The sequence below is a fragment of the Brachyhypopomus gauderio genome, chromosome 11 (assembly GCF_052324685.1).
Source record: "Brachyhypopomus gauderio isolate BG-103 chromosome 11, BGAUD_0.2, whole genome shotgun sequence".
In the NCBI taxonomy this organism is placed as follows: domain Eukaryota; kingdom Metazoa; phylum Chordata; class Actinopteri; order Gymnotiformes; family Hypopomidae; genus Brachyhypopomus; species Brachyhypopomus gauderio.
This window is the reverse complement of record NC_135221.1, coordinates 12,880,663-12,938,013: the sequence shown is the minus strand read 5'-3', so window position 1 is coordinate 12,938,013 and position 57,351 is coordinate 12,880,663. Positions and strand designations below refer to the sequence as shown.

General features: G+C 43.3%; 4 protein-coding genes and 1 long non-coding RNA gene across 22 annotated transcripts in view; 4 read left to right on the top strand and 1 right to left on the bottom strand.

Moving 5' to 3' along the window:
* Nucleotides 1-6,132: 6,132 nt before the first annotated feature.
* On the top strand, nt 6,133-21,612 carry LOC143527107 (cytochrome P450 2F2-like). Of its 5 annotated transcripts, XM_077022073.1 has the most exons (12): nt 6,133-6,266; nt 9,430-9,510; nt 18,037-18,075; nt 18,171-18,273; nt 18,540-18,702; nt 18,872-19,024; nt 19,359-19,519; nt 19,605-19,778; nt 19,924-20,062; nt 20,358-20,545; nt 20,633-20,774; nt 20,917-21,612. In XM_077022073.1, exons 5-12 carry the CDS (start codon nt 18,675-18,677, stop codon nt 21,120-21,122), a joined length of 1,191 nt encoding a protein of 396 aa, XP_076878188.1. In that variant the 5' UTR covers nt 6,133-6,266; nt 9,430-9,510; nt 18,037-18,075; nt 18,171-18,273; nt 18,540-18,674; the 3' UTR covers nt 21,123-21,612. The 5 variants fall into 5 exon arrangements, with proteins under 5 accessions (XP_076878188.1, XP_076878186.1, XP_076878185.1 ...); XM_077022071.1 differs by having other exon boundaries at nt 18,037-18,273; XM_077022074.1 differs by lacking the exon at nt 9,430-9,510 and having other exon boundaries at nt 6,178-6,266.
* Nucleotides 21,613-25,445: 3,833 nt separating this feature from the next.
* Nucleotides 25,446-29,340, top strand: LOC143527106 (cytochrome P450 2F2-like). Of its 9 annotated transcripts, none has more exons than XM_077022061.1 (10): nt 25,446-25,557; nt 25,993-26,226; nt 26,545-26,707; nt 26,795-26,947; nt 27,084-27,244; nt 27,334-27,507; nt 27,650-27,788; nt 28,096-28,283; nt 28,367-28,508; nt 28,727-29,340. In XM_077022061.1, the coding sequence occupies exons 2-10, from the start codon at nt 26,014-26,016 to the stop codon at nt 28,930-28,932; spliced, it is 1,539 nt and encodes a 512-aa protein (XP_076878176.1). In that variant the 5' UTR covers nt 25,446-25,557; nt 25,993-26,013; the 3' UTR covers nt 28,933-29,340. The 9 variants fall into 9 exon arrangements, with proteins under 9 accessions (XP_076878176.1, XP_076878181.1, XP_076878178.1 ...); XM_077022066.1 differs by having other exon boundaries at nt 25,450-25,557; nt 26,124-26,226; nt 26,620-26,707; XM_077022063.1 differs by having other exon boundaries at nt 25,450-25,557; nt 26,124-26,226.
* A 4,937-nt stretch (nt 29,341-34,277) lies between these two features.
* On the top strand, nt 34,278-38,946 carry LOC143527102 (cytochrome P450 2F2-like). The gene is made up of 9 exons (XM_077022053.1): nt 34,278-34,449; nt 34,801-34,963; nt 35,133-35,285; nt 35,422-35,582; nt 35,669-35,842; nt 35,987-36,125; nt 37,899-38,086; nt 38,174-38,315; nt 38,446-38,946. Exons 1-9 carry the CDS (start codon nt 34,291-34,293, stop codon nt 38,649-38,651), a joined length of 1,485 nt encoding a protein of 494 aa, XP_076878168.1. The 5' UTR covers nt 34,278-34,290; the 3' UTR covers nt 38,652-38,946.
* Nucleotides 38,947-44,052: 5,106 nt separating this feature from the next.
* On the bottom strand, nt 44,053-46,257 carry LOC143527648 (uncharacterized). Of its 3 annotated transcripts, XR_013134205.1 has the most exons (5): nt 46,030-46,257; nt 45,854-45,953; nt 44,402-44,638; nt 44,211-44,334; nt 44,053-44,097 (listed from the first exon to the last, which is right to left on the bottom strand). It is a non-coding gene; the product is annotated as an uncharacterized LOC143527648 (long non-coding RNA). The 3 variants fall into 3 exon arrangements; XR_013134204.1 differs by having other exon boundaries at nt 45,854-46,257; XR_013134202.1 differs by lacking the exons at nt 45,854-45,953; nt 46,030-46,257 and having other exon boundaries at nt 44,402-45,278.
* A 6,399-nt stretch (nt 46,258-52,656) lies between these two features.
* The window catches only part of LOC143527100 (cytochrome P450 2F2-like), a 5,882-nt gene continuing 1,187 nt past the window's right edge, over nt 52,657-57,351 (top strand). Inside the window, exons 1-9 of one of the 4 annotated variants that reach the window (XM_077022049.1) lie at nt 52,657-52,988; nt 53,402-53,459; nt 54,460-54,624; nt 55,275-55,509; nt 55,856-56,018; nt 56,188-56,340; nt 56,476-56,636; nt 56,723-56,896; nt 57,046-57,184. In XM_077022049.1, the coding sequence (XP_076878164.1) occupies nt 55,351-55,509; nt 55,856-56,018; nt 56,188-56,340; nt 56,476-56,636; nt 56,723-56,896; nt 57,046-57,184 (949 nt within the window). In that variant the 5' untranslated portion in view covers nt 52,657-52,988; nt 53,402-53,459; nt 54,460-54,624; nt 55,275-55,350. Of the gene's footprint in view, nt 52,989-53,401; nt 53,460-54,459; nt 54,625-55,274; nt 55,510-55,855; nt 56,019-56,187; nt 56,341-56,475; nt 56,637-56,722; nt 56,897-57,045; nt 57,185-57,351 lie in introns of those variants that run through there. The other 3 variants (XM_077022050.1, XM_077022051.1, XM_077022052.1) reach the window with 3 other exon arrangements.

Sequence of the window (57,351 nt, the reverse complement as noted above, 5' to 3'; positions counted from 1 at the left end):
TGCGCCCAACGTTACAAGAGCATTTTTAACTTTTTTAAACTGTAAAAACACTGGGTAAACTGTCAGTGACATGGACTAACTGTAAATAGTCACTGACACTGGATAAACTGTCCTTCTGTTTTTAGATTGCCGATTTGACTATCGTCGTTACCGTCACTGTCCGACGCCATGTTGTTTTACAGTTAGTTAGACCGAGCACGCCTGCGTGAATTCAGTGACGAGGCGGGGGTAAAAGTTCACAAAAAAATCGATCTTTGGACGTACGAATCGATTATCAGATCATCATATGCGAATCGATTCTGAATCGGAAAATCGATTTTTTCAACACAGGCCTAGTAGAGAGTATGATGTTCTATTGGCTGCTGCTTCTCACCGGTGTGTGATTAGTCGAGTAAGATTTGTACCTGTGTTAAAATTGTAAAGTGACCATGGGTATCTTGAAAGGCGCTATATAAATTGAACATTCATTCCTTCATGACATCCGTCGTTGCAATCCGGTCTGATTCCCCATGCGTATGAAATCGTACGCAAAAATATGCACTGAAATGCGTACTCATCGGTACGCAGCGAGCTGCGTACAAATGTTACGCCGCTATCAAATACATGTAAATACTCGCCGATTCCCCGACCAAAACGATCCATAGGCTATATGTAGGTGTCCAAAATGATCGTAGTATCTACAGTATATTAAAGCAAACGCTAAAAAAATTGGACATTTGACGTTTTGCGAGTTGAGAGAGAGAGAGAGAGAGAGAGATAGAGAGACGCACTTCTTGAGCGTAATGCCCAGTGGTAGGCTATTAGGTCAGACTTCTTCACTAAAAAGACCAATATAATCGCTTTATTAAATTTTTTATGTATTTAAATTTTTTCTTATTTTCTATTAGTGCTTTTTATGTTTGGGTTTGTTCTTAAACTGCTTTAAAAAAAGATTAGACATTTGACGTTTTGCGAGACCACGTATGGAAACATCCCAACATATGTATGTATTTATGTGCTCAGACAAATACTCTTACTGTGAAGTTCTGCACACATTGGTAAGGTTGCTATCTAATTTGAGCGCGATTGCGACCATCTATATCAAAGGTTTGAAGCATTGATCTATATTACTGGATTGCAGGGTTGCCAACTCTCACGCATTGAGCGTGAGACACACGCATTTGACCGTTTTCACACGCTCTCACGACACACTTCCGATATCTCACGCCGAAAAAAAAAATCCAGTTTATTTACCTCAGATCCACATATATGATTCAATACGTTACTAGTTCGCTAGCTCTGGCTGGCGCCATCCACCGGCGATATAACACTGAATCTGTGTCCATTTTACGTTCGCCCCCCCCCGCTCAACAACTTTCGTTCGCCACCAGGCCCGTCGCGATGGGGCAGGCAAACCAGGCAATTGCTTGGGGCCCCAAGCTGGCCTGGGGCCCCCAGACAACAACAGGTTAAGAATTAAATGCAGCGACAAACTGTGTGAGCCCCCTTTACATTCTCAAAGTCATGAGCAATGACACTGTTCTCAGAATCCCCCTCAAGGGGCCCCTCCCACCAGCTGCTGAAGGCAGGCAGACACTGTCCTGGCAGACAGCCAAGTTTTAGACGCCGGCAAATATGAAACTTAACCATGAAGCGAATTTATACATCAGGAAGCCAAAAGAGAAAACAAAAGAAGAAAGAGGAACACAAAAAAACACAAGACAATGGTAAGTGATGATTTACACTGGATAAATTAGGCCTACCTGTACAAATGGTGTAATTTAGCAGCAGGTAGGCTAAAAACAATATATACGTCCCGGCTAGTGTTGCCACCTGTCCCGGTTTTCACGTGCCTGTCCCGGTTTTCCCGGGCCGTCCCGGTTTGTCCCGGTTTTTCTTCTTTTTAATATTCAGTCCCGGAAAAAATTAGGTTAGTTAAAACCACGATTCAGACTGTTTCTGCACACTTTAAATCTGTTTTTTTCTCGCTGTGTCCATTTTAAACCCCTCCGGTAACATTTTACGTTCGCACCCCCCCCCCCGCTCAACAACTTACGTTCGCCAACCCCCCCCCCCCCCCCCCCCCCCCCCGCTCAACAGATTACACTCGCCACCCTGTGTCAGTATGACAGTGTCCTTGTTTTTTGTCAGACCTAGGTGGCAACCCTAGTCCCGGGTAATCCCATACTTAGGTTGGGGGGGGGGGGGGGGGGGGGGGGGCGGTTGGTGTCTTTGCTTGGGGCCCCCAAATACCTTGAAACGGCACTGTTCGCCACCACCCCCCCCCCCCCCCCCCGCTCAACAAAATACACTCGCCACCGGCTCCAGGATAAAATCTGTTGCCGCTATAGCTATGCGCCGCCCTCGGAGCCATTACTATGCATTGAGTCATGTCGACAAAGCAGTGTAGTTCCTATGTGGGATGTGCATCCATCTGTCACAAAAACAGTCCTACCACCCTTATCCGATTTTGATAAAAAAATATGGCTTAAATGTGAGAATATTGCCGATATGTAAAACTTCGTATTATCCCAAGAGATAAATTTATAAGCAGGAATTTTTCAATTTAGGTAAAATTTTAACAAAACCCTGCATAAAGCCCTTTTCTTTCACCTGGCTAAAACTAAATAACATATGTATGTCATGTTTTTGATATTCAATCATAATTATGGTAAAAAGTTGTAAATAAATAACTTTGATAAGTTTTAATTATGATCACAATTCTGATATTGAAAGTCAAATTTATGAGTTTATCTCTTTATTTGTCAACTCTCCCCGTTACAGCTGTAGTTTTCATAAATTCTTTAAGTGCAATACCTCTTATATATGTTCAAGTATAATATGAGATGGCATCAGTGTGGAGGAGCATCTTTGAGCACTACATAGCTAAATCCATCCATCCATCCATTATCTGAACCGCTTAATCCCGCTAGTCGGGGTCACGGGGGGGCTGGAGCCAATCCCAACATCTCCGGGCGAAGGCAGGGTACACCATGGGCAGGTCGCCAGTCCACCGCATGGCCAACACACACGCACGCACTCACACCTACGGGCAATTTAGCATGATCAATCAACCTAACACGCATGTCTTTGGACTGTGGGAGGAAACCGGAGTACCCGGAAGAAACCCACGCAGGCACAGGGAGAACATGCAAACTCCACATAGCTAAATGTGGGTGAAATTAATTATGAAATTATAATAGAGAAAATAATGAGTTTGAATCTGAAATTTATGACAAAATTTGTTAGATCTTTATTACCTTCAAGTAGCAGAAAATAGCTTACTGTCACGTTGAGGACCCCGGCCCCTCCCTTTTGGGCGTGTGTATACGTTGTCCACGTGCTTTGTCTGCGTCAGCGGAACTCCGTGGTGATGGCTATGTCGTGTGAATAATGTGTCTCACCTGTGAATCGTCTCGTAATCACGTGGGGCTAATGTGTCTGTCTATTTAATGTGCGCTCGCGCAGTGTCCTGTGCTCGTCGTTGTCTAAGTCTGCACGTTGTGTACCGTATTCATGTTTATCGTGCGCTGATTGCGCAATCTCTGTTCTAAGTAAAGTGACGTCTGTCTCCAAAACCGAGGATTCTGTGTCTCGTCCTTGGCATAGCCCGAACGTCACAGAACGACGAGCCGTTTTCAAGACACCAAGAACAATGCCAGGCTACACAACCCGGCCAAAGAAGAGCCAGCGCCCCAGCAAGCGGCATCACCACGCTCCCTCCTCGCCACCGTGCTATGAAGCCACGCCAACCTTGGAACAGTTGGAACAGGACCCGGTCTGCACGTTCCAGCTGGCTTCAGCACAGGAAACGACCGACCCCGAGATAGCGGAGATGATACAGACTTGGCGAGAGCGACAGAAACCTCCTCCATCCCGCGCTCTCTCTCCTCTGCGGGTAGGATCCTACGTGTTCTGCGCCACAGACACTACCCCAGAGAGCGAGTTTGGGGAGGAGGACTCTGAGGAGGAGGGTGATGCGGAGGAGGAAGGGGGCTACCCTCCGTCTCTATGCGACGCCTCCACCGTCGACTACGGTGGGGAGGGGGAGGAAGCCTACCCTCCGTCGCTAGACGACGTCTCCACCGTCGACTACGGTGAAGAGGAGGAGGAGGAGTCAGAGGAAGAGGACTACCTCCCTCCGCCCGTAGGTCCCTCTCCCCCCGTCGAGGAGGGCGAGGAGCAAGAGTGTGACGAGGAGGAGTACCCCTCCCCGTCGGAGTGCTCCGCATGCCCCGAGGAAGACGGTGGGGAGGAGGAGGAGAATGGGGATTACCCTCCGTCCGAGGGCTCCTACACGGAGGAGGAGGAGAGCCCTTCCCCCTCGGAACTGTCCGTCGGGACGGTGAAGAGGAGGAGGAGTCCAGAGGCGGGTTCATTCCCCGAGCTCTCCCCAGCCAGCGACATGGACTGTTCCTGGGGTGGCAGCTCGGGGCAGCCCATGAGCTGGAGCCGTGGCAGTGACGAGGAGATAGAAGCGGAGGAAGCCACTCCCACTGCCAGGTCCGGAGGGAGATCCACGGGTGAGGAGGGTTTCCCGTACGGCCCACCGAGGGGTGGGACCAACCGCGCTGCACCTGGCGCGTCGGCCAACCGCGCTGCACCAGGCGCGTCCGCCAGCCGCGCTGCGCCCGTTGGAGGGTTTGCAGCTAGGGCAGGAGGAGCACCGCCTTTGTTTGTTGGGAAATCTGTGTAGAAAAATGGCATTTATAAAAAAAACTGTATTAACCTGGGGTGAGTTTCCAAAAACGTTCTTAGTGCTAAGTACTTCGTAACCTCGTTCTTACGTACGAGGTTAAGAAGTACTTAGCGTTTTGGGAAACTCACCCCTGTTGATTTAAAAAAAAAAATTATGACAAATTTAATTGACTTAAATTTTCATTTGGTTTCATTATTTATTCAGAGTATCTATGGGACATAATGCCAACTGGACTGAACATCGGTCCCAGTAAAACAGATTTAGAGATAATTTTAATGAACATCGTATTTACAACATTATCCTAACATGATATCAATATTAATAACAATACATTGTAATTTGTTGGAACAGAAAACTTGTTTTTAAGTGGGTTTACTAGACATAGCTTTATCAAAATCAAGCTAGCATAGACAGTCAACATCCCTCATCTTCGCTATTTTTTTTTAATAAAAATTGTTTTACTGACCTGTGAAATGTGATACCCTTTGATCTTGTGATCTTGTTGTCGTAGTTTTGACAATTTATGTCCCTCTTTGGTTTTCCTTACGTGACTGTCTGCTAGATCTCATTTTTATGTCCATCCATGGATGCTCCTCTATGCACGACTCAATGCATAGTAATGTCACCTGCGCTGCGCATGCTAAGTCACGTGATGTCCAATCCAGTAATATAGATCAATGCGCTGGGAAGCTGGTGGGGTGGGCGTGGCTTGGTCCCAGAGGCGGTCTCAGAGCTCTGCGTCAGTCCGGAATCAGTGACCAATGGAGATTGCAGAGGAACGCCTTCATCTAAGCCCCTCCCACACGTGAAATGTGTTCCAAAAATCAGAAGCAAAAAAACGAAGCAGAAGCAAAGAAAGATTTCTGAAGCAAAAGGCCTTACTGGGAAAATCCAAAAAAACTAAAACAATGGAACCAAAAACTTGTCAAAATGCAAACGAAAATAAGTTTCAAATGACCTATTATATTTAAATATATATACTTTTGATATATATTTTTCTGTTTTGCATTCATAACTAGTGCTGTCAATTCCAGGTGCCGCGAAAAATCCTCACCAGGATTTTGCTCAGGCTTCCTGGATTGTGTTGATTCCACTAATTTTACCTGGATTGCTAATTAGAAAATCTAGCAAGCTTGAGCAAAATCCTTTTAATCGCGGCACCTGGAATTGACAGCACTTTTCATAACATATACTTTCTGCTTTTGGATTTACTTTTGCTTCAAAATTACATCCATGCCTATAAACATAGACAAAATTTCAATGTCGAGGACACAACATTATACATTAAGGACTCAACAACACATAAATAAATAATGGTAAAATAATGCTTTTGAATATTGTTTTTTTTTTCAGAAAAAGTACATTTTCTTCCCTGGGACCTGTAGCGGTATTATAATTCGGAAATAAACTCACATAAATAAAAATAGATGTGACCAAATGTGTCTGATTCAGCCACTTGATTAATGGTCCGTTGGACAGAGAGCAGAGAATTCTGGGAGCAGCCACTCCTTCCTTCAGACGTGTTGGGGATTCGGAATATGTGAACTTGCTGAATCTGAGAATATCAATCGAGGACAAACTACAAAAGGTAAAAGTAATAAAGTATGTGAGATTATTAATTTACTTTATGGATTACATGTCTTTCTCAGAAACATGGTAACATTATAGAACTCAAAAGTAGAGTTTTTGTAATTACTTTGTCTTACAATTCTGAAAATGTTTGTATACAAGAGTAGGCTACATTTAAAGTTTTCATGGTAACATGTTCATAGCACTTCCTACACGTTCACAAAAATATTTAAATCTAAAAGAATAATTTTGGCTCAAACATCACAGTCCCGACAGATGCTGTGTTTCAGTGTATTTTTAAGTTACTGTCCAAGTGGTCTTTATGAAAAGTTTTCAGAGACGTTTCACTGTGTATAGCCTAAGGTTTCACCTTATTTGCAATGCGATTTACAAAATGGTTTGTAAAGATGTGAACACACTTGTTTCTGTTCATGGTAGTTGCATTTGTTAAAGTAACCAGCTAAACATTTTCTGTACAATTCGACCATTTTAAAGGTACTGAAGTTAATGTCAGTAAAAACTGTGACGAAAACGTTGCCTCATAGACTCACCGGCCACTTTATTAGGCACAACTTTTACCTTCAGAACTGCCTTAATCCTTCGTGGTATAGATTAAACAAGGTACTGGAAACATTCCTCAGAGAGTCTGGTCCATATTGACATGATAGCATCACGCAGATGCTGCAGATATGTCGGCTATATGTAACACCTGAGTTTAACGCAGTTACCACCTACAGCGGCAGGCGTTCTGCCTTGCCAATATAAGTGGAGATCAGAACTGAAATAAGGCTATGGACCAGTATATCTAGGTTCTGTGAGGAGGTGAGGTGTGTGACAGCATGCACAGGAGACTGATACGGCTCAAAGGGAATGGACACTTTACTGGAGAATGAAGGTGGATGTACAGAGTTACAGGGCTAAAGAAAATAACAGCTGATTATATGTACAGATATAATCAGAAATTATAAAAATTATTTCACTTGTGTCCCCTTTGGTTTAGCAACAAGTCAACACACACAAATCAAATTTGAAACAGGTATTAAAAATAATAAAAGTACATGTAGTGCTCAAGATAGTGAGTGGAAGGAAGGTAACAGTCTTTCAGACTAGTTTGTTCCTACTTCACCAGTATATAGTGAAGATGACACTCAAAAGAAAGTAGTCCAACTCGTGGGTGGCTCGCCATCTAACTCTCCAGTAGGTCCACCAGGCACCGTCTCCCCGGAGTCTGATTATCCCCAATAAAAAACCTGACCGTTATTTGCTCACTAATTCTCCGTCAGTTCAGCTGGATATAGGAGATTTGAAGTCCCCAATTTTTTTCGTTTGTAGTACTGTTTCATGAATTTTGATAGCAGGATTTCTACTATTATTTTCCTCAAATAACTACTACTACTACACGTCTCAACACGAGGGGAATCATCAGAAAAAGAACAAAAGAAAGAAAGAGTGGCAGTCTTGGTAGACTACGCAAAGCAGTAGGCGGAACCATTCGATCCCCAGCTGTGATTTGCTAAAGCAGCTCCAGAGGCGGTCTTTGCATAGAGGCGTTGCTAGGCAATTGCCTTGGGCCCCTCCCACTGTAGGGCCCCCTTGTCTAGCTAAAGCCAGGTTCACACTACTGACTTTTCAGTCGTCAGGTTTTTGTGCCGTTCACACTACATGACTGGTTGTGCTGTAATCGCGAGTCTCTCAGTTGTTGTGGCTTTCACACTACATGACTGATCGGCGACGTGGGCTCACGAATTAAACGATTGGGGAATCGCAGACTCATCTGGCTGCCGTCCAAAAACACGAGAACACGAAAACGAAACTCTCGCGAGAACCAGCAACACCACGTAGAAGAAAAAACAATGTACATGTACTCCACATTTTCGTTATTATTATTTTTTTACCGTTTAAACACTCCATAGTCCCAAATTGCCAGAATTATTTCATCTCTCCGTTGCAGTGAACATAGATATAATCAATCGCACTATTTCTCCAGTGCTGTCACAATAACTTAAACACAGTGTTGTAGTAAAGTTGTAAGAAAGGTGAGGATTTTGTGTGTTTGCTGGGTTACTGTTTTGAAAGCATTCTTGAAAGTTTTTGTACATTCTTCAGAGATATCTTCAGCGGTGCCGCGGTTCTCTCTCCGCGTTCCCATTGGCTGTAGCTAGCCGCTGCTGTTGACTCAGTCGCCGACTGGGCTAGATATCAGGGGCGCAGATGGCACTGGGGACGGGGGGGACATGTCCCCTCCAGATTTATATTGACCCCATCCGAAATCTAGCATCTACAAGCATAAACGTATATATTGTACACCTTGGTCCCTCTCACTTCAGAATTTCCATCTGCGCCCATGCTAGATATTAAACATGCTAGATATCTGCCGGTTGTCTGCGATGAGTTGACGAGCGTCTTTCAGCAGTTCACACTACATGACTGAGCGAGCGCCGAGTGATCGCCGATTTGCCTCCGACCACAGGTTTCTGTCGGCGATCTACAAAAACAGTCGGCGACTGAAAAACCAGCCGAAAATCGTGTAGTGTGAACCTGGCTTAACTTATTTCTCGCATATTAATGTTGATGGGCCCCCTAGCTAAATTCGCCTTGAGCCCCCAAATTGCTAAGTCCGCCACTGAGCAGCTCCTATAGGAAACAGCGTTCTGCTGAGCGTGCAGAACAAAATTTTACTTTCTATTCTAATTGGTTGAGATTGTAGGATGCCACGCATATGTCAGGCAAAAGTTAACCCTTCGCCAACCGGCGGTTATGACTGGCATTAACACCACATGAAATGCGGGTTACATCTCTTCCCTCTTAAACATGTGGACGTCCTCGTACATATGCATATGGTTGGCAGGTCACTGGCTCCGCTAGCGACGTTGGCATGTTCAAACCATAATCATCCATCTCCCTACTATTAAGAGAACCTACTATAGCAGCATTCAACCCTTGAAACAAGGATGTTACTACTGAGACTAGAGGGTTTCCCAGCTCTGGGAAATGAAACCTTCGAGCGGGCACTCGCTCTATGCTCGACCTTCTGACAGGATTGCTTGCTACATCATCAACACCATGGCAGTCAGTATCACCTGCACAGTTTGGTTCCGACTCACACTGTTCCACAGATAAGCCTTCTTCTACAGGTGATGTTATTACTTGTGGTTCACCGGTTCTATCATTTACTTTTACAGCATCAATCTTAGACTCTCCAGCACTAGTGTGCACCAGTTCTGGTCCAACCTGGAATTCTCCTGCAGGAAAACCAGGGACAGGTAAAGACTTTTGATCACTCAATTGAAGTGGATTTCCAGGCAATTCTGCAAACTGTTCCCCAGCAGGTCTTCTCACAAGATTTGGGAAAGGTTGGGAACCTGCAATTGACTGAGGTAGGTGTTCAGGTAGGTTAGGAGCAATTTCTTCAGCAAGGTTACTCTCTGGTAGGTCTGACCCAATGATAGAGACAGGTGGGTCTTGCAATTCAAGGGTGTTCTGTGGACTGCTTGTCTTGTGAATTTCACTAACTCCAGTGCCATCACACTCATATGTGCTCTTCACAATTTCTAGAGGTTGAGGTGAACTGAACTTGTAGAGCACTGCATGGTCAATCGCTTCATCTTCTGTGTCTGTTATACCATCGTCCATCTCTTCGCAAGGGGTTTGGCGTGTTCTGGGCCTTCTTGCTTTAACTGGTGGGGTATGCTGTTCCTGTTCTGCTGCTGGAAGGAATCCACAAGGGAGCAACATATCTCTGTGTAGAGTGCGAAGAGGACCCTCTTCTTTTTCTGGTCTTACAGAATACACAGGAAGCTCACCAGCATGTTTGACCACAACATGTACAGCATGCTCCCACTTGTCTGAAAGCTTATGCTTCCCTCTGACGCGAACATTCCTCACTAAAACTCTATCTCCCACATCGAGTGTCGACTCCGTGACCAGCTTGTCAAATCTCACCTTATTTTTGAGAGCTGACTTCATTGTTGCTTGGGTTGCCAGTTTGTAGCTCTCCTCCAGATGTGACTTTAATGCTTTTACATACTGTGAATGTGGTGCCTTCTTCTTGTCCCCTACAGGTAGGCCAAAAGCAAGGTCAACTGCCAGTAGGGGTGGGAATCGTTTACTATCTCACGATTCGATTCGATTCCGATTTTGGGGGCCACAACTCAATGCAAAAATCGATTTTCGATTAAAAACAATTTTCGATTCAAAAAACGATTTGATTTATAAAAATGTCTGCTTCAGTCTATAAAATCTGCATGATCTACTACAGTCTGCTTTGCAAGACAGAACGACAAATACAGAAAATTAAGTGTCTTTCACATTTAATTAACAAAAATTAAGTGCTTTGGTAAAATAAAATGGTTTTTGTTGTTACCAAAATTCTTGAGGTTCATTTTGCGAGCTGTCAGGGCTGGCTCAGATGCAGTTCCCCCAGCCGTCGCTAGGGGCACCAGAGTCAGTCCCAGACTAAACCGACGTAACCGTACCTTCTCAGCCAGTCTCTGCTTTCTATCGTTTAATGGTGTCTTGCCACCTCTCTCTGTTATGCTTTCTCTTTACTTATTCGAGTATCTCATGCGTCACTTCCTGACCCATCTCAAGTTTTCCCAATCCTGTATGTCTTCCTATCCGTTTTGCCTTTATTTTTGGGAAGGGTTTTATTTTGCTGCAGGGTTTTTGCCAGTTACTTCTGCTGGTGTCCTTGGTTTCGTTTTCGCGTTGCATTTATCCGCGCTGTTTTTTAGTTACTGTTGTTGTTTTGTTTCTTCCTCCCGTCTCACTAAGGTTGAGTGTTATTTTTCACGCGTTGTATTTTCCGCATTGGTTTTTTGTTTCTATTTACTCCGTGCCCTCACGGTTTTGCTTTCTATTCTCTTGCGCGTTGAGTCTTCCGTGTTGTTTTGTTTGTTCGTTCTGGGTCGCTGTGCGCGTTTCCCTCTCGCTAATACATTTGACGAGTGTCAAACGTCTTGCTCTTGCGAGCCGGCACTTGGGTCCATCCTTCTCTATATTATTTCTCACCCTTCTCTATATTAACGCTCCCGTGCTCACCGCGTTACACAAGCCTTGCACACGAGCTACATTGTGTCCAGTTCGGTCATCCCCGGCATTCGGTAAAAACCAAAATGAACCCATATTTTTGCCTTAAATGAAGACCGGACAGGTTGAATATCTCTTTCCTCCATGTGTTTTGAACCTTTTCCGCGCATGAGTGTGTCCCAGAACATGCTGCGTAAAGTCTCGCGTAATTTTGTAATAATATAATATAATAATAATAATCTTTATTTGTATAGCACCTTTCATACATACATGTAACTCAAAGTGCTTTACAGTATAAATAAAAGAAACATTAAAAGGAGATAAGACAAAGACAAAAAGACAAAAAGAAAATGTTAAAAAATTAAAGATAAAAATATTAAAATAACATAAAAAGTAAAAAGTGAAGTAAGTAAGATAATAAAAAGTAAAGTAAATAAGATAAAACTATTAAGAGAGTTTCTTAACTAAAAGCGGATCTAAACAGGAATGTTTTGAGACTGCTCTTAAAACTATGCAAGGATGAAATGCCTCTGAGCTCTTCAGGAAGAGAATTCCAGAGCTTTGGGTCATAGTGGCTAAAAGCACCCTCGCCAATCTTTAATCGGCTTTTAGGAATCACCAGTAGATTACTGTTTGAAGACCTGAGAGACCTGACTGGAACATATCTAACCATCATTTCACTTACAGTTGTGATCAAATTTATTCAACCCCCACTAAAATAAAGTGTTTTGGCCAGTTTGACATTGATTTTGATCATTTCAGTCATCTTATTTACAATTATATCAAAGAGGCACTTATAAATTAGACAAACATAACATAATATTTATGATGGAATAACCACAAATGTCTTTACTGTGCTCACATCATTATCAGTTTTATTCAACCCCCTAGTGACATTATTTTTTAGTACTTAGTACAACATCCTTTTCCAGTTATGACAGCTTTCAAGCGTGAAGCATAGCTTGACACAAGTGTCTTGCAGCGACCTATGGGTATCTTAGCCCATTCTTCATGGGCAAAAGCCTCCAGTTCAGTCACATTCTTAGGCTTGCGCACTGCAACTGCCTTCTTTAGGTCCCACCAGAGGTTCTCAGTTGGATTTAAGTCTGGTGATTGCGATGGCCACTCTAGAATGTTCCAGCCTTTCATGTTCAACCATGCTCTAGTGGACTTGGATGTGTGCTTCGGATCATTGTCCTGTTGGAAGGTCCAACGTCTCCCAAGCCGCAGGTTTGTGACTGACTCCATCACATTTTCCTCCAAGATCTTCTGGTACTGAAGGGAATTCATGGTACCCTGCACACGTTGAAGCTTTCCTGTACCATTAGAAGCAAAACAGCCCCAAAGCATAATTGACCCCCCGCCATGCTTCACAGTAGGCAAGGTGTTCTTTTGTTCATAAGCCTGGTTCTTCCTTCTCCAAACATAGCGCTGGTTCATTGTCCCAAACAGTTCTAATTTAGTTTCATCTGACCACAGTACACTGTTCCAAAACCTTTGTGGCTTGTCCACATGACTTTTGGCATACTGCAGTCGACTTTTCTTGTTCTTTGGAGTCAGCAAGGGGGTGCGTCTGGGCGTTCTGGCATGGAGGTCTTCGTTATGCAGTGCGCGCCTTATTGTCTGAGCTGAAACTTCAGTGCCCACATCTGACAGGTCTTTTTTCAGTTCCTTAGCAGTCACGCGGGGATTTTTCTCCACATTACGCTTCAGGTAGCGCACAGCAGTCGCGGTCAGGATCTTCTTTCTGCCACGACCAGGTAACGTTTCCACTGTGCCCTTTAACTTGAACTTGCGAATGATGCTTCCGATAGTGTCTCTTGGAATATTTAACAACTTCGCAATCTTTTTATATCCATTGCCATTCTTGTGAAGAGCAATAACCTCTTCTCTTGTCTTCTGGGACCATTCTCTTGCCTTCACCATGCTTGGAAACACACCAGTAGATGTCTAGAAGGAGCTGAGTATCACAGTCCTTTTAAATCTGCCTAATTGGTGCTTATCATGCTTGATTGCTGCTCGTTGACATCCACAGATGTTTTCAATACCTGATGGAAAACACTGGAATGAACCTCTGTTCTTAGGAGTGGTAGTCGTAAAGGGGTTGAATAATTGTGTCAATGAAGAAATCACAAAAAGGCCATTTAATACTTTATGACAAAAAAAATTGATGCTATCTTAGTTGCATTTAGTTCTTTAACAAGTCCTTGTAAGATTTCATTATGAACACAATTACAAATGTGCACTGAATTCCATAAAACCCTTCGCAGCATTGGGGGTTGAATAAATTTGATCACAACTGTAGGTAAAGAGGGGCAAGACCATGAAGACATTTAAAAACCATGTCATTGTAATTACGTAACGCGAGACTTCACCACGACTTAGAATCGATTTTGGGACATTTAAAATCAATTCTGAATCGTAGTAAATGAGAATCGATTTTTGATATATGAATCGATTTTTTGGCACACCTCTAACTGCCAGTCAAGGTTGTTTCCCAAACATGAGCTCATAGGGACTAAACCCAGTAACCTCGTTTCTGGTACAATTATATGCATGGACTAGAGATTTCACATAATCGCACCAATGTGATTTTTGTTTGTCTTTGAGCGTGCCAAGCATACTCAATAAAGTCCGGTTGAACCTCTCCACTGGGTTCCCTCGAGGATGGTATGGACTGGTCCGGCACTTCTGAATCCCTGCCACAGCACACAGCTCTTTAACCAGATGAGACTCAAAATCTGCACCTCGATCACTATGAAGGTGTTCTGGTAGGCCATAGTGAGCGATGAACACATCCCACAAACACTTTGCCACGGTACGTGCTTTCTGATCTGGGGTTGGTACAGCCACTGCATATTTAGTGAAGTGGTCTGTGATAACAAGGACATCTTGCTTGTTCTTGTTCCTATTGTCTGGTTCAATTGATAGAAAATCAATACAAACTAATTCAAGTGGTCTGGATGTGAGGATATTAACCAAAGGAGCGGCTTTATCTGGTAAAGCTTTCCTACGGACACATCTACCGCAAGTTTGTATTTTCTTTTCAACATCAGTGGCCATTCTGGGCCAATAAAATCAGGATCTGACGAGATCTAGAGTGCGCTCCACCCCCATGTGACCCATGTCATCATGTAAGTGCTGTAGAACAGCCGATCGGGACCCTGAGGGCAGCACCAGCTGATAGTGTGTACAATCACCTTCCTGCCTGCGTCTATACAGAATGTTGCCTCTTAGCTCTAGCTTGTTCCACTCCCTTAGGAGTAGGTGAAGGTCTGGAAGCTCTTGGCGTAGCACAGGAGGAGGTTTCTCCCCTGTCTCCAGCTGGTGTATTACCGCTGCGAGAACCTGATCAGCTCTTTGCTGTTCAGCAATATCTGCACTGGACAACTGTGGAAGAATAGCATGTCCAACCAGAGAAGGTTCCTCATTAAGCTCATCAGGTATGGCGCAGGGACGTACAGCAAGTGACTCCACCAGAGCAAGGTCTGAATAGACGGTGGCTAAATGTTTGTCACAAATGGCCCTTACTACTTCCTGGTCAGAACTCTGAAAAGGTGGTCCCCCTTGGTGGGAAAGGGCAAACTGCTGGATGCGCTCACTCTCTTTTTGTGAAAACAGGTCATTCACAAGCCCCCCATGGGGCCTCCTAGACAAGGCATCGGCATCCAAATTTTGTTTCCCTGCTCTGTATTGTAAGCTGAAAGAGAAGGTGGAAAGTGCAGAAAGCCATCTGTAGCTGGTGGCATCTAGCTTGGCAGATGTCAATATATATGTTAGCGGGTTGCTATCAGTGACTACAGTAAAGGTGTTACCATAGAGGTAGTCACTGAACTTATCTACAACTGCCCACTTCAGCGCAAGAAATTCTAATTTGTGAGCAGGGTACCTTGCTTCACTTCGGGTAAGGCCTCTGCTCGCAAAGGCAATTGCCCTTCTTTGTCCATCTTGGTCTTGGTAGAGTGCCGCGCCCAACCCCATAGTACTTGCGTCTGTGTGAAGGATGTATGGAAGTTTGGGGTTGGCGAAACCTAGCACAGGCGCCATGGTAAGCCGATCAATGATTGCCTCAAAGGCCTGCTGGCACATGGTTGTCCAGCGACCCTGAAAAGGCTCCTTGGGGTTCCAGTACCTGGTTTTGACTGGGTTCTTGGCACCTCTCTTCAAAGGAGGATATCCAGAAGTCAGGTCATTTAACGGCTTCACTATCGTAGAGTAGTCTTTGACAAATCTTCGATAATACCCCGAAAATCCTAAGAATGATCTTAACTCTTTTAGGTTTTGGGGTCTTGGCCAGGTTTTTAAGGCAGCAATTTTTTCTGGATCCGTCTCAACACCATTTCGTGAAACAATATGACCTAGGTAACAGACTGAAGTCTGGAATAGTTTACACTTCTCTGGCGACAACTTCAATCCATACTCCTTCAACCGGTTCAGAACTTTGATCAGTCGTTCCTCATGCTCTTCCAGAGATTTAGAGAACACGATTATGTCATCCAAGGTTAGGTTAATTTCTCCCACACACCGCTCCATCACCGCGCATCAATACTAATGGGCCCAAAGTGTGCCAGGAAAATATCCCTCAAACCATTGCACCACCAGCAGCCTGAATCGTTGATACAAGGCAGGATGGTGCCATGCTTTCATGTTGTTGATGCCAAATTCTGACCCTACCATCTGAATGTCACAGCAGGAATTGAGACTCATCAGACCAGGCAACATTTTTCTAATCTTCTATTGTCCAATTTTGGTGAGCCTGTGCAAATTGTAGCTTGGCCTGGCCCCTCCCTTTGGGCGTGTGTAGGTGTAGTCTACGTCTGGTTATGTCTATATGTGTATTTCCTGGGGTGTGGTTCCGTGTGCGTGTGTTCCATCTCATATGTGGCTCGTCCCCGTGATCACTTGGGTCTTGTTTAGTTTATTTATATAATATGCGTTCATGGAGTGTCCCGTGCTCGTATTTGTCTGAGTCTACACATTTACGCTGTACTTATTTAGGTGTAACACTTGACTCAACTTTAACTTTCAAAAATCATGTAAAAAAAAAACTGTGAAAGTCTTTGAAATTTGACTTGGTAACACATTCTCTCACGTTTTCAGTACTGTATGACAAGTTGTTTGCAGGCTAGTAAAACAGTCTTAAAGCCATTGGAATTAAATAAATAAAAATTCATGATAAGAAATTTAGACAATATCACCAATGTCATATTCTTTCTAAATACGATTTTCTTAGTTTTGACAATTTAATAATCTATGCAAATATTTGTCTACTTTTTAAAGTCATCTATGGAGTAGCTGCGCCTCCTTTAAGAAGGTTTAAATTATAACATTGAGCTCAGAAAAAACTGCTTGAGTCACAAGAGCGACCTCTAGAGGACAGTGCAGCATCCCAAAATATAGGACCTCCTTTGCTTTATCTGCGTTTTCAGTTGTTGCCATGAGTCATTGGAATACTTTGCCAAATGAGATTATAACATGTAAAAGTTTCCCAACGTTCGCACATCTGATAAAGAAATGGCTCTTATCTAAGCAAGTTTGCACCCATTAGTAACGACGTGTGAGTTAGAGGTTTGTCTGGGAAAGTTTGAAGACGTACAGGTGTGTGTATGTGAACAAATTATTGTTTTGTTATAACTGGAGGATTTTTATAAGTTTTATGAATGGTGTAATTGAAAGATGAATTTTATATGTTGTATGCCCGTATTTGTGTTAAAGGTTTCGTTCATCCATTGAACAATTATTCTGTTTAAATATCAACCTGTCCAGGGACTACAGGTGGAAATTGGCTTATGGCTATAACCTGGCACAATGCATCTCTCCTGATCTCTAGGTTAATGTATTTGTTGTGCATTATCTCTGATGAATAAAAATCAAATCAAACGTGTTCATGTTTAGTGTGCACTATTCGCACTTTTCACCAAAGAATAAATGTCTGTTTTTGCGAATTCCACTCTCCTCGTCGTGCTGGCCTACCTCGCCATTACAGTACCATTTTATGCACTATGGTATAGCAGTATTACTTTAATTTACTAAAAGCGACAGGAACATATTACACCCATATTGGCTTCTTTACACTGGTTACCGGTAGGCTACAGAATAAATTTTAGAATTTTAATGCTTACTTATCAGGCCGTCCATAATGAGACTCCATCTTACATTACTGAGCTCTTACATCCTTTTAATAGTGCAAGAAGTCTCAGGTCTTCAGATCAGGGGTTGCTAACTGTCCCCCATACAAAACTAACATCTTAGGGGGACCGGGCTTTTGCGGTTTATGCCCCGAAATTGTGGAACAATCTCCCTGTTAATGTTAGACTTTCTGAGTCGGTTCTGGTTTTTAAAAAATGTTTAAAAACACATTTTTACTCTCTTGCGTTTAACAGCGTTTGATTGACGTGTTTTTAGTCTTGTATTTTAATTTCTACCTTAAGTAGGATTTTATTGTATTATTATGATCTTGTGTTGTATTTTATTGCTATCTACCTTTGTAAAGCACTTTGTGATAAAACCTAGAAAAGTGCTATATAAATAAAGTTTTACTTACTTACTAAAAATCTTTTATTTAAAAGGATGAAGTCAATTTTTTCCATTGCAAACTGTAATTTGTAGAAATACAATACAATTTGCAGTCTTTTTTACTCACCTTGTGACAACATATGTTGTGAAAAGCGCTATACAAATATATTTGATTTAACCTTTTCAGTACTAAATATGTTGAGAACTACAAATGAACTTTCTTCTGTCTGGCTGTCTGCCAACAGGGTTCAGAGGCAGGTTTATTAGTTGGACGCGTATCAAAGGTACAAAGTGTGGAAAGCTGCAGTGGAACAGCCATCATGCTGGGATCCTTGGTTCTGGTTTGGATTTGTATAATCTTCATCTGCATCATCATCAGGATCCAAAGGCCTAAGAACTTCCCTCCAGGACCCCGACCAGTACCCATATTTGGGAACCTCTTACAGCTAAACATCTTGAATCCACTGAAAGACCTTGAGAGGGTAGAGTGGCATCTTCTTCATTTCTGTAAAAATGTAAAATGCAAGTTTATGACTCTTACTTTAAATACAGTAGCTTATGTTTAATTGTTTGTGAATATTATATTATACTATTTTTTGTGAATATACTATTATACCATGAAGCTGGCAATTCTATTAAAAACTTTGACCACCATAATGGACAGTGTAGTATACCAAACTGAAGCTTTACAAGAGATAAAGAGTTGAATAGCTGAATGACTTGTTCCTTGTTTGTTGTATCTATTTAGTTGGCTGAACGCTATGGGAATGTTTACAGCCTGTATATTGGCAGAAATCCAGCAGTGGTTCTTACTGGAATCAAGGCTGTGAAGGAGGCTTTGGTGACCAATGCTGCTGACTTTTCTGGACGCCCACAGAATCTCATGGTCAACAGCATAATACAAAAAACTGGTAAAACCCAACAATTATGACATCTGTCCCACTGATCACACTGAGATCAAGCTGCTATTCCTTTGTAGAGTCCATGGTTTAATCTAGATTTTTCTCATTTTAATTATGTATTACAATTTTTGCATGTTTCAATAGAACCAAAGTTACTTATAAAAGTCCAACATCACAGGTTTCATATTTGCTGACTATGGTTCTGCATGGAGGGAGCATCGACGTTTTGCCCTCATGACCCTGAGGAACTTTGGCCTGGGGAAGCAGTCTATGGAGAAGAGGATTCTGGGGGAGATTGAACACCTTGTTGCACGGTTGGAGAAAAGTGCTGGTATTGTAATGTTGTTTCTAATCACTTTTTTAGTCACTGTCTCACATGTGAAATCATTTAAAGATTTCTTACTTGTTGACAACAGCTGTTTAGCAACATTATGAAAGCAAAGGCAGTCATTGCCTGGTGGTTAGGGAACTGGTCTTGTGACCGGAGGGTCGTGGGTTCCGAGACCTGAGGCCATGACTGTGGTGCCCCCGAGCAAGGCCCTTAACCCTCAATTGCTCACTTGTATAAAAATGAGATAAAAATGTAAGTTGCTCTGGTTAAGGGCGTCTGCCTAATGCCGTAAAATGTAAATGTAAATTTGTCACAAATGTGTGTATATATGCAGGAGCAGATATGAATCCTAAGACTTTGTTCCACGATGCTGCATCAAACATCATCTACCTGGTTTTATTTGGCACACGCTTCGAATATGAGCACCAAACCCTCAAAGAGATTGTTAGATGTTTCACTGAAAATTTAAAGATCATCAATGGACCCTGGTCAATAGTGAGTCACTGTATTGTCTGAAATGATATTTGCATTAAGACATTTGAAATTGCAGTTCTGTGATGACTTATTTATTTTCTTCCAGATCTATGATTCACTTCCTGTGGTGAGAGGTCTTCCCCTTCCTTTTAAGAAGGCCTTTCAAAATTTCAACAGAGTTAAACAAATCTTACTAAACATGATAAACACGCATAAGCTAACAAGAGTATCAGGAGAGCCAAGAGACTTTGTTGACTGCTACCTAGACGAACTTGATAAAGTGAGTTATTGAGAAGTTTGACCTGGTCTGACTGAAGGAAACTCCCTCAACATGTTACTTCTTACGTATGGTTTTTCAAGGTACCACAGAGATACACAATATATAATTATGTAAGTCTTATCAGATGATGTCTTATTTTTAATAGAAAGGAGATGATCAATCTTCTTTTGGTGAGAAGAATTTTTTGGGGCTAGTGATAGACCTGCATGTTGCTGGGACAGACACCACCTCCAACACCCTCCTAACAGCATTCCTCTACCTCATGGCTCATCCACACATTCAAGGTCTAAACTGTAACACAACTATTGTACTTCATAAATATAATATTATTGGTATTTTTATGAATTGAACATGGGCAGTAGTAGTTCCATATGTTGAATATATTCAGTTCAGTACAAATTGACATTAGTTATATACACATAAAGATGAATGAAAATCTGATACTAAACTCTATTAGTGAAGCTTTCCATGGCATACCATTTGCGTAATGTGTTTCTTGTAATGAAGTTACTAAGTCGCATAGAAGCAGAAATTTCCCAGAGGATTAGTGCAGTAATGCTCTCTGACTTGTGTTTATAGAGAGATGCTGGCAGGAGATTGATGAGGTTCTAGAGGGAAAAGCTCAGGCATCTTTTGAGGACAGACACAACATGCCGTACACACAGGCTGTGATTCACGAGTCTCAGCGTGTTGCAAACACTGTACCTCTGAGTGTGTTCCACAGCACATCGAGAGATACTCAACTCATGGGCTACAGCATCCCAAAAGTAACAATGACAGTTACATTGTTACTTTTAGTTATGTTGCTATAGTTATTTGTCTAATAGTTCCTTCTTTCATCATTCATGTTCCAGGGCACTCTTATCATCCCCAATCTCTCCTCAGTACTAAGTGAGGAAGACCAGTGGAAGTTTCCTCATGAGTTCAACCCAGCCAACTTCCTCAATGACCAGGGACAGTTTGAGAAACCTGAAGCCTTCCTACCCTTTTCTGCAGGTGAGAGTTTACTCCATTTTGAGTATGCTTGAGTCTGTTGATTGGGCTTAATTTAATGCCCTGATTACCTGACAAGGTTATTCTCTCTGTCTGTGTGTGTCTGTGTGTGTGTGTGTGTGTGTGTGTGTGTGTGTGTGTGTAGGGCCTCGCATGTGTCTTGGTGAGGGTCTGGCTCGCATGGAGCTCTTCCTCATCTTGGTCTCCCTGCTGCGCCGGTTCCAGTTTGTCTGGCCTGAAGATGCAGGAGAACCAGACTTCACTCCTGTATATGGAATCACACTCACACCCAGACCATACAAGATGGGGGTCAGACTGAGACAGAAACCTGGAGAAATTCAGAAACAGTGAACTGGTCATCTTTTTTGTCTGTATAAAACACCATAATAAGCTATAAAATTCACAAAAATTTCAACCTCATATTTGCTTTTTCCAGTTTTTATTGAGCTTCATCCTGTGTCGGTATCATGACTTTTAAGACTTCACCAGTTTAAATATAATTCACATAAATTACAACTTCATATTTGCTATTTCTAGTTTTCTGTGAGCTTCATTCTGTGTTGTATGTGTATTATGGAATTCTATCAAATCCATTTCTCACATACATTTGTCTTAGCTGATTAAGCCTACTTTTGTTCCTCTAACATGATACTTAAACTGAACACAGAGAGCCAACACATTCACACACAAACACGTGTAACACCCTGTCTAATCTCCTGTGTAACAAAGGCGGGGCCATGGGTCCAAAGACTATGGGTGCTAAACAGTACATATTAAAATCTAGTTTTAATGAGATGAGATAGACTTAGTATGCACAAATAAACTGTAGTCGACACCACTACCTTACCCTTGTGTTATTGTGTGTCGTTATGCTTATCTATCTATCTTGTTTGGACTGCCCTCACGTTACGACCCATGTCTGCTCATACGTCCGTGGGTTTGGAATTCCCTTTAATAAATCTCGCTCTCCTCAGCGCTTGTGTCCGCCTCCTCGCTCAGTAGCGCACGCTGTGTTACATAATAACCAACCTAACAAGGACACACAGAGGGAGCGAGACTCTGGTGAGTTTAATCACTGTAATGAGATGTTGGCTGGTTCAATTCAGTTTAACTCTCAGAGCGAACCAGAGACAGGAATTCCCCTTGCGCTGTGGGTACAGGGGAGTCTCGTCGCGCAAAGAAGAAAGCAAAGTTACTTTCAGTTTCAACTGGCCTTTGTGACGAGATACCTAGTAAGCACTATGTGTCTGCCCATCTTTATAAACACTACAGCGAAGAGCGACCTGTAGTGCAAGATCCGGGCAGATGGAATGCATACACAGACGAGTGTTGGCTTGGCTCTTGGTTGGCTTTCAAAAGCCACTGCGAACTCCTAATGCCTCCGATGAGGTGCAGTCATCGCAGAGAAAGCCACAGAGAAGTAGTTGTGTCTGTGTGTTCTTCTTGGCTCCACCAAGACCGGGTGAAGAAAAGCACACCCCTTGTTCTGTGCCTCGCTGCCACAGCGCCCCTAGAGGTCATCACCACGGGAACCACACCTGCTGATGCTGTCCCCCCAGCTATGGACCTCCCTCACCTGATCCCACCAGCCTCACCCCTGGAGGCCCCAACAATTTTTTTTGGGGAGGGGGAGTAGTGATCACGTTCCCCAGGGGAAATCTATGTATGCGCCAGAGGCCCAGGAGAGGCCTGTACATGCACCAGAGGCCCAGAAGAGGCCTGTGCGAGAGTATGTGCCGGTGGCCCAGGAGAGGCCTATGCATGCACCAGAGGTCCAGGAGAGGCCTATGCATGCGGCGGAGGCACAAACAACAATCAGTGCACGTTCCCTAACCCGAAGGTGCAGGGAAGCAACCCTCTTGTCTACTGGGGAAAACCCCAACACACAGGCAGCAAGCCAGGGAGCTATGAGTAAGCCCACTCCAGCCCTCCGCCTTTCACCCTGGGCAACTCCAGAAAAGAATAAAATCCAGCCTCTCTCAAGAGGATTGGTTCCAGAACCCAAACCGTGTGTTGAGGTGAGCCCAACTATATCTAGTTGGTATCTCTCAGCCTCACACACCAGCTCAGGCTCCTTTCCAACCAGAGAGGTTACATTCCATGTCCCAAGAGCCAGCTTCAGTAACGGAGGATTGGTACACCAAGGCCCCTGCCTTCGGCCACCACCTAATCCACAATGCATCAAACCCCTACTACTACCTGTCACCACTCCCATGGAAGTTAGGGTGCGCATATATACAATTTTTATGCACACTGGAATAGCAATATTATTTTAATTGACAAATTTATATATTTAAAAGGATACAGTCTAATTGTTTCCATTCCTATCTGTAATTGATAGAAATACACTTAATACACATACAATGTCAATTTATTTAAAAAATAATATGATTATATGATTCTATGATACCCATATTTGAGAACCTGTTACAGCTGAACATCTTTTTTTTCTTGATCAAATGTTTTTTATTTTCCAAGTAAACATGTACAATACAGAGTGTTAATGATAATCAGAGTTAAAGACACCCACCCACCCCCATGACCACCCCCATTCAACCCACTCAGGATCTCAGAATAAAATAAAAACAATAAAAAAAATGAACCAAATAGAAAATGTGATTTAACGACATAAATCATCCTATTGATACATTATGGCTGGTTGTCCTACACTTTTCCTTTTGCGAGACAGTATGCTGCATTCCATGAATGAATAGTTGTTTTGCTGGCTCCATGCATCCGGGCCACTGATCTCTCCATCATTACAATGACCAGAAAAGAGGTTGCCCATTGCCGCCATGGCAAAGTATGAGGTGGCTGCCATCTCAGTGCCAGCATTTTCTTATACAGCTAAACATCTTGAATCCACTGAAAGACCTTGAGAGGGTAGAGTGGCCTCTTCTTAATTTCTGAGCTTCACCAACATAAACTATTTAAGGTAAGAGTTAGAAACTTGCATTTTGTGTATAGTTGCTTGTGAATAATTATACCATGAGGCAGGCATTTCAATTTAAAATATGACCACATAAATGGACAGTGTATTATATTATCCAAACTCTGAAGAGTTAGAATTAAAAAGCTAAATATATACTTGTTTAAGTAGATACTGATTTAACTGAATCAAGACTAAATAAAAAAATTATTTATTTCTTCTGGTTTTAATTCTTGAATTGCTGCAGACTTCCTTTTTGTTGTATCTATTTAGTTGGTTGAACACTATGGGAATGTTTACAGTCTGTATATGGGCAGAAATCTAGCAGTGGTTCTTACTAGTTTAGAGGGTTTGGTGAAAAATGCTGAATTAAAAAGTAGTTTGTAAAGATTTGAACACGCACGTGTTTCTGTTCATTGGTAGTTGCATTGGTTAAAGAAACCAGCTAAATATTTTCTGTAAAATGTAACTATTTTAATGGTATTACTGAAGTTAATGTCAGTAAAAACTGACGAAAACGTTGGCACATACACTCACCGGCTACTTTATTAGGTACACCTTGCTAGTACCGGGTTGCACCCCCTTTAGCCTTCAGAACTGCCTTAATCTTTAATGGAATAGATTCAACAAGGTACTGGAAACATTCCGATGAGAGTCTGGTCCATATTGACATGATAGCATAACACAGATGCTGCAGCTGCGTCAGCTGTACATCCATGATGCGAATCTCCCGTTCCCCCACATCCCCAAGGTGCTCTATTGGCCTGAGATCTGGTGACTGTGGATGCCATTAGAGTACAGTGAACTCATTGTCGTGTTCACAAAACCAGTCTGAGATGATTCACTCTTTATGACATGGCCTGTTATCCTGCTGGAAGTAGCCATCAGCAGATGGGTACACTGGCCATAAAGGGATGGACATGGTCAGCAACAATACTCAGGTAAGCTGTGGCATTGACACAATGCTCCATTAGTTCTAATGGGCCCAAAGTGTGCCAGGAAAATTCCCTACACTATTGCACCACCACTAACCTGAACCGTTGATACAAGGCAGGATGGTTCCATGCTTTCATTCTGTTGATGCCAAATTCTGACCCTACCATCTGAAAGGAGACTCATCAGACCAGGACACGATTTTCCAAACTTCAATTGTCCTATTTTGGTGAGCCTGAGTGAATTGTAGCCTCAGTTTCCTGTTCTTAGCTGACAGGAGTGACACCGTTGTGGTCTTTTGCTGTTGTTGCCCATCCACCTCAAGATTCGATGTGTTTTGCATTCAGAGATGCTCTTCTCCATGCCTCAGTTGTAACGACTGGTTATATGAGTTACTGTTGCTGTTCTATCAGCTTAAATCAGTCTGGCCATTCTCCTCTGACCTCCGGCATCAACAAGGCATTTGCTCCCACAGAACTGCCACTCACTGGATATTTTCTCTTTTTCAGACCATTAAAGGTGGTTGTGCATAAAAACCCCAGATCAACAGTTTTTGAAATACTCAGACTAGCACGTATGGCACCAACTACCATGCCACAATCAAAGTAATTTAAATCACCTTTCTTCCCCATTCTGATGCTCGGTTTGAACAGCAGCAGATCGTCTTGGCCATGTCTACATGCCTAAATGCATTGAGCTGCTGACATGTTATTGGCTGATTCAACATTTACATTAATGAGCAGTTGAGCAGGTGTACCTAATTTTAAATAAGTGGCCGGTGAGTGTATATAGGCCTACCTGACACGGTACAGCCCTGGCCCCTCCCTTTGGGCGTGTGTAGGAGTAGTCTACGTCTGGTTATGTCTATATGTGTATTTCCTTGGGTGCGGTTCCATGTGTGTGTGTTCATCCATCTCACCTGTGGTTCGTCCCTGTCATCACTTGGGTCTTGTTTAGTTTATCTATATAATGTGCGTTCATGGAGTGTCCCGTGATCGTCTTTGTCTGAGTCTACACATTTATGTGTTCATGTTTAGTGTGCACTATTTGCCCTATTCACCAAAGTATAAACGTCTGTTTTTGCAAATCCCGTCGTGCTAGCCTACCTCGCCATTACAGTACCATTTTAAGCACTATGATATAGCAATATTATTTTAATTGACTAAAAATATTTAATTTAAAAGGATGAAGTCCATTTATTCCATTCCTATCTGTAATTGGTAGAAATACACTTAAAATACACAAAAATGTACATTTATTTAAAAATATGATTCCATAGCATTGTGACAGGATGACAGGATGATGGTTACAAATGTTAATATGTAGGAGACTTTTTTATGTCTGGCTGTCTGCCAACAGTGTTCAGAGGCAGGCATATAAATGGGAGGCGTATCAAAGGAACACAGTGTGGAAAGCTGCAGTGGAACAGACATCATGCTGGGATCCTTCGTTCTGGTTGGTATTTGTATCTTCATCTTCATTGTTATCAGGATCCAGAGGCCCAAGAACTTCCCTCCAGGACCCCAACCAGTACCCATATTTGGAAACCTCTTACAACTAAACATCTTGAATCCACTGAAAGACCTTGAGAGGGTAGAGTGGCATCTTCTTTCATTTTACCAATGTAAAATGTGTTTATCACTCATGCACGTTTATTACTGCAAATACTGTAGCTTATGTTTAATAGTTTGTGAATAATTATTGCATGAAGCAGGCAATTCTATTAAAAACTATGTCCACCATAATGGACGGAGTATTATAATGGTATACCAAACTAAAGATTTACAAGGGATAAAGAATTATATAGTTGAATTATTATTTTATTGCTTTTGGAAATTAATTTATTTCTTCTAGCTTTATTTCTTGAATTGCTGCAGACTTGTTCCTTGTTTGTTGTTTTTATCTATTTAGTTGGCTGAATGTTATGGGAATGTTTACAGCCTGTATATTGGCAGAAATCCAGCAGTGGTTCTTACTGGTTTCAAGGCTGTAAAGGAGGCTTTGGTGACCAATGCTGCAGACTTTTCTGGACGCCCACAGAACCTCATGGTCAACAGCATAATACAAAAAACCGGTAAAAGTTTTCTAATTTTAATTATGTATTACAATTTTTGCATTTACCAATAGAACCAAAGTTACTTACAAAAGTCCAACATCACAGGTTTCATATTTGCTGACTATGGTTCTGCGTGGAGAGAGCATCGACGTTTTGCCCTCATGACCCTGAGGAACTTTGGCCTGGGGAAGCAGTCTATGGAGAAGAGGATTCTGGGGGAGATTGAACACCTTGTTGCACGGTTGGAGAAAAGTGCTGGTATTGTAATGTTGCTTCTAATCACTTTTTTAGTCACTGTCTTACATGTAAAACCAGTAAAGATTTCTTACTTGTTGCCAACAGCTGTTTAACAATGTTATGAAAGCAAATTTATCACAAATGTGTATATATGTAGGAGCAGATATGAATCCTAAGACTTTGTTCCACGATGCTGCATCAAACATCATCTACCTGGTTTTATTTGGCACACGCTTTGAATATGAGCATCAAACCCTTAAAGAGTTTGTTAGATGTTTCACTGAAAATTTAAAGATCGGGAATGGACCCTGGGCAATGGTGAGACATTGTATTGTATAAAACAATGTTTGTATTAAGACATTTGAAATAGCAGTTCTGTGCTGACTGCTTCTTTTATTTTCTTCTAGATCTATGATACACTTCCTGTGGTGAGAGGTCTTCCCCTTCCCTTTAAGAAGGCCTTTCAAAATTTCAACACAGTTAAACAAATAGTACTAAACATGATAAACAAGCATAAGCTAACAAGAGTATCAGGAGAGCCAAGAGACTTTGTTGACTGCTACCTAGACGAGCTTGATAAAGTGAGTTATTGAGACGTTTGACCTGGTCTGACCGAAGGAAACTCCCTCATGTTACTTCTGCCATATGGTTTTTCTATGTACCCTAGAGATACACAATAGGTAATTATGTAAGTCTTATCAGATGATGTCTTAATTTTAATAGAAAGGAGATGGTCAATCTTCTTTTGATGAGAATAATCTTTTGGGGATTGTGATAGACCTGCATGTTGCTGGGACAGACACCACCTCCAACACCCTCCTAACAGCATTCCTCTACCTCATGGCTCATCCACACATTCAAGGTCTGAACCGTAAACCCATTGTACGCCATCAATGTAATATTATTGGAAAAATATACTGAATGGTCTTTGTTTATGAATTTAACAGTGGCAGTAGTAGTTCCATATGCCTTATGCATTTCTAGAATGGTGTTGAATATATTCAGTTCAGTACAAATTGACATATCAGTTATACACATAAAGACTGTAATGAAAATCTGATACAAAACTCTCTATTAGTGAAGCTTTTGATGGCATACAATTTGCATAATGTGTTTCTTGTAATGAAATTACTAAGTCGCATAGAAGCAGAAATCTATTATGTTTCTAGAGAGATGCCGGCAGGAGATTGATGAGGTTCTAGAGGGAAAAGCTCAGGCATCTTTTGAGGACAGACACAACATGCCGTACACACAGGCTGTGATTCACGAGTCTCAGCGTGTCGCAAACACTGTACCTCTGAGTGTGTTCCACAGCACATCGAGAGATACTCAACTCATGGGCTACAGCATCCCGAAGGTGACGATGACAGGTTGTTACTTTTAGTTATTTTGCTTTACTTATTTGTCTAATCATTCTTTCTTTCATCGTTCATTTTCCAGGGCACTCTTATTATCCCCAATCTCTCCTCAGTACTAAGTGAGGAAGACCAGTGGAAGTTTCCTCATGAGTTCAACCCAGCCAACTTCCTCAATGACCAGGGACAGTTTGAGAAACCTGAAGCCTTCCTACCCTTTTCTGCAGGTCAGAGTTTACTCTATTTTGAATATGATTGAGTCTATGTTGATTGAGCTGTATTTAATGCCCTGTTTAACTGACAAGGTTATTCTGTGTTTGTGTGTGTGTGTGTGTGTGTGTGTGTGTGTGTGTGTGTGTGTGTGTGTGTGTGTGTGTGTGTGTGTGTGTGTGTGTGTGTGTGTGTGTGTGTGTGTGTGTGTGTGTGTGTGTGTGTGTGTGTGTAGGGCCTCGCGTGTGTCTTGGTGAGGGTCTGGCTCGCATGGAGCTCTTCCTCATCTTGGTCTCCCTGCTGCGCCGGTTCCAGTTTGTCTGGCCTGAAGATGCAGGAGAACCAGACTTCACTCCTGTATTTGGAATCACACTCACACCCAGACCATACAAGATGGGGGTCAGACTGAGACAGAAACCTGGAGAAATGCAGAAACAGTGAACTGGTCGTCTTTTTTTTCTGTATAAGACTTCACCAGTTTAAATGTAATTCACATAAATTACAACTTAATATTTGCTTTTTCTAGTTTTCTGTGAGCTTCATTTTGTGTTGTATGGGGTATTATGGAATTTTATCAAGTCCATTTCTCACATGCATTTGATACATGCATTTGTCTTAGCTGATTAAGCCTCATTTTGTTCCTCTAACATTAAACTTATACTGAACACCAGAAAACCAACACATTCACACACAAACACGTGTAACACCTTGTCTAATCTCCTGTGTAATAAAGGTGGGGCCCTGGGTCCAGAGACTATGGGTGCTAAACAGTACATATTAAAATCAAGTTTAGTAGAATCGAGATGAGATAAACTTAGAATGCTCTAATAAACTGTAGTCGAAACACTACCTTGAGTATTTCTTCCACACACAATAAAGTTTCAGTAAATGCTTTGAGGATATTACTCAAAAGAAAAATATCAAAATAGAAATACAGGAGTTGGACAATGAAAGAGAAACACCTGGTTTTAGACCACAATAATACATGAGTATGGTGTAGGGCCTCCTTTTGTGGCTAATACAGCATCAATTTGTCTTGGGAATGACAAATAGAAGTCCCGCACAGTGGTCAAAGGGATTTTAAACCAGTATTCTTGCAGGATAGTGGCCAGGTCACTACTTGGGCAGTCATGGCCTGGTGGTAGGGAACTGGTCTTGTGACCGGAGGGTTGTGGGTTCGATTCCCAGATCTGAGGCCATGACTGAGGTGCCCTTGAGCAAGGCATCTAACCCCAACTGCTCCCTGGCCGCTGTGCTAGGGCTGCCCACCGCTCTGGGCACGTTTGATCCACAGCCCCCTAGTAATCACTAGTGTGTGTGTGTTCTAACTGCACAGATGGGTTAAGTAGCTAAGATGGGTTAAGTTGCATTGTCCGTGCTGATGGGACTGTGATCTGTCCTTGGCACTATGCCTAGTTATGTAATTTCAGATATTTCACTTTCATAGCTGATCTTAACCACTGATATAACATGAACTAGCAGGCTAGATAATGTTATCTCCTCTCCAAAGCTTCTAGGGTGCTCTTTCCTGCAAACCTTTTAGCACCAATCCCTTTGGACAAGAAATGCAGGCCTACTCTAAAACCCTCAAAAAATGATTATTCTGAAATGAAAGACTCAGTTGATCGCACATCTGATACTTTATCATCAACTTTCTTTAAGAAGCTTTGTGAATATGGGCCAAGTTAATCAATATCAATACTCAATATACTGAACACCCCAGGATACGGTTATGAAATCAATGATACATTACAAACAATTGCTATGGTGGCTTAATTAAAACCACTTTACTCAAAGCCCATATAAGCACAATTAAAAATTGTTATTTAAGACACATTAAGAAGAACCAATTCATTGGAAAATATGATTTTGCTTGCAACATTTGAAAGTAAATGAGGACGATCAGAAGAATCATTATGTCAGGAATGACACCTGATAGTCACTCAGACTCAGCTGTTCACCATCACCACGCCCACATTCCTAGCATTCTTATACACTTCCATCTCACTTCCTAGTTGCGAAGTCTTACCAACCATGTTGCATACCGAGCGTTGTACCCTAGTGTTGATATTCCTGTGCACCGACCTCTGCTTGTTCCCTAGACCTCGTCTCCTGCCTAGCCCTCGGACACTTTACGGACTCTGCCCACCCGCCACGACCTCTGACCGGATTGACCACTCCTGCGTAGCGACAAGAGCTATCCTGCATACCTCCATTGCTTTCTCGTACGCTACTACTGTAACGATCTTTCAAAATAAAAGCCTTGAGCTTTTGCACAAGGATCCTTCTCCGTGTCCTTCCTTCGTAACACATAACAAAGATATTAATACATCTGTATATCATCAGAGTATTGACTTGAGAGCACTTATAATAGGGGCAGTCATGGCCTGGTGGTTAGGGAACTGGTCTTGTGACCGGACGTTCATGGGCTCGATTCCCAGACCTGAGGCCATGACTGAGGTACCCGTGTGCAAGGCCCTTAACCCTCAATTGCTCACTTGTATAAAAATGAGATAAAAATGGAAGTCGCTCTGGATAAGGGTGTCTGCCAAATGCTGTAAATGTTATAATAAACAATTATTAAAAATGGATTCTAAAAATAGAAATAAACTCACATGCATCCAAGAAGATGTGGCCAAATGTGTTAGATTCAGCCGCTGGATTTATGGTCCTCCGAAGTACAGTACATTGGTACGCTGGACAGAGAGCAGGGATTTCTGGGAGCAGCCACTCCTTCCTCCTGATTTGTTGGGCCTTCGGACTAAGTCAACTTGCTGAAACTGAGAAGATTAATCAAGGACAAAGTACAAAAGCTAAAAGTAATAAAGTATGTCAGATTATTAAGTTACTTTATCGATTACATGTTTTCCTCAGAAAATTGGCAACATTATATGGAAACATTACAGAACTCAAAAGTAGAGCTTTTGTAATTACATTGTCTTACTATTGTCAGGAATAAAACATAACCCCTCTCTCCAGACTATTAGCCACACAACTGTCTCTCATTTCTCTCTGCCCCTCCTCAACTATTTAAAAGTGGAAGTAACGTTTTCAGATTGCGAAGTATTGCCGACTCATGCCGCATACCAAGCGTTCTTTTGATTCGATTGCTTACCTGTGTACTGACCTCTGTTTTCCTCGTAGACATCTCCCTCAGCCTCGCCCTTAGGTGCCTTTCGGACTCTGCTTTTCCGTTGTGACCCTGAACCGGCTTGACTCCCGGCCTCACACTTCAATGTGCAAAGTTGTTGTGTACAACTCTCGTTGCGCGCCTGTGGCGAATGTTGAATATTCAATAAAAAGGATTTTACACCGCAGTTGGATCCTGCTCTATCTGCTTGTTTCATTACAACTATTCTGAAAATGTTTGTATACATTTTAAACAGATTTTCATGGTAACCTACTCAGGAAAGGTCCTACACATTGGCACAAATATTTCAAGCTGAATTATTTTAGCTAAAATCTCAGTCCTGACACATGCTGTGCTTTTAGTGTATTTTTAAGTGAATGTACAATTGACCTATAAGACAAGTTTTCAGAGATGTTTCACCATGTATAGTCTAATGGTTGTATAGCCTCGTTAATGGATTACATTTTTACAACAAAAAAAAACATATTTAAAAGCCAATTTACAAAATGGTATAATAAAGATTTGAACTCACTTCATGGTAGTTGCATTTGTTATTCAAAATATCTAAATGTTTTCTGTAGAATTAGACTATTTTAAAGCTACTACTGAAGTTAATGTCAGTTAAAACTGACATAAAAGTTAGTGTGTGCATCTATACCATTTTATGCACATTGGAATAGCAATATTACTTTAATTGACCAAAATGTATTTATTTAAAAGGATAAAGTCTAATTGTTTTCCATTCGCAGGCCCGTAGCCAGGGGGGATCGGAGGGTTCGTTTGATCCCCCCCCGCCCCTTCCCCCTCCCCCATACATACATGCCCCTCAAGATAGGTAGGCTATTTAACGAATGAATTGTTAATCTCCCGTGGATATACAGACAAACAAATAAGGACAGCAACAACAGACTCACAACAAACTTATAACAGTGTTGCCAACTCTCACGCAATGAGCGTGAGACACTCGCATTTGACTGTCTTCACACGCCATACATCCGATTTCTCACGCTGAAAAAATCTAGTTTATTTATCTCCGATCTACATCTATGATTCAATGAGTTACTAGTTCGCTCTGGCGCCAACTACTGGTGATCGATCGCTTTAGGCGCAACATAGAGGAAACATATAAGACATAACACCCCCCCCCCCCCCCCCTGCATCAAATCTCACTCCTAGTGATTTTGAAAAGTTGGCAACCATGCTTATAATGAATAAAATATGTGTAAATTAAAAGGTTTGAAGTGCGCTCGTGTATTTAGGGGGCATTGGAGTAGAGAGGCAAATGAAGTCCACTTTTGGGGGAAAAAGATCCCCCCCATCACAATGCTGGCTACGGGCCTGATTCCTATCTGCAATTGGAAGAAATAAACTTAACACAGACGTAAATTGGGGGGGGGGGGGGGGGGGGGGGGGGCGTACATGTCCCCTGCACTTTTTCAAAAGCCGGTTTTGGTAAATCCCACACCCCAGTTCTCAAGCCATTTGTGTCCCCCCCACCTATGAAATCAAAATTTCGTCCATGACACTTAATACACATACAATGTACATTTATTTTACAAAAATATGATTCTATGATTAATATGTAGGAGAGAGGAATGATGATGGAAAATGTATTGCCACTCCACTGGTAGTGAGTGTCACGTTACAGCCCCTGACCCCTCCCTTTTGGGCGTGTGTTTACGTTGTCTACGCCATCTGCATCTGTGGATCTTTGTAGGTGTGGATGTTTCTGAGTGTGTTCATTGGTCTCACCTGTGGCTTGTCTCGTCAACACTTGGGGCTTATGTGGTTCGTCTATTTAATGTGCGTTTGCGTGTCCCGTGCTCGTCTTTGTCAGTGTCAGTGTCATACCTGTGTAAATGTTATACGTGCGTTGTCTGCGCTATCTTAGTATTACAATATAGATTTACAGCTATTTGCCTGAATATAAGGGGTTATGTTATCGTGATGGTATGTCCATTAACACATAGGAGAGTGAACAGATTTCCAGCTTCTTTTATTGGAAGCCGCACATCTACAACAGATCCTGTCATGAAGGAGGAAGGTTAGAACAATAGTTCAGTTCACAGTAGTTGGATTAGATGATGCAGGGTAAGAACATGTTAAGTATTCAAGTGTCTATTCCACATAGAAAAGATGGTTTTTACTACTACTATAAATATGGGATGCACCATAGATATATAGTGGTCGGTACAATGTATGAACAATCGAGGCACATGGATGACGGATAGTTCACTACATACTACAAACAAATTCAGAACAGGGGAGAAATTAATACAAGCAATATAATTAAATACCTAAGAAAACACAAAGTTACCATCACTCTCAAAGCAATACACAAGTTAGAAACGTAAATCCCATAAAATCTCCTGGCCTCTTACAAATTTAGTGTGCTCAAGGAAAATGGACCACTCTACCCTTTTAAACTCTTAAGGCCTAACTCTAACACAGATGTCTTAGGAGAGACATATTTAGTGTTCTTTTACTGACTGTTTCAGAATCAGTATTTCTGATTCTGAAAAAGTGAGTAAAAAGTCTGTAGATATGTTTAGAGCTACAAATGAACTTTCTTCTGTCTGACTGTTTGCCAACAGTGTTCAGAGGCCAGTTTATAAGTGGGAGGCGTATCAAAGATACACAGAGTGGAAAACAGCAGTGGAACAGACATCATGCTGGGATTCTTGGTTCTGGTTGGTATTTGTATCTTCATCTTCATCTTCATCAGGATACAGAGGCCCAAGAACTTCCCTCCAGGACCCAGACCAGTACCCATATTTGGGAACATGTTACAGCTAAACCTCTTGAATCCACTGAAAGACCTTGAGAGGGTAGAGTCGCATCTTATTCATTTCTGAGTTTCACCAACATAAAATGCAAGTTTCTTACTCTTACCTTAAATAGTTTGTGTATAGTTGCTTGTGAATTATTATACCACGAAGAAGAAAATTCAATAAAAAATATGACCACATAAATGGGCAGTGTAGTATTATATTATCCAAATTCTGAAGCATAACAATAGTTAGAATTGAAAAGCTAAATATATCCTTGTGTAAATAGATGCTGCTTTTACTGAATCAAGACTAAACTTTTATGTTGTGCTTGTATAAATGTAAATACTTCTTCTGGTTTTATTTCTTGAATTGCTGCAGACTTGTTCCTTGTTTGTTGTACCTATTTAGTTGGCTGAACATTATGGGAATGTTTACAGCCTGTATATTGGCAGAAATCCAGCAGTGGTTCTTACTGGTTTCAAGACTGTAAAGGAAGCTTTGGTGACCAATGCTGCAGACTTTTCTGGACGCCCGCATAACCTTATGGTCAACAGCATAACGAAAAATAATGGTAAAATTCAATCATGATGACACCTGTCCCACTGATCAGATTGAGATCAAGCTGCAATTCCTTAGTAGAGTACATGGTTTAATCTAGACTTTTCTAATTTTAATTAAGTATTACAATGTTTACATGTACCAATAGAACCAAAGTTACTCATAAAAGCCCAACATCACAGATTTTGCATTTGCTGACTATGGTTCTGCATGGAGGGAGCATCGGCGTTTTGCCCTCATGACCCTGAGGAACTTTGGCCTGGGGAAGCAGTCTATGGAGAAGAGGATTCTGGGGGAGATCGAACACCTTGTTGCACGATTGGAGAAGAATGCTGGTATTGTAGTGTTGCTTCTAATCACTTTTATAGTTACTGTCTCTCATGTGAAATCAGAAAAGACTTCATACTTGTTGACAACAGCTGTTTAACAATATTACGAAAGCATATTTGTCACAATTGTGTATATATGTAGGAGCAGATATGAATCCTAAGACTTTGTTCCACGATGCTGCATCAAACATCATCTACCTGGTTTTATTTGGCACACGCTTTGAATATGAGCACCAAACCCTTAAAGAGATTGTTCGATGTTTCACTGAATATACAAAGATTATCAATGGGCCCTGGTCAATGGTAAGTTACTGTATTATCTGAAACAATGTTTGCATTAAGACATTCAAAAATTTTGTTCTGTAATGACTTCACTTAGTTTCTTCCAGATCTATGATACACTTCCTGTGGTGAGAGGTCTTCCCCTTCCTTTTAGGAAGGCCTTTCAAAATTACAACACAGTTAAACAAATCGTACTAAACATGATAAACAAGCATAAGACAACAAGAGTAACAGGAGAGCCAAGAGACTTTGTTGACTGCTACCTAGACGAACTTGATAAAGTAAGTGACTGTGAAGTTTGAGCTGGTCTGACTGAAGGAAACACCCTCAACATGTTACTTCTTACAAACAGTCTACTTACCACAGATATACACAATATATAATCATGTAAGTAGTCTTATCAGATGATGTCTTATTTTTTACAGCAAGAAGATGGTCAATCATCTTTTGATGAGAAGCATCTTTTGGGGATAGTGATAGACCTGCTTGCTGCTGGGACAGACACCACCTCCAACACCCTCCTAACAGCATTCCTCTACCTCATGGCTCATCCACACATTCAAGGTCTGAACTGTAACATAACCATTGTTCTCCATCAATGTAATATTATTGGTGTAGGAACCAAAACATTAATATTAAGTTTTGTATATATATATATATATATATATATATATATATATATATATATATATATATATATATATATATATATATATTAGTGCTGTCAATTCCAGGTGTCGCGATTATAAGTCCTCACCAGGATTTTGCTCAAGCTTGCTAGATTTTCTAATTAGCAATCCAGGTAAAATTAGTGGAATCAACACAATCCAGGAAGCCTGAGCAAAATCCTGGTGAGGACTTTTAATCGCGGCACCTGGAATATATATATATTGCTGCTTAACGTGTTAATAAGTTTCCATAATTTATTTTGTACTGTATGTAAAAACCCAAATTGTTTACATTCATGCCATTTGTTTTCATAAAGGAAATAAGTGTACTGTCCGCTAGGGGTGGGCGATACTCTGAATTTTGGTGTCGATACGATACAGATACGATACTGGTCAGTATCGCCGATACCGATACCCGATACTTCCAAACCGTTTGGGGGGGGTACTTTTTACTTGAAATTATAATCCATTAATATAATGATATCTGATGTATGGAAGTCATATTCCATTGTAATTAATGGAGAGGGAAATCGGCTTGTTGTGATTGATATCAGAAAGTGTTGGTGTACGTCACCTGACAGCATGTGTTTGGACTGTGGTAAGAAATGGGACAGCAGGATCCATCGCTATATTGCTGTTTTAATAAATACATAAGAAAATTTCAAGTACTATATCTAATTAATTCAATTCATATTAGGATTGCGGGCGGGGGGCGACAGAAATGTGTATGTGGCAGGCGGGTGCGGGATTAAAACAAGCGATTTTTTGGCCGGTGCGGGCGGGAGCAGGACTAAAACAAGCAGGTGCGGGCGGGAGCGGGATTAAAACAAGCAATTTTTTGGCGGGAGCGGGATTAAAACAAGCGGGAGCGGGATTAAAAAAGCAGTCCCGTGCAGACCTCTAAACTGCAGCAAAAGAATCGATATTTTCGCCGTGGTATCGATCCGATACAGATCCTCACCTTTGTATCGATACTATCGATATAAATATCGATCCGCACTTACGTTCGACATCTAACACATCCAAGTTAGATTACTGTAACTTACTTCTCTTTGGTCTCCCGAATAAGACTCTCCATAAATTGAAACTGCTCCAGAACTCTGCTGCCCGGGTCATTACTGGAACTCCATCCAGAGAACATCCATCACCCCAGTATTGCAACAGTTCCACTGGTTACCCATTGAAGCCAGACTTCATTTTAAAATTTTAACGCTCACATTCAAATCTATCCATAACCTTGCTCCTCCTTACTTGTGTGAACTGCTACACATCTCCACTCCGTCCCGTTCCCTCAGATCCTCATCCTCCACTCATCTTACTGTTCCTTCTGCCCGTCTCGTCACTATGGGCAGTAGAGCCTTTAGTCGCTGTGCTCCTCAGCTCTGGAATTCCCTTCCCCCCGCTATCAGGAACGCTGACTCTCTTCTCTCTTTTAAATCTCTATTGAAAACTCATTTGTTCAAGGTAGCATATTCTCTCTAAGCTGTTCTGTGGTGTTTGTCATGACTCTTTTAGTATTGTTTTTACCTTGATGTATTTAAATGATTGCTGATTCAGCCTTATTATTGTTGCTTTTATCTGTTTGTAAGGTGACCTTGGGTTTTTGAAAGGCGCCATCAAATAAAATGTATTATTATTATTATTATTATTATTATTATTGTGTTTCTAGAGAGATGCCGGCAGGAGATTGATGAGGTTCTAGAGGGAAAAGCTCAGGCATCTTTTGAGGATAGACACAACATGCCGTACACACAGGCTGTGATTCACGAGTCTCAGCGTGTTGCAAACACTGTACCTCTGAGTGTGTTCCACAGCACATCGAGAGATACTCAACTCATGGGCTACAGCATCCCGAAGGTGACGATGACAGTTACAACGTTACTTTTAGTTATGTTGCTATAGTTATTTGTCTAATAGTTCTTTCTTTCATCATTCATGTTCCAGGGCACTCTTATCATCCCGAATCTCTCCTCAGTACTGAAAGAGGAAGACCAGTGGAAGTTTCCTCATGAGTTCAACCCAGCCAACTTCCTCAATGAGCAGGGACAGTTTGAGAAACCTGAGACTTTCATACCCTTTTCAGCAGGTCAGAGTTTACTCCATTTTGAGTACGTTTGAGTCTATATTGAGTGGGCTTAATTTAATGCCCTGATTAATTGAAAAGGTAATTCTGTGTGTGTGTGTGTGTGTGTGTGTGTGTGTGTGTGTGTGTGTAGGGCCACGCGTGTGTCTTGGTGAGGGTCTGGCTCGCATGGAGCTCTTCCTCATTTTGGTCTCCCTGCTGCGCTTGTTCCAGTTTGTATGGCCTGAAGATGCAGGAGAACCAGACTTCACTCCTGTATATGGAATCACAATCACACCCAGATCATACAAGATGGGGATCAGACTGAGACAGAAACCTGGAGAAATGCAGAAACAGTGAACTGGTCATCTTTTTTTCTGTATAAGACATCACCAGTTTAAATGTAATTCATATAAATTACAACTTCATATTTGCTTTTTCTAGTTTTCTGTGTGCTTCATTCTGTGTTGTATGGTATCATGGAATTTTCAAATTCATTTCTCAGATACATTTGTCTTAGCTGATTAAGCCTCCTTTTGTTCCTCTAAAATGACTGAACACAGAAAGCCAACACATTCAAACACAAACACATGTAACACCTTGTCTAACTTCCTGTGTAATAAAGGCAGGGCCCTTGGTCCAAAGACTATGGGTGCTAAACAGTACATATTAAAATCAAGTTTTGTAGAAATTAGATGAGATAGACTTAGTATGCACTAATAAACTGTAGTCGAAACACTGCCTTGCGTATTTCTTCCACACACAATAAAGTTTCAGTAAATTGTTTGAGGATATTACTCTCTAACAAAATATCAACATAAAAATATAGGGGTTGAACAATGAAACTGAAACACCTGGTTTTAGATCATAATATATATTTATGGTGTAGGGCCTTCTATTGCAATACAGTGTCAATTTCTCTTGGGAATGACATACAAATCCTGCACAGTTGGATTTTAAGCCATTCTTCTTGCAGGATAGTGGCCAGGAGCCTAATTTATAAAACTCTGCATAGCTTCTGGAGTGAAAGTGTGCGCACGCACAAAAAACAGGAAATGGCGTACGCCCAAAAAAATTCAGATTAAAAAAAGCGTGCGTACGCACACTTGAACGCTGTTTCCTCTTTATAAATCACAACCTGCTTGTAAGTGTGCGCAGGTGACCCAGTCTTGCGTTCCGCCTCTGCACCGCCCACATTTACCCATAAAAGGTTCATGCAAATCACACAATGAATATTTAAATGTGGGATTCCCCATTCATTCTGAGTGGGATAATGGAGGAACACAAGCCAAAGAAGCGGAAGTAGAGGCAAGGAAGGATGTGTTGTTCCAGGCCATCGAGCAACCACATTGGTTAAAACCATGGTCGCATCACAAATAACCTGTACGTTTATAGAATGAAACTGCTTTCGGTTGATGAAAGCAGCTTCATTCTGGCTCGGCGCTCTTATAGCAACATGAGTGCAGTCAATTGCTCCGATTACATTGGGGAAACCGGCCACTGCTGCAAATTGCGCTTTGATTTGAGCCTGTTCATTTGCAGTGTAAGGAAATCTGATGTACCGACTTGTCAATCTGATTATGGCAACTAATACAGCTGGCATTATGGAGCTTAAAGATGGTTGAGAGATTCCTGACCTGTCCGCTAATTCTCTCTGAAAACTACCTGTCGCCAGGAATCCAAGGGTTGTTAGCACCTGTAAGTGGACATGTACAGCCCGATTCCATAATGTGGGTCTCTGTAAATCTGTCCCCAACTCAGCACACAGTTCCATGAGAATGGCTCTTGGAAACCTAAATCGGTTCATTAACCAGTCATCATCATTCGCAAAAAAATCTTCTTGATCTCTGAAAACACGTTGTCACCGTATTTGTCGGTTGGCTAGGTCTTCAAGTAATGCCAAAAATGCCATTATGACAGACAGTGCTTCACTTTTTTCTGCCTATTTATAGAGCTGCTATTTTATGCCATTACGTACAGCTGTTTATGCTTGTAATTATATGCAACTATTACCAGCCCTTAACATTATCCTTAATCTTCTGTCCTTACTCTTGATTTATGCACTATGAACTAATAAGCGGAAGGAATGAAGGCTCGTGCATGTACTTGCAATTCCCTACCTTACCACATGGATGTCACTAATTCCCGCTCTCTCCGCAATCTTTTGAAGGGATACGGATGCCTCAAACTTTGCTTAAATATACGCTCATTTTCACACCAAGTATTTTTTTACAAATCACAGATCTTACGTGAGATGATGCCACCAGCATCAAGTAGTGACCTGGGGCCTCATTTATAAAGGGTGCGTACGCACAAAAAGGGGCCTGAAATGTGCGTACGCACCCTTTATAAATGAGGCCCCAGGTCACTACTTGATGCTGGTGGAGGAAAACATTTTCTGATTCACTCCTCCAAAACACCCCAAAGATGCTCAATAATATTTAGATCTGGTGACTGTGCAGGCCATGGGAGATGTTCAACTTCACTTTCATGCCTTGCTGTGTGCATTGGTGCATTGTCATCTTGATACACGGCACCGCCTTCAGGATACAATGTTTGAACCATTGGATGCACATGGTCCTCCAGAATGGTTCAGTAGTCCTTGCCAGTGACGCACCCATCTAGCACAAGTATTGGGCCAAGGGAATGCCATGATATGGCAGCCCACACCATCACTGATCCACCCTCATGCTTCACTCTGGGCAACAGTCTGGGTGGTATGCTTCTTTGGGGCTTCTCTACACCGTAACTCTCCCAGATGTGGGGAAAACAGTAAAGGTGGACTCATCAGAGAACAATACATGTTTCACATTATCCACAGCCCAAGATTTGTGATCCTTGCACCATTGAAACGGATGTTTGGCATTGGTACAAGTGACCAAAGGTTTGGCTATAGCAAACCGACTGTGTATATTGACCCTGTGGAGCTCCTGACGGACAGTTTTGGTGGAAACCGGAGAGTTGAGGTGCACATTTAATTCTGCCATGATCTGGGCAGCTGTGGTTTTAATGTTTTTTTGGATATAATCCGGGTTAGCACTCGAACATTCCTTTCAGACAGCTTCCTCTTGCATTCACAGTTAATCCTGTTGGATCTGGTTTGTCCTTCTTGGTGGTATGCTGACATTATCCTGGATAATGTGGCTCTTAGTACATCACAAAGACTTGCTATCTTGGTCACAGATGCACCAGCAAGATGTGCACCAACAATTTGCCATCATTTGAAGTCACGTATGTCACCCATAATGTTGTGTGCATTGCAATATTTTGAGCCTAACTGTGCTCTTACCCTGCTAATTGAACCTTCACACTCTGCTCTTACTGGTGCAATGTGCAATTAATGAAGATTGGCCACCAGGCTGGTCCAATTTAGCCATGAAACCTCCCACACTAAAATGGATGAAGGATAACAAAGGATGAAGGCAGCCACCCTACCTTGGGACTCGACCCAAAAGGAGGCAAACTGGAGCTTTGGCCTCTGAAAATTAGGTTATTCAGGGATGGCAACTCTGCTGGTGGTAGCTATTTATTTTTTCCTTGGCTGCCTGCTATGTGCATAAGTCCATATGTAACATTGTAATAAAGTTATAATTACACAAAATTCTCCTTTTAATTCAACCTTTATATGTGCTGGCCAGTTATCTTGGGAAGCCCCGCCCTTTCGCTCTGCCTTAAAGTCTCCTCCCCTCACTTTACCTCCTCCATTGTAATTCTGCATTGTATGAGGAGGTAGGTATTGTAAATTACTCCATATCATATCCATTATAATCCTTCAATTTAGTTAACACAGACACATCACTGGGCCCTTGAATAAATTATTGAATTCTTAATTAGCTGTTTTGTTACATATTATTTTCTCATTGACTAATTTAAGTTTAGTTACAGTTCTATACAGATAGCTAACATTACACAGCGTGTCTGTCCGCTAAAGCAGCGGAGTGAGTTATTACTTTTATCCCTTTTTATATGAGGAGAGAGCAGAGAAGAGGCAGGAGCACCTATCCAGCATTAAAGGTTGGATTGTTCTTTTGCCAGGTATGCATGATTTTGTATGTAGAAATGTATAATTCTGTAATGTGTGGGCTATGCTAAGGTAGCAGAGTATAGCGGTCATATTGCTGTTGTATGTGTCTGTACAGTTCGTAATGAAGAGTCAATGTTTTATTGTTATAGTTGCATGTAGTTTAGTCCTGTTTATCCCCTCTGTGAGCATTGTAATTCTGCATTGTATGAGGAGGAGAGAGCAGAGCCGCTGGAGCTCGACGGTCGCCCTGCCTACCTCATTCAGGACATCCTGGAGTCCCGTCGACGTCGGGGTGGGCTTCAGTATCTCATTGAGTGGGAGGGCTATGGTCCCGAGGAACGGGCGTGGGTCCCCGCGCGGGATGTGCTAGACCCTCCTCTCATCGCTGAATTCCACGCTGCTCATCCTAACTTCCCTGCTCCCAGGCGTCGTGGCCGGCCCCCGTCTAACCGATCTGTTGCGGCTGGAGCCGCTCGTCAGAGGGGGGGTACTGTCAGGAACAGCACATGATACCCGTGTGATGCGGTTCACCTGTCGCTCATCGCCCTTCCCCTTTGCTACTATTTAAGCTTCCTCCTCTCTCTTCCGGGTTGCGAAGTATTGTTGCCATGCCACATACCAAGCGTTTTCTCAGTGTTACTGCTCTCCCGTGTACCGACCTCTGCTCTCCTCCTAGACCTCGTCCCCTGCCTAGTCCCTTTGTACCTCCTGGCTTCTGTCTCATCGGCGTGACCCTGGACTGTCCTGACTACGATCACATCACTCCTGCACTACACCCCCTGAACAGAGTTACTCGCCTGTTTGATCACTCCGTAATTGCTGTTTCAATAAAAGCGGCTATTATCCGCACTTGGATCCTTGTCTGCCTGATCAGTACGTTACATAATACTTCGCCTTATACAACGGATCCAGCGGACGTACCTGCACTCCTGGCTCAGCAAGGACATACCATCGCCGTACTCCAAGGAGAGGTTCGACAGCTTATCGTGGCTATGAACGTCCAGGCCATCCAGTCAGTTCAATATCAGGCTGCTGTAGCCGCCGCTCCGCCCGTCTTTCCTCCCTGTATTCCTGTAGCAGTACCGGAGCGGTATGACGGCTCTCCGGAACGTTGTCAGAACTTTTTAATGCAATGCTCCTTGTACTTCGAGCATCATCCTGCCCAGTTCCCTACCGAGAAGCACAGGATAGACTTCGTATTGACGCATCTCACTGGAGAGGCCGGTGCCTGGGGAACCGCCCTGTGGAACAGCAAAGACCAGTCTCTCGACTCTGAGGAGCAGTTCTCTGCGTTGTTCAAGTCGGTGTTCGACCACCCGGCAGCAGGTAGAGACGTGGGCACCCTGTTGTGCGAAATTCGTCAAGAGCAACGTAGCGCAGCGGATTACGCTCGAGAGTTCCGTACCCTGGCTGCCGGTAGCGGGTGGAGCGAACCAGCCCTCAAAACCGTGTTCCGTAAAGGATTAAGACAGGACTTGCAAGTAGAGCTCGCCTGTCGCAGTGAAGAGCAGTCGCTGTCGGACTTCATTCAAACAGCTGTGAACGTCGACAAGCTGTTACTCGCCCACCGTCAGACGTCTTGTGGGAATCCACCCTCCTTCGCGTCGTATCGACAAGTCCTGCCATTGCCTAACACACTAGGAGAGGGTTCGGAGCCTATGCAATTAGGCAGGACCCCGCTGTCCTCGCACGAAAGGTCTCGGCGTCTTCAGGAGAACCTCTGCCTGCACTGCGGTGAGAGCGGCCACTTCCGTGTTCGTTGCCCAGTTCGCCCAGCTCGCGCTGGAGAGGAGAGCCCCACCAGCAGACACATAAGCAACCCCGTTTTCTGCTTAGATCGTCACAATCAACTGAATGTGCCTGTGCAAGTCATCTGGGGTGGCATGTCCACTCACCTGTCAGCACTCGTAGACTCCGGGGCTGCAGGTAATATCCTAGATGTTGACATGGCCCGCCGATTACGTATTCCCACTACGTCAGTCAGTCCTCCCTTACGAGTTAACGCGCTGAATGGCCAACCTATAGGTGAGGGATTGATTACCCAGTGTACGGTGCCTATCACACTCCAGATAGGTCTGTTTCATACCGAGACTGTTCAGTTCCTGCTCCTGCCGTCGCCCCGTGATCCTGTTGTTCTCGGCTTTCCCTGGCTGTCTCTACATAACCCGGATATCTCCTGGAAAACTAGAGAAATCGCGAAATGGGGTTCTCACTGCTTCAAGCATTGCATATACTTACCTCTCCGGTCTTCGTCCATAGAAAGCCCCGATTCCCCTCTCGAAACTGCCGTTCCTGCTCAGTACCGGAATTACGCAGACGTCTTCTGTAAAGAAAGCGCAAGTCACCTGCCACCACACAGACCGGGGGACTGTGCTATTGATCTGCTGCCCGGCTCCCCACTCCCGCGCAAAACGAAACCATACGCTTTGTCCCGTCCTGAAGATTCGGCAATGGAAAAGTATATAGACGAGGCCCTTCAGAAGGGGTTTATCCGTCCCTCTACATCACCCGTAGCTGCAGGGTTCTTCTTTGTAGAGAAGAAGGATGGAGGGCTGCGTCCCTGTATAGACTATCGCTCCTTAAACGCTGTCACCTCCAAGTTCGTGTACCCCCTTCCGTTCATCTCTGCATCGCAAGAACGCCTCAGGGAGGCGCGTGTGTTCACCAAGTTGGACTTGCGGAGTGCATGTAACCTGATTCGCATTCGTGAGGGGGACGAATGGAAAACTGCGTTTGTGACTGCCCGAGGCCACTACGAGTATCTCGTCATGCCGTATGGGCTTGCCAATAGCCCGTCTGTCTTCCAGGCTTTCATGGATGACATATTCCGTGACTTGATAGGGAAGTTTGTCATAGTTTACATAGACGACATCCTAATATATTCCACCTCCGTCGCGGACCATGTCCGACATGTCACTGCAGTGCTAGCCCGTCTACGGCAGCATCACCTCTACGCCAAAGCGGAGAAATGCGAGTTTCATCGGACTTCCGTGACCTTCCTCGGTTGCACTTTATCCCCTGGGCAGATCTCCATGAACCTGGACAAGGTGTCGGCTGTCACGCAATGGCCTGTGCCTCGGACGAGAAAGGAACTACAGCGTTTCATCGGGTTTGCCAACTTCTATCGCCGCTTCATCAGGGGTTTTGGTTCGCTGGCCACTCCGCTCACCAACCTCCTTCGGGGTGGGCGGCATCTGCGGCTGGACTGGACACCCGAGGCTGATCGGGCGTTTTCGTTGCTTAAGGGGGCGTTCACCTCGGCGCCTATTCTGCATCTCCCTGATCCCCAAGTCCCTTTTGTGGTGGAGGTCGATGCCTCGGCGGTGGGTGTGGGAGCTATTCTCTCCCAACGCCAAGGAAACCCCCCTAAGTCCCTTGTGCCTTCTACTCCAAGAAACTACAACCGGCCGAACAAAACTACGACGTTGGTAACCGAGAACTTCTAGCGATAAAACTCGCTTTAGAGCAGTGGAGACACTGGTTAGAGGGGGCTGAACATCCGTTTGTCATCTACACAGACCATAAAAATCTGGAATACCTGAAGGAAGCCAAACGACTGAATCCCCGACAAGCCAGATGGGCATTGTTCTTCTCCCGGTTTCGATTCTCCGTTTCCTACCGGCCTGGTTCAAAGAACACTAAAGCAGATGCCCTGTCACGTATACATGAAAAGGATCCCACGGACAAAATACCGGAGTATGTACTGCCTCGCACCTGTTTCCTGGCTGCTGTTCGTTGGAACCTGCAAGGCGAATTGGAAAACGCTCTACACAGTGATCCCAGCCCTGACGACTGCCCAGAAGGAAAGCAGTATGTTCCTGTGTCGCTGAGAGGGCGCTTCCTACAGCTTGCACACGATACCGCAGGTACTGGTCACCCCGGAATCACACGCACTACACATCTCCTGTCACGGCGGTATTGGTGGGCGTCCCTGAAAGACGACGTGCGGGACTATATATTGGCGTGTAGCGTATGCGCTAAGAGTCGCACTCCTCGAACACTCCCTGTAGGGTAACTGTTACCGCTCTCGATTCCACGCCGTCCCTGGTCACACATAGCGATGGACTTTATCACTGACCTGCCCAAGTCCGAGGGGAATACAGTCGTTTTAGTCGTAGTTGACAGATTCTCAAAAATGTGTCGCTTGATTCCCTTTCCAGGGCTGCCCACTGCCATGGAAACAGCCCAAGCCGTTTTTACGTTCGTTTTCCGTGTCTTCGGGTTACCAGAAGATATTGTCTCAGATCGCGGAGTCCAATTCACCTCACAGTTGTGGAGACAGTTCTGCAAATTACTCGGGGTCGTAGTGAGCCTTACCTCCGGGTATCACCCTCAGTCTAACGGAGAAGTGGAAAGAGTGAATCAGGAAATAGGGGGATTCCTAAGGCGATACTGTGTCTCTCAATCCAGCTGGAGCAAGTACTTACCCTGGGCTGAATATGCCCGTAATTCACTTATGCATTCTTCCACCAAGATGACCCCATTCCAATGTGTATATGGCTATCAACCTGCTTTCTTTCCGTGGGACAATACGCCATCAGACGTCCCGGCGTTGGACGACTGGTTCAAGAACAGCGCGCGAACATGGGAGCGGGCCCACGTACACCTACGCCGTGCCTTGCATACTCGGAGGCTCCATGCTGACCGTCGCCGCCTGCCCACTCTGGTCTACCACCCAGGTCAGAGAGTGTGGTTGTCCACCCGTAACCTGAACCTGCGACAGAATTGTAAGAAGCTCAGCTCGAAGTACATCGGGCCCTTCAAGGTCCTGAGTCGAGTCAATGCAGTGTCCTATAAATTGCAGCTCCCTCCTCAGTATCGCATACATCCTGTCTTTCATGTTTCACTGCTTAAGCCTGTGTTTTACAGCCCCATGTCTGCTGCCACGCCGCTCGCCAAGCTACCAGAGCCGCTGGAGCTCGACGGTAGCCCTGCCTACCTCATTCAGGACATCCTGGAGTCCCGTCGACGTCGGGGTGGGCTTCAGTATCTCATTGAGTGGGAGGGCTATGGTCCCGAGGAACGGGCGTGGGTCCCCGCGCGGGATGTGCTAGACCCTCCTCTCATCGCTGAATTCCACGCTGCTCATCCTAACTTCCCTGCTCCCAGGCGTCGTGGCCGGCCCCCGTCTAACCAGCATTAAAGGTTGGATTACACCAGCATTAAAGGTTGGATTGTTCTTTTGCCAGAATTAAAGAATAACGAAACACAACGCAGACTGTTTGGTGATTGTGGTAGCACGACAGACATCCACCGGTTACACATATGCACCTTAAGTAGCTACAAGAGTTTGTTGCATTGTCCGTGATGATGGGACTGTGATCTGTCCTCGGCACTATGGCTAGTTATATGTCATTTCAGATATTTCACTTTCTTAGTGTGACAGGCAGGGAGTGTGAAATAAAATGGAAGCAATCACACCAAGTCTCAGGGAAAAAGGATGGTTTAATGGAGAAAGTGCTCAAACCAAAAACCTGTGACTTGATCCAAATTAAGGATATAACCAGCAGTCAACTGGTACAAAGACAAGACATATATAGACAGACAAACGACCATCAGGTGAGGCGGATCATAGACCCCACCCACCTGAGGGACGAACTCAACGCAACAAAAACAGGACAACTGCCGCTGTGGATGGGGGCAACTGGCAAGGGGCCCTCCGCAACATGACACTTAGCAGATCTTAACCATGATATAACATGAACTAGCTGGCTAGATAATGTTATCTAGCAAACTTTTAAATAGTTTCAAATGAGCATTTAGTTAGGTAATTTAAGCAAATAGTAGATGAAAGGCTTACATTAGCACAAGATATGACTCGTTAATGCATAGATCAGCATTGACTTTAATAGCTAGTTACTCCAAATGATGCAAAATTGCATTGATTACGAATAAACACCACAATTTCAACATCTGGGATATAACTTATCATACACTAAGTAAGGAGTCGATTTTTGTATTAGCGTGTTGGACGCTGTTGGAAAATATCCATGCATGCATGCAGACCCGCAAGCCTTTGACAAGGGGTAAAAAGTCATCTGGGTCATCCTCTCCAAAGCTTGTAAGGTGCTCTTTCCTGCAAACCTTTTAGCACCAATCCCTTTGGACAAGAAATGTAGGCCTACAGTAAAACCCTCAAAAAATTTATTATTCTGAAATGAGACTCAGTTGATAGCACATCTGATACTTTATCAGCAACTTTCTTTAAGAAGCTTTGTGAATATGGGCCAAACTAATCTAAATCAACACTCAATATCCTGAACACCCCAGGATACAGTTATGAAATCAATGATACATTACAAACAATTGCCATGGTGGCTTAATTAAAACCACTTTACCCAAAGCCCATATAAGCACAATGAAAAATTGTTATTTATATTTACAGCATTTGGCAGACGCCCTTATCCAGAGTGACTTACATTTTTATCTCATTTATTTTTATACAAGTAAGCAATTGAGGGTTAAGGGACTTGCACCTCAGTCATGGCCTCAGGTCTGAGGATCGAACCCATGACCCTCCGGTCACAAGACCAGTTCCCTAACCACTAGGCCATGACTGCCCTATTATTTAAGACACATTAAGAAGAACCAATTCATTGGAAAAGATGGTTTTGCTTGCAACATTTGAAAGTAAATGAGAAGATAAGAAGATAAATGAGGAAGATAAGAAGAACCATTGCAAAGACATTAAGGCCCCGTCCACAAGACGCCGGAGATTTAAAAAAACAGGTTTTTGTCTCCGTTTCAGCCTCCCGTCCACATGAAAACGGTGTTTTCGGGTCACCGAAAACGAAGGTTTTTGAAAACGCCTTCCAAGGTGGAGACATTTGAAAACTCCGGTCTCGGCGTATTCGTGTGGACGGGGAAAACGCATGTTTAGGAAAACACTGACGTCACATAGTGTGTCTGCGCATGTCTTTTTTTTGTTTACATTCGCTCAGCTTGTTCAGCATTGGATACGCAGCTGATACGTGTGGACGGGGCCTAAAACATCTGTATGTCATCAGAGTATTGTATCAACGAAAAGGAAGCGATCACGCCAAGTCTCAGGGAAAAATGATGGTTTAATAGAAAGTGTGCAAACCTAAAACCTGTGCACTATCTCCAAATTAAGGATATAATGACCAGCGGTCAACTGGTACAAAGACAAGACATATATAGGCAAACACCTAACAAATCACCAAACAACAACAACAACAGCCGCTGTGGACAGAGGCGGCCGGTAGGGGGCCGCCTCACCGTGACAGACCCCCCCACCAAGCCGCACTCCCCTCCACTGGGTGTGGCACACAGCGGCTGCACACAAAACACGAAGGGGCAGGAAGGCAGGGACAGGCATGGACACCTCCTGAGTCCGGGAGCTGAAACACAAAAACACACATTACACAGCTCACCTCCCCGGGCGGGACCCTGGACCGACCGGGCCGTTAACAACACAAAACCACGCCCCAGTCGGTCACAGTGCCCTCACGCCCTAACCGGCATTCAGCCGGTAAGCCCCACGGGTGTGAGGACGAGGGGCTACGGCTCCTCTCTCGTCCCTCAAGTGTGTGTGGGTGTGCAGGCTACCTCTCCAAGGCGTAGCTACTTCACCTCCTGGACCTACCTCCTCCCAGAGCTGACCCCTGCCTTCTGCTAGGGGTCACCCCAGCCTCCTGGGGAGCCAACCCCTCCCAGGGCCTCTCATCTCAAGGTGGACTCCTCCACCCAACCCAGGAGCGCCAGAGACCGATGCCCAGAGCACCCCCGACGCGGGCTAGGGAGCAGCCCCAAGGGCCTCCTGGTCACCCCGGGCAGGAGGGAGGATCTCCATCCCCAGCAGGAGCTTTTCAGACCGGAGCCCCATGGTCCCCAAACATCCGGGGGCCCCAGCCCTCTAGGGAGGGGCTCTTCACGACCAGGCTCCGGTCACCCCACAACACAAGGGAGCTCCTGCCAGGTGGAGACCCCCACAAGGTCCAGGAACACTGCCAAGGAGAAGTACCTGCACAAAGAACACACCCTCACACACATACAAACACAAAACACAAACGCGCCTTACCCTATTCAGGGCCTCCCTTGGGAGAGACGCCCTCCGTGCCACACCCCATGGCACGGGACCACAGCCGGTCCCCCCCCCCAAACACACATTTAAGGGGAGGAGCATGCGTGGAATTACACGCAAACATTAGACAACACGCTAGGACAAAACACACACGCAAATACTAGACAAACAAAAAACGGTGTACAAACAGTAAACGAACGGGTTCAAAACGTGCGTGCTCTACATAAACACAATAGTGACGCGCCGCTCAGAGTCGCAGTCGCTCCCCACATTAAACACAAGACACACAGGGAGCGAGGCGACCGTGACGAGCGGCGACCGCGTCACACACATTAAACACTAAACACATAACGACGCGCACGCACACTGATCCTCCGGTCCGTTACCCGTACACACTTATCACACACACACACACGAGAGTTTTCCCAGGCAGACACCCTGGTCCTCACCGGCCACACACAAACAAACGCACGGCGGAACTCTCTCAACACACAACGGACACGAAGGGCTTTCCCAGGGCAGACTGCCCTGGTCCTCGCCGTGCTACACACATAAACACACACACACACACAAAACACAAAAGCACGGCGGAGCTCTTCAAACAAAACACCACGTAGACAAACACTTACCACGAGACATGACCACGAACGAAGGAGAAAGAAAAAGAGACTCGGCGGCTTCCGAAAGGTGGCTGGTCATTCTGTGACGGGCAGGGGTGAGCAACGAAAAGGAAGCGATCACGCCAAGTCTCAGGGAAAAATGATGGTTTAATAGAAAGTGTGCAAACCTAAAACCCGTGCACTATCTCCAAATTAAGGATATAATGACCAGCGGTCAACTGGTACAAAGACAAGACATATATAGGCAAACAAACGACCCTTAGGTGAGACGGATCACGGGCTCCGCCCACCTGAGGGACGCACATGACGTCACCAAACAACAACAACAACAGCCGCTGTGGACAGAGGCGGCCGGTAGGGGGCCGCCTCACCGTGACAGGTACGCTGGACAGAGAGCAGAGAATTCTGGGAGCATCCACTCCTTCCTCCAGATTTGTTGGGCCTTCGGACTATATTAACTTGCTGAAACTGAGAATATCAATCGAGGACAAAGCACAAAAGCTAAAAGTAATAAAGTATGTCAGATTATTAAGTTACTTTATCGATTACATGTTTCTCAGAAACATGGTAACAATATAGAACTCAAAAGTAGAGCTTTTGTAATTACATTGTCTTACTATTGTCAGGAATAACACAACCCTTCCCTCCAGACTATTAGCCACGCACCTTTCTCTCATTTCTCTCTGCCCCTCCTCGACTATTTAAAGGTGGAAGTAATGCTTTCTGATTGCGAAGTATTGCCGACTCATACCGCATACCGAGTGTTCTTTTGATTCCATTGCCTACCTGTGTACCGACCTCTGTTTTCCTCATAGACACCTCCTTCAGCCTCACCCTTTGGTACCTCTCGGACTCTGCTTTCCAGTTGTGACCCTGAACCGGCTTGACTCCCTGCCTCACACTTCAATGTGCAAAGTCGTTGTGTAAAACTCTCGTTGCGCTAATAGTCTGGAGGGAGGGTGTAACAGTTAGGGCTAAGCAGGTGGAACGCACTATTTCTGTTCTTTAATAGTGGTTTAACCATTACAGTTTTTAAAATGTTAGGGAATTCTCTCAATTGCAGAGGCTGATTAACAATTGTTAGAAGTTCATTAACTAATGAGCTCAGAACCTGCTTGAAAAAGCATGTTGGTAAAGGGTCCAGTTCACATGTAGAGGATTTTAGTGATGAAATCACATCAAGTAGTGTTACCATGTCAACTTCTTGGAAATAAGACATATTAAAGTTAGGCTGAGTAACTGATATAAAGGTTGATAGTCTATTAGTGCTTGTTGCTATGTTCTGCCTTATACTAGTAATCTTGTCCCTAAAAAATATAGCAAACTCCTCACATTTTTGGGAGTTTCAGGGAAGACACAGGCGGTGGGGTTTACTAGCTGATCTATAAACTGATGTGTTTGATCAGCATAGATTACATCACTTGTGCATTTCACTGGGATCAAATTTTATTTGTTACAATGTTTTGTACTACTATGTTTTCTTCTGATTAAATTTTTATTTCGATTCTGAGAGCCATGCCACCGGCTATTTAAAAGAACTGGAATGTAACACTGACTAGGAGCATGGGTTCCAGTGTGTCAGACCTGAGAAATCACTGAGTGTGCAGGAGAAGTAGGTGAGTTCCTACAAGACTGCAGACTGTAGTGTTGCAGAACCTCAACAATCTCTCTCAGGCCCGTCGCGATGGGGCAGGCAAACCAGGCAATTGCTTGGGGCCCCAAGCTGGCCTGGGGCCCCCAGACAACAACAGGTTAAGAATTAAATGCAGCGACAAACTGTGTGAGCCCCCCTTTACATTCTCAAAGTCATGAGCAATGACACTGTTCTCAGAATCCCCCTCAAGGGGCCCCTCCCACCAGCTGCTGAAGGCAGGCAGACTGTCCTGGCAGACAGCCAAGTTTTAGACGCCGGCAAATATGAAACTTAACCATGAAGCGAATTTATACATCAGGAAGCCAAAAGAGAAAACAAAAGAAGAAAGAGGAACACAAAAAAACACAAGACAGTGGTAAGTGATGATTTACACTGGATAAATTAGGCCTACCTGTACAAATGGTGTAATTTAGCAGCAGGTAGGCTAAAAACAATATATACGTCCCGGCTAGTGTTGCCACCTGTCCCGGTTTTCACGTGCCTGTCCCGGTTTTCCCGGGCCGTCCCGGTTTGTCCCGGTTTTTCTTCTTTTTAATATTCAGTCCCGGAAAAAATTAGGTTAGTTAAAACCACGATTCAGACTGTTTCTGCACACTTTAAATCTGTTTTTTTCTCGCTGTGTCCATTTTAAACCCCTCCGGTAACATTTTACGTTCGCACCCCCCCCCCCCCCGCTCAACAACTTACGTTCGCCAACCCCCCCCCCCCGGTTGGTGTCTTTGCTTGGGGCCCCCAAATACCTTGAAATGGCACTGATCTCTCTTACAGGAGATGGTGAGCTCCTGTGACGGACATTACTGCAGGCGGTTGGGTGCAAGTACCGCATGTGAGTGATTCTATACATTAGATTATCCACAAGCATTTGATGATCAGAAGCTGATCAGGTTTAAAAAGCTCAGGACGCCTCCAAAAGATGTTGAAATTGTCAATGAAGTTTACCTTCCAATGTGCACAGGCTGTAGTGAGCCAGCTGTTTAGAGCCAGCAGTCTGGTAAAGTGACCACTGTCTCGACATAAAGTTGGCATCGGTCCAGAAATGAACACTTCAGACTGGGAAAACTCCAGAATGTCGAGCAGATGGTTAAAATCCTGTTTCAGAATCTCAGACTGTTGTTTGTAAACATTGCTAGAGCCGACATGTACAATCAGTCTTTCCGTATCTGGATGATCAATCAATATGTGTGGAATAATGGGTATCACTTCACAGCAGGGTTGCCAACTCAGACACGTGTGAGAGTGTGAGACACACGCATTTGACTGTCTTCACACGCTCACATGCCATACATCCAATTTCTCATGCTGAAAAAAATCTAGTTTATTTATCTCTAATCTACATTTATGATTCAATGAGTTACTAGTTTTCCAACCACTGGCGATCGCAATATAATACTTAATTTGTGTCCATTTTACACCCCCCCGCTTACAATTTACACTCGCCATTGCAAGCTGGACTGCAAGCTGGTGGTTGGGATGACTCTTAGCATGCTTGTTAGCATGCTGCTGGCTAGCATGGTTGGCAGCCTGGTGGTTGGTCCGCGTATGGCCAGAGTTATTTGCATGCTGTTGCTTAGCAGCCAGACTGGAGTTGGATCTCTGATGCTGATTGGGGTGTGTTTGATGTCCTTGATGTCCTAGAGAGGGAGGCAGTATGTTGTGGTGAGACTGCTCGATTTCTGCTACTCCATTTGAGGCGAGAGCTTCATATCTGTTATCTAAAAGAATGTTCTGTTCTGGAAATGGCTGCTTGCCACCGCTGCTGTGCTGGTTTCTGCTATGTTCCTTCCCCCGAACAAGAGTCCAGCCCTTATCATTGTTGTTGTTGACAGGATTGGGATTTGAGGCCAAGACAAGCTTAGGCTTTGCCGCCAGTATTTCCCAGCGACAATGCAGAGAGACATCTTTCTTTGCCAGCCACCGGGACATTTTTATCAGCAGTTTGCATGGCAAGAATCGAGTCCAGATATTCTTCATCCTCCCTTATAGAGTGTAAGGTATGGATTCTTTCTGAAGTTCCACAACCCTTTGAGACAGTTTGATAGACTCAGAGCAATTAGATGACGTGGAAACATGAGCCATAATCGAAACAATATCAAAAGCACTGGGCACACAAGGCTCAAATATCCAAATTAAAATTCCAAAATGCAAAATTGACACACAAGAAGTTCTGACAGGTATTTCACAGCTGGGAACAATATCAGCTGCCGATAAAAACAGTGCACAAAAACCACTCACTCACAAGGTTGAGGCGCAAAAAACTCGCACTCGCACATTGTCGGACTGTCGGAATGTCTAAAATGCTAAATGATCCTTCATAGATGAATTTAAAAAAGCTTACCAAGTGAAGTAATGAGTAACGAATCCCTTTAACTTGTAAAAATAACTTTAACTTATAACTTAATAGATATAAGATAGATATAACTCAAATAAATGAAAAAACTGTACAGAACAAGCAGAGCTAGCAGAAAAGTGTCTGAACAGCAAGAAAGCAGGAAGTAGTTCCATCACCTCCTCTTCTGGAGTTATTTACAGATTTCTTTGGAGATACATAGTGTTCTTTTACTCACTGTTTTAGAATCAGTATTGATGTTTAGATGTTTAGAGCTACAAATGAACTTTCTTCTGTCTGACTGTTTGCCAACAGTGTTCAGAGGCCGGTTTATAAGTGGGAGGCGTACTCAAAGATACACAGAGTGGAAAACAGCAGTGGAACAGACATCATGCTGGGATCCTTGGTTCTGGTTGGTATTTGTATCTTCATCTTCATCGTCATCAGGATCCAGAGGCCCAAGAACTTCCCTCCAGGACCCCGACCAGTACCCATATTTGGGAACCTGTTACAGCTAAACCTCTTGAATCCACTGAAAGACCTTGAGAGGGTAGAGTGGCATCTTCTTCATTTCTAAGCTTCACCAACATAAAATGCAAGTTTCTAACTCTTACCTTAAATAGTTTGTGTATAGTTGCTTGTGAATAATTATACCATGAAGCAGAAAATTCCATATAAAACATGACCACATAAATGGACAGTGTATTATATTATCCAAATTCTGAAGCATAACGAGTTAGAATTGAAAAGCTAAATATATTCTTGTGTAAATAGATACTGCTTTTACTGAATCAAGACTAAACTTTTATATTGTGCTTATATAAATGTAAATACTTCTTCTGGTTTTATTTCTTGAATTGCTGCAGACTTGTTCCTTGTTTGTTGTACCTATTTAGTTGGCTGAACATTATGGGAATGTTTACAGCCTGTATATCGGCAGAAATCCAGCAGTGGTTCTTACTGGAATCAAGGCTGTAAAGGAAGCTTTGGTGACCAATGCTGCAAACTTTTCTGGACGCCAACAGAACCTCATGGTCAACAACATAACGAAAAATAATGGTAAAATCCAATCATGATGACACCTGTCCCACTAATCAGATTGAGCTCAAGCTGCTATTCCTTAGTAGAGTACATGGTTTAATCTAGACTTTTCTAATTTTAAATAAGTATTACAATTTTTGCATGTACCAATAGAACCAAAGTTACTCATAAAAGTCCAACATCACAGATTTCGTATTTGCTGACTATGGTTCTGCATGGAGGGAGCATCGACGTTTTGCCCTCATGACCCTGAGGAACTTTGGCCTGGGGAAGCAGTCTATGGAGAAGAGGATTCTGGGGGAGATTGAACACCTTGTTGCACGATTGGAGAAAAGTGCTGGTATTGTAGTGTTGCTTCTAATCACTTTTTAGTCACTGTCTCACAAGTGAAATGACAAAAGATTTCTTACTTGTTGATAACAGCTGTTTAACAATGTTATGAAAGCAAATTTGTCACGAATGTGTATATATGTAGGAGAAGATATGAATCCTAAGACTTTGTTCCATGATGCTGCATCAAACATCATCTACCTGGTTTTATTTGGCAAACGCTTTGAATATCAGCACCAAACCCTTAAAGAGATTGTTCGATGTTTCACTGAATATACAAAGATTCTGCATGGGCCCTGGTCAATGGTGAGTTACTGTATTATCTGAAACAATGTTTGCATTAAGACATTTTAAAATTTAGTTTTGTAATGACTTCTCTTAGTTTCTTTCAGATCTATGATTCACTTCCTGTGGTGAGAGGTCTTCCCCTTCCCTTTAGGAGGGCCTTTCAAAATTACAACACAGTTAAACTAATCGCACTAAACGTGATAAACAAGCATAAGACAACAAGAGTATCAGGAGAGCCAAGAGACTTTGTTGACTGCTACCTAGACGAACTTGATAAAGTAAGTGACTGTGAAGTTTGAGCTGGTCTGACTGAAGGAAACACCCTCAACATGTTACTGCTTACAAACAGCTTGTCTATTTACCACAGAGATACACAATAGATAATTATATGAGTAGTCTTATCAGATGATGTCTTATTTTTTTACAGCAAGAAGATGGTCAATCATCTTTTGATGAGAAGCATCTTTTGGGGATAGTGATAGACCTGCTTGCTGCTGGGACAGACACCACCTCCAATACCCTCCTAACAGCGTTCCTCTACCTCATGGCTCATCCACACATTCAAGGTCTGAACTGTAACATAACTATTGTTCTCCATCAATGTAACATTATTGGAATAATATACTGAATGGTCTTTATTTATGAATTTAACAGAGGCAGTAGTAGTTCCATATGCCTCGTGCATTTCTAGATGGTTTTGAATATATTCAGTTCAGTATAATTTCTCTGACTT

What these genes read in the sequence shown, in the direction of transcription:
- LOC143527107 (XM_077022071.1), top strand. Translation starts at nt 18,112, where the DNA reads ATGCTGGGATCCTTGGTTCTGGTTTGGATTTGTATAATCTTCATCTGC. An exon ending in CAGCATAATACAAAAAACTG is followed by an intron (nt 18,703 to 18,871) that starts GTAAAACCCAAC and finishes CCAACATCACAG; the next exon opens with GTTTCATATTTGCTGACTAT. An exon ending in GGCTCATCCACACATTCAAG is followed by an intron (nt 20,063 to 20,357) that starts GTCTAAACTGTA and finishes TTGTGTTTATAG; the next exon opens with AGAGATGCTGGCAGGAGATT.
- LOC143527102 (XM_077022053.1), top strand. Translation starts at nt 34,291, where the DNA reads ATGCTGGGATTCTTGGTTCTGGTTGGTATTTGTATCTTCATCTTCATC. An exon ending in ACGATTGGAGAAGAATGCTG is followed by an intron (nt 35,286 to 35,421) that starts GTATTGTAGTGT and finishes GTATATATGTAG; the next exon opens with GAGCAGATATGAATCCTAAG. An exon ending in TGGGCTACAGCATCCCGAAG is followed by an intron (nt 38,087 to 38,173) that starts GTGACGATGACA and finishes TTCATGTTCCAG; the next exon opens with GGCACTCTTATCATCCCGAA.
- LOC143527106 (XM_077022061.1), top strand. Translation starts at nt 26,014, where the DNA reads ATGGGAGGCGTATCAAAGGAACACAGTGTGGAAAGCTGCAGTGGAACA. An exon ending in CACTGAAAGACCTTGAGAGG is followed by an intron (nt 26,227 to 26,544) that starts GTAGAGTGGCAT and finishes TTATCTATTTAG; the next exon opens with TTGGCTGAATGTTATGGGAA. An exon ending in CAGCATAATACAAAAAACCG is followed by an intron (nt 26,708 to 26,794) that starts GTAAAAGTTTTC and finishes CCAACATCACAG; the next exon opens with GTTTCATATTTGCTGACTAT.